Source organism: Lissotriton vulgaris, unplaced genomic scaffold, assembly GCF_964263255.1.
Source record: "Lissotriton vulgaris unplaced genomic scaffold, aLisVul1.2 SCAFFOLD_3231, whole genome shotgun sequence".
NCBI classification, from domain to species: Eukaryota; Metazoa; Chordata; class Amphibia; order Caudata; family Salamandridae; genus Lissotriton; species Lissotriton vulgaris.
This window is the reverse complement of record NW_028246287.1, coordinates 23,405-95,493: the sequence shown is the minus strand read 5'-3', so window position 1 is coordinate 95,493 and position 72,089 is coordinate 23,405. Positions and strand designations below refer to the sequence as shown.

The 72,089-nt window shown below is 45.7% G+C and overlaps 1 protein-coding gene across 1 annotated transcript; it reads right to left on the bottom strand.

The window, feature by feature from the left end:
- Positions 1 to 13,445: 13,445 nt before the first annotated feature.
- On the bottom strand, positions 13,446 to 64,023 carry LOC147666000 (extracellular calcium-sensing receptor-like; the record flags this gene model as incomplete). Its single annotated transcript, XM_086949334.1, has 5 exons — positions 13,446 to 14,362; positions 14,464 to 14,587; positions 15,044 to 15,184; positions 59,070 to 59,897; positions 63,732 to 64,023. Coding segments are annotated over 5 exons (2,302 nt in total), but the record flags the coding sequence as incomplete, so codon positions are not given.
- Positions 64,024 to 72,089: the final 8,066 nt, after the last annotated feature.

The window sequence follows — 72,089 nt, the reverse complement described above, 5'->3', positions numbered from 1 at the left end:
TTTCACCAAAACATAAAAATTCATACCTCAGTTTCTAATGATTGGATTTTTGTCATTGGGTGTCAAAGAATTTATTAAAATTCACTCTCTTTTCCTAAATTGGTGAGGGATTTGTTTTGTGTTATGTTTTCACTTAATTACTGTTTGTGAGCTGCATAAATACTTTATACATTCACTCTAAGTTATTCTTGACTTCTTTTTGTGCCAGGTAAATGTAGTAACTGCAAAGGATTGTGCTGTCGCTTGACCATAGCTCACATCGCAGTTCACCCAACAAACCAATTTCTCACAGTAAGTAATACTTCTTTATCCACTCAAATGACACAATTTTTTAGCAGTAAGTTTTCTAAAACTTACATTTTATGCAAGCAGATCCAATTTCTTTTGCAAATGGAAGGCAGTCATTCAAGCAGCAGGGCGGTCCTCTGGCAGCAGGGCAGTCCTGTTTTGGAATCTTCCAAAGGTCCAAGAATGTTCTAAAGTGTGGCCCTGGTGGGTCCAATATTTATACGTGGTGCCAGCATTTGTGTGGGGGAACTCTATGTCCTTCTTCCACAACTGGGTCTGGAAAGTTCTTCCTCTTTCAGAATTCTAACTTAAAATCTGACTTTACCATTATATAGGACTTTAGATTACAATTCCTTTGAGTGTAAAAAGCAGATCTCTATCTTTTCCCAATCTGAATTTAGCACCTACCAGATTTAATAATGGATTTCAGTGTTAGTCAATGGGAGAGAAAGGCCTTGCAACAGGGCATGTAAAACGTAAGTACACATTTTCAATTTCTTTAATGGAATGCACCTGGTCCTAAAAGCTTGAGGGCCTACATTAGAGGTGACCTATAGTAATAAAAAGGAAGAATTCGACCTGGGAAAAGGTTTATTTTGTTGGGTCAAAATGACTGTTTAAAACTGCAGAAACAGGCTGCAGTTTAGGCTTATTTAGTGTATTTATAAAAGACAGTGTAAAAAGTGCTGTGTATTTAAATGTTGGGTATGTACCCTTAGGGTTTACGGATCCTGGTACTGACAAACTCTTAAATTCTTTTTCACTCTGTAAGGCCTACCTCTCCCATTGGATACTATTGGGTTGCCCTTATACATTTATGAAGCAATAATATTCTATTGGGAGAAGGTAGGGGGTTGAGTTTGGTGTTTAAAGAAATTGTAATTTGAAACACTATTTAGTGATAATGTCACAATTCTGAAAATACCACTTTTTAGAAAGTTGGCATTTTCTTGTCCTAACCATTTGGTGCCTTCTGTATCCTGGGTCAAATGACTAGGTGTAGCTGGCAGTTGGACATTGTGTATTACTCCCAGATAATGAGACAAAGGGTTTGCTTCACCACACTCACTAAGGTTTAAACACTGGTATTTCATGCCTGCAGGCAAGCTAGTGCAAGGGTAGGGAGGAAGGGAATTCCAATAATCTTTGGGGGTGGAAACCTCTCAAAACATCTCCTACTTCAAAGCTGGCACGAGTATACATATTACAACCTAAAACCAAGCTCATCAGGACACTCCTAGATCGGTGGATACTAGAGAAAAACTGCGCTCGCTGTCCTGTTGCTTGAGGCCTTCTCTGCCTGCTCGGAAGGAAGACTGGACCTCTACCCTTCATTCCAGGCTGAGCTGAGGTGACTCCAAGGGTCAGCTGATAGACCTCCAGTTCTGAGGTACAATCAATCAATCAATCAATCAGAATTCATAATCAAATCACCTGTGTGTGTCTTAAGGTACTGGAATTGCTATCTGCTTTACGGTGCTCTGTTAATTTGAATAACCATGTTTTGGGTCCCAATGAAATAAGGAAAAAGCAAGGAGAAGTAGTGATAAATGAGGTAAAAGCAGGAGGAAGCACTCTGAAAAACGGGGATAAAGGAAGGAGAAAGCAGTAATAAAAATAGGCAAAAGCAAAAGAAAGCACTCAAAAACATGGGGAAAGAAAGGAGAAACAGTCAAAAATCAGGCGAAAGCACTCAGAAAAATGGGGGGGGGGAGAAAGCGTTAAAAGAATTAGACAAAAAAGCAGGAAACAGCACTCTGTGGGGGAACAGGAAGGAGACAACAGTCAAAACAAGGGAAAAGCTGGAGAAAGCACTCAAAAATGGTTGGAAATGAGGAGAAAGCAGTCAAAATGAGGCACAAGCAGGAGAACGTACTCAGAAAAACAGGAGAAAAGAAGGAGAAAGCAGTAAAAAAGAGAAAAAAGCAAGAGAAAGCACTCCAAAGAACGAGGAGAAAGCGGTAAAACATGAGTCAAAAGCAGGAGCAAGCACTCCAAAAATTGGAGGAAATTACGGAGAAAACAGTAAAAAATGAGGTAACTTGTGAACACTTCCGTGCCATAATGCTGGCGGAATAAGTACTTCTCACTGGGTTCCAGCTAGTACAAACTACAACTCCCATGTTTCCAGGGCACTCACGCATGACGTCACGTGATGCGCCGAACCCGTGAGGAAGAGGAAGTAGTTCAATATAATGGCCGCCGCTGCTCCTGTTCGGTACCTCCCCACAGACAGCCCAGAAGGACGTCCTGGGTACCGACGGACAGGTAAGCGCAGGCCAGCACACGAGCTTTTAATAAGAATAATAAGATTCTTATGGCATCTAGACCTCAATGTCCAAATTACGTCTTTCGCGATAACGGTAAAAGCACACGGAACCAGAGTTGCAATAACCATATTTACTTTCTTTTACTAATTCGCCTTGCTACTGTTTGAGCCGAACAAAGACAGCGCGTCCCAGTGGCTTCGGGAGCACGATCTAATAATAGCCATTGTCCATATTCAGCCTACTCTAACTTAAAAGGGCAGCAACACCTAAAGTGCCCCTTCTTTATAATTCAAACTCATAGGAAGCAGTAACAGGGGGTCATTTTAGATGCCGGTAATAACTGCGCGACGTGAGAATGATTATGACTCATGATACACTATCGATAAATACCAATATTGTGTTAAAGAATATACACAGACGAGATTACTCAATTTCGGAGAAGTTCGTCTGACCACGTTGTTGCAATTTGTTAATCCTTCCTTTAATACCTTCTTCTCTCCCCATAGGGGGGTGCTCCGTTATACCTGCGCTGTGGCAGGTGAGGTGGGGCAAGTATTCCCTACAATATAGGTGAGTGAGAATGTAATCAAACAGATACATTATCACCATATGTCACGCCAAAAGAATTTGACAAGTTTGCCTGATAAGTGATTAATATATCTTGATGGCACATTGTGACAATGATACACTATTAAATACGATGTGTATGTCTTTTCTATCTGTGTATTTGTTTGTGTGATTGTCTGCTCCTTCTTGGTGCACATTGGACCACGAAATCTGGAGAACTCCAGGTGATATTTAATAACTCTTTTGTTTCACTTATTTCACTTACACCTAGCAGTAGCATTAGTCACGGTCCTGAAGAAGCAGTAGGAAACCTATTGGCCCCGATTTAACTGCAGAAACATGTCGACCCAACATCTACCCTAGTAGTCATTTGTTTATACTACTATGCACTGTTTTTATCTTTGGGGGTGAATATGTACCCATTAAAATACTTTTTCACCTCGTCATTACCCAATTTTATGAGGTTTCACACCAGTCACTTATTATTTTCACTTTTTCAGCACTGATAGTCAGATTACCACGTGATACCGAGACACACCACGCATGCATTGGGACATACTTGAGAGATTATGCTGAGTTTGCCAAATCTACCGAGGGTAAAACTACTTACCTTCATGGTGAAGGATCCCAAATGATGCAGGGTGGTACAGGTCGGTAATCTGATGGGAACATTTTTTCTCCTTGAGAAAGTACCCTAGGTTCGATTTTGCTGTCGTACCTTTACCCATGAGGTCACACCCCTACAGATACACAGTTAGTTAGTTCATTTTTGACCCATTGCTATTTGTTGTTGGTAGATATTGCAGTATTTAGACATATGTGGTGCTCGACTCACTCCATGTTTGAGCAGAAGTACTTTCAATACTATTTAGGGTCCTTTTTGGCTGTGGTAACTTTTAAAGGGCAGTCTGTAAATAGGAATGGGTCAATGCTTTTGCAGGTGGGCTCGATTTGTTAACGACTCCCCTGGTCCTTCACACATTTGAGGCCAGATGTACAAAGCTTTTTTAGGTCACAAATGGCCCGATTCACAGACTCAGGACATTTGCGACAGCAACAAAAACTTTTTTTCATGTAAATAGTCCTATTTTGCGATTTGTTAACTTATTACTCATTCACAAAATGGGTTTTCAATTCAGTATTAGGAAGGGGCATGTTAAGGGAGTATTTTCTAATACTGACTTGAATTAGTATGTGTGAGTACTTCGCAACTGAAATGCGGTCGCAAAACTTTTGAGGGTCGATTCTGATTCAGGAAACGAATCCGTACGACGATTCGTATTCGGAGCGGTTTCCGTACGAATCCGTACAAATCGCGTAGTACGATCCGTTGCGAGAAAATACGTCTGAATCATTGTGAACCGTACGAAAATGAAGAGTAAATCCGTAAGACATCGTCCGGCACAGTGAACCGTACGATTCGTAAAAATGCAGTACGACCCGACAAGTACGATCCGGACCGGGGAATGAGTACGCGATTCGTACAGTAAATGACGGGTATGAGCAATTCGTACGGAGGGCAACAGTATCACATACGCACCATACCCCTAAAATCAAGGGGTGTACCCACAGGGTGTATGCACCGTACACCTACGACCTTGGGATGTACGAACCGTACCCCTGCGGTCCGAACACCTACGATCATGGGGTGTACGCACAGGGACATACGTACCGTACCCCTGAAATCCAGGGATGTACGTACCGTACCCCGATGCACCATACCCCTGCAATCATGGGGTAAACGCACAGTACTTGGGGGGGTCCGTTTTGTACGCATTTCGAGGCAAAATCTGCTTTTACGGACGTTTTATGTTCCCGTAGAAAAAGAGTCGTACGGAGTGTTGTCAATACAATTCGTACTTGCTGGGTCGGAAAATGCAGCTTCGATCCGTATGGACATCATGTACTGTGCTTTCCGAATGCGATACATGCGGACTAGTGAGTTGTACGGTCTTCGGTACGATTTGTACGGAGTACTGCTTTGGGTACACATCGTACTACATCGTACGTACGGGTACGGTTCTGCATACGATTCGTATGGAAAAAAGCTACGTACGGCTATTCGGAGGGCATTTTACTGAATCAGAATCAGCCCCTTAGTGTTTTCCCACCTAACTCAAGTAGGTGGTAGCCCATTTGCAAATGGTAATGGGTCCCAAAGGGACTCCTTCCCCTTTGGGAATATTTGTACAAGCTTGTTTTCAAGAGGAGGCAATTTCCCATGAACCACTGTCTACTCTTAAAAAATTAAAATAAAACTTATCATTTTTCTTTTTGAAACTCATCCCATTTTCCTTTAAGCAAAATGGCTGCTTTTGAAAAAACAAAAAAATACTTTATTTAAAAGCAATCACAGGCATGGTGGTTAGCTGTCCCCAGGAGGCCACCATCGTTGTGATTTTAGCAGTTCACAATGGGTCACACACCAGACCTACCTCATGAATAATAATGAGGTAGGTCTATTTGTGACCTACTGGGAATGACAAAATGTATCAAAGACACATCAGTAAATGTGTATTTGCGACAACCAAATAGCGAATCACAAAAAAAATGCTATTTAGTAATTGCTAAGCCAAACCTAAATGCGCCTTTCCCTTAGTACTACATAGTAAATGTATGTGTGAGGACCTCCCATAGAAGAGATGTGTGAGGTGGAGATGAAAATTTGCACTCGTAGATTTGTGAATATCATTTTCTAGTGCTTTACGAGTATTGCTGTAGTACTGCTAGACATACTACAAATTGCAGCTTGTGAATAGATGTCAGATATGTTAAATAATGTGTAAGGGTAAATAAAACTTCATTGATAAAATGCTTGAACGTCTGGTATGTTTTGCTTTATCTTTTAACTGTCAATTACTTACTGGCTCCATGTTCACTTTTCTCCTGGAGCCATGCTAGAGCCATGGTGGCCTCTGCCTCATTATATTTTGACTTTCTTTTTCATCATTGTGGAAGCAACCAGTGCTTACATTTTGATAGACACTTGCATTCATGTTTGGGGATGATGACTTACTTTTCATCATCAGAAATTCACTACACCAATGACTACTACTCATCGCGGCTAACCCTGTAACAACGGTTGTGATTGTATTGTTTATAAAAATAATAATAATAAAAAGAAATATATAAAAAAAAAAAAAAAATTTTAATAAGAGCAAGCAAGAGGAATGTAGAAATGGAAGAAAGATGGGAAAGATGGGCAAGAACCTACAAATGTGAGATAAAGAAAAATGGAGTACACAGTGATTGATGTAAGAAAGAGTAATGAGGTGGAATCAAAGTTATGACACCTTGGCATTCGACAACTTGGGTAATCGGTAGCCTGGTTCGAGGACTTATCCTAAGAAAACCTTTGGGTTTCCACATTTAGGTTTATTTGTTACAACATAAAACACAGAAATAACCATCTGTTTGTGCTGATACTGCTCCTACTACTCCTGGAGAGAAGCCCTTGCTCCGCCGCCCTGCGACTCTTCCTCAGCTCCAGAGCGGCACAAGGCCAGCATCTTCCCCCACGCTCTTCCCGCGGCAATCCGCCTCTCCTCAGAGCTTCAGGACAACCGAGAACAACTTGGTAAGACAAATGAGAGTGGGGGGGGGTGTCAGTAGTTTGCTACGGTGGGGGCGCGCTTAGCAGGACTGAGCAACCAACATGACTAGTGGCTGCCATGTTCTCCAACAAACCTGATCGCTCTTATTACATTTCACTTTTATTTTTACAGGAAGTTCAGATCATTTAACAATAAACTGAAATTAAATTGTTCGAGTTTCTGTGTTTCAATGTATAAATATAGAGCATGGTTACAATGAGATTATATGTCTATGAATAGAAGGCTTTGATGTATAGTTTTGTACAACAGCACATGTGTTGTGAATATTTATATATATATATTTCACAACTTGATTCCTCGTAAGGATGTAGACGGCACTTGAGGTAGGATTTCACCAAGCCTTCGTTTATTTCACATTTCACGGAAATGAGTAGATCATCCATGCGTTCTGGCTGCCTTTCACAGCCTTGTTCATGATGACATGTGCCATTAATTAGATTCATTATAGACATTTCATTTAGAACAGAGTTAGAAAGAGGAGCGCAGCAGGTGTAAGTGCCTACCAAAGAGACTGTAAAGCTTTGCGCCCTCATAAAACATGCAAATGCAGCAATAATTTAAATGTAATTCACAGCCAATGGTAAACAATGAAATACAATATTGTAAGAGTGGTGTTACCCCTGAATGAATGGCACAGGCACAGTTGCAGGTAAGTATTAATTCTTTATTTATGCACTTTCGAAGAGCGCCGGGAGCCATGTCTGCAATCTTCCCGGGCTCCACGCTCACTCTACAAAATGGTGGTCACGCTCCACATCATTACGTCTCAGCGTAATAACTAGAGCGCAACACTACATATCTCCCTCCTTTATTTACTGAACAAACAATGAAAAGTAATGTTTTCTCGCTCATTCACCTCACCCATCTCATAGTCTCTATACCTCGCCGGGCTTACCACTGTTCTGCCAGCGCGGGTACGTCTCACCGGAGTACTGGAGGAGTTCTCTGTATCTTCTTGGGGAGTACTTGACCCTGCTCTTTCAGCACTCATCGGATTCTCCCTCGGTGGTGCTTCGCTTGTGCTTCCCTAGTGTTCCCATGTGATTGGATCATCCCTCTTCCTCGACTCGTCTTCCCTCTCGACTTCTCCAGAATTTGCCTCTTCTTCCCCCGCTGGACTGATCTCAGAATGGTGATCGGTGTGGTGTTGTTCCTGTGAGCCCTCTTCATGGGTCCACTGCAGTATCTTGTTGCACTTGGACATCCGATCCAGGGACCAAACTTTTCCATCACTCAGCAAGGCTGCTTTGTTGTAAACCTCTTTTACTTGCAAGGGTGCACTGAACTTGCTGTCTCCCTTTCTTCTCAACTGGGCCAGTTTGACTCGAACCCACTCTCCTCTCTCTAATGCTGTCTCTCGTACGTTAGGCTGTTTGTTGAAGTGTTCTGTGTATACTCTTTGTGCTCTTTCCAGATTGTGGAGGACTACCGCAGGGGACCATTTGCTCGTAATGGTGCGTTCCTTCCTTGCGACATTGTCCTTAGTGAAAGGGTCTCAACCCCTTAGGATTTTGAAGGGACTGTATCCTGTGCAGGTCGGGGTGACCCTGTAGGCCCACAATGTGTTCCTCAATTCAGTTTCCCAGTTCTTTCCTACTACTATTTACGATTGTACTCGGCATATGATGACTCTAGTAAACCTTTCGGCTAAGCCATTTCCAGCTGGATGATATATCGAAGTGTGCTTGATCTTGATGCCATTCCTTCCCAAGTAGGTGTTCCTTTTTTTCTGAAGTGAACTGGGGCCCATTGTCGCTTAGAATGGAGTGTGGAATACCTTCCCTTAGGAAGGTGGCAGTAAGGAACTTCAATACATTGTCCGTGTCCATGTCCTCCTGTGTGTCTATCTCCGGCCACTTGGAATACCTCTCCATGTGCACCACCACATATTTCAGGATTCCTTGTGCATCCAGCACCGGACCCAGGATGTCTATTGATAACTCCCCCCATGGGTTAGAGGGGTTGTCGAACTTTCCCAAGGATGGGGCATCAAGCTGTGTGACATGTCAGAATTTTGGCAGTGCATGCACTCTCGGACATGCCTTTCTATCTGGCTAACCATTGCCGGCCACCAGTACATTTGCTTCACGATGTCTAGGTGCCCTTCATGTAGAATGGTGAGCAGGTGTGGCACAAAGGAAGTGGGGGGGACCACTTTATCTCCTCTGAGCAGGAAGGTCCCTTGGTCTCCAATGGATAATTCCTCCTGCACTTCAAAGAACTTCCTGCGCCCTGCCTTCAAGTGTCTCTTTTCCGGCCAACCTTGTAGTATGAACTGCTTGACCATCATGATGTCTGAGTAGTTCTCTTAGTCTTCCTTCATTCCTGCACGCTTATCACTTTCTCGTGATCTTCCATGAAGGCTACACTGATATCCTTTTCTTTAGGACAGTGTGGAGCATCCTCCATGGCTGATGCTCGGCTGAGATAAGTAGCTACTTTATTTCTTGTTCCTGGGATGTATTCAACATCGTACCTATAGTCCAACAATTTTAATGTCATCTTTGCAATGCGTGGGGTTGCGTTTGCATGTCTGCAAGATGTGAGTACTTTGTCTAGAGGCTTGTGGTCCGTCCCGAGCCTGAATCTCGTGCCCCAGATGAATTGGCAAAACTTCTCCATGGCCCAGACTGCTGCAGCATCTCTTTTTCTACTATGCTGAACTTCTGCTCCGTAGGTGACAAGGACCTGGACGTGAAGCTGATGGTGGACACTTCCCCTTCCTTTGTCTCCTGAATTAGGACTGCTCCCAGTCCCCTTTCACTCGCGTCCGTTGTTAGTGTAGATCTTGCTTGCTGATCGAACCCGTGTAGAGGGACTGCTGTGCCAATTTCCGCTTTGATCTTCTGAAATTCTTCTTGCGTCTCCTCAGTCCACACAAAGGATGTTTTGTCTCAAAGGAGTTGGCGCAAGTGGTGCATCTTGGTGGCGAAGTGCCGCACAAATGTACTATAAAACTCGGCAATCACTAAGAATGAGTGAACCTCTTCCTTGCTTTTCGCTGGGGGTGCATCAGATATGGCTTTGGCATGTTTGGGAGTGATGCCTTGATCACTGATCTCATGGCCCAAGTAGGTGATGGACGACATTCCGAACCAACACTTCTCCCATTCTGCTGTGAGCCCGTTCTGTTCCAAGACATGCAACACCGTGGACAGCTTTGTGTCATGGTCTGCCTTGTTCTTGCCCATTATCAGGATGTCATCTTGAAAGTACTGTACCCCTTCAGTGTTCTCTTGAATAGCTTGTGCATAAGCTTCTGAAATATGCCCGCCGCTAATGCTTGTCCAAACGGCATCCTGTGAAATTGGTAGCAGCCGAACAGGGTTATGAAAGACGTCAGCTTGCGGCACTTGTGGTGCAAGGCTATCTGATGGTATGTTGAGGTGAGGTCAATGGTGGAGAACCATTTCACCCCCTTCGTTTTGCCAGCATTTCGTCTATTCTCGGTAGCGGGAACTTTTCGACTATTATGTTCTTGTTCAGTTCCCTCAGGTTCACGCACAGGCGGATCTTGCCATTAGGTTTTCTTGCTATGACCAGCGGTGCGAACCACTCTGCACTGTTTATCAGCTCAATGATCCCATTGTCTTCCTGCCTCTGTAATTCCAATTGTACCATCTCTCTGATTGCCAACGGAATGTTTCTCACTTTGTGGCACACGGGCTTGGCGTCTGCTGTGAGGTCAATCTTGTGCGTGAATTTTGTCAATTTTCCAACTTTGCCTCCGAACACTGTGGGAAAGTCTTCCATCATTCTGGTGACATCTGGCGGTTGCTCTGGGCTGGTCATCAGAACTTGTGTGGTGCCACCCGGATCCAGCTGTATGCCTAAGTTGCCTTGGTCGACCCATCCTAGAAATGAAGGCCCTTTTTCTGCCACGTTTTGCTTGCATTCTGCACTTTGATCCTTAAATTCAACTTTCAAGATTCGATACCCCACAATGGTGATGGGCTCCCCTGTGAACGTGACTGGTCGAATGCCTGGAGGTTCCAGGTGAGGTCCTAGGGGTTGTTTGAAGCATTCATCCTACACCTTGGGTTGTATTATGGTATACGGGGATCCAGAGTTTGCCACCATTTTTATTTGTACTCCTCCTATAGCCAGGTCACATTGTGGTTTCTTGGAGCAGGTGCAGTCAATGCCCAGTATGTGTTCTTCTATGCATAACACGTTATCTTCATCTTCTTCACCCTCTCCTTCAGCTTCACGCTCCTGTGCGACGTACTTGACCGCCGGTCTCCTTTGCTTGCAGCGACACACTTTCTGAAAGTGCCCCATGATTCTACAGAACATGCATTTGGCACGGAAAGCCAGGCAACGTTTGTCATGGGCAGCATGGGAAGGGCTGCCGCACCTGTAGCACATGTTCTTGCCGTCACTTGTGGGTTTCTTCATTGGCGATGGCCTGGGAGTCCATCTGGCTTGTGTCTTTGAGTCCCCTGCTTCTACTTTGCCCCTGTCCTGTGGGTCTGCTTCGGTAACCCTGTTGACCATGGGCCTTGTGGCGGTTTTCCTTTTTGCTGCTTCCGCGCACCTTTTGGATAGTTCTGCTTTCTTCACCATGGCTATGACTTCTTTCAGGGACCATCTCCATTTACTCACAGCTTGTCCTGGATTGCAGAGTTCGTGGTGTGCATGATTATTTGGTCTTTAACAAACTCAAGGGTAAGGCACCAAACTTACCTGTGACTGCCAGTTTCTTTAATGCTGCTACGTATTTGTCTATAGACTCCCCCGCAGCTTGTTTTCTCTGTTGGAAGTTGTACCTATCTATGGACATGCACACCACCGGTCTGTAGTAGTTGTTCAGGTCATCAATCGCATGTTGGAACACGTCGTCGTCAGCTGCCTGTCATGGTGTGGGAACTAGATTCGGGAAAACTCTGATGCCTTCCGGGACCAGGTTATGGAGTAATGTTCTCTTCCTTCTTTTGCTGGAAAATGCTTCACCTTTCTCATCTTCTAGCGCCTCTAGATAGTTCATGAAGTATTCTCTCCAGTCTTCCCACTTCATTGAGGGATCCCCTGGTCTGGGTAGGAAGGGGACTGGTGTTGTGAGTGAGGAGGCTTGGGCAAACATTTCTGTTTGTCTCTCGGGAAGTTCTTCCTCCCCTCTGGGACTTCCTGGTGCACTCTGTCTGTGTTGGCTTATGGGGCTCTGTTGGGGTGCAGATTCCCCTGTGCTGTGTTTTGCTTGCTCCGCTCGGGCCCCAGGCGGACAAGCTGGCTGCTTCGGGTGTGGTGCCCTGTGTCGGTGTGCGCAGATGAGTGTCTCGCCGCCCTGCCCTTCTTCCCCTTATACAGGCCGTCGTACTCACAGTGGGTGTTTTTCACGACATCTGGGTGTGCCCGTGGGGTTCGTGCTTGGTGCGTTGTCCTGGTGGTAGGCTGAGTACGCCTTCTCCGCGCTCTCAGTTGGGCAGGTCTCCCCCACCCGCAGTCCGCTTTGGGCTTTGCTCTCTGATCTTAGGGCAGACCCCTGCTTGTGGTGGGACCAAGGTGATGGTTGCGGCCGCTCTCCTCTGCCGTGCTCCCCTCACCATGCATTGCCTGCCTGCGGCCTGTCGCTACTTCGTGGTCGTGGTTCGTGGTGGGTCTTAGGTTAGACACAGTGGCTTGGGGCGCCTCACGGTCCCTTTTCATGACCTCATCGCCAATTGTAGGAGTGGTGTTACCTCTGAATGACCGGCGCAGGCAAAGTTGCAGGTAAGTTATTAATTCTTTATTTATGCGCATGAGAAGAGCGCCAGGAGCCACGTCCGCACTCTTCGCGGACTCTGAGCTCACTCTCCAAAATGGTGGTCACGCTCCACATCGTTACGTCGCAGCGTAATGACTAGAGCGCAACACTACAAATATTTGTCTAAAAAGTTTAGAAAAATAATATTAAAGGCCTCATCACACTACATTTTATGAATTTACACAAGGAATAAATGTTTAAATATTCTCTATAAGGAGAGACATCAAATTCATTTGATGCTTGTAATTACATATAGTCATACAGTCTAAAGTGCTCTAATAAAGGTGCTGTGCACAAATGTCATTTAGCAAGTGGTAAGATGAGACATGTTGATTACAAGAGTAGATGGTGTAGTGGGACAAAAGAGGACATAAGCAATAGGTAAGGTGTGAGGAGGTAAACTGGGGTTAGCGTTTAGATAGGGTAGGAACATTTGGGGAATATATCGGGAACAGAATGGATAGGGAAGGGTAAAGAAGTTGAAAGAGTACATAGAAAGTGAAATATTGCTAGATAGGCTTGTAGGGGATATCTTGAAAAGGTAGGTGGAGAGTGGCAAAGTAAGTCAAGATGAAGCTTAGACATGGCATAAGAATGTAGAAAGGTTATAGGGAATGAACAGTTAGTAGGACACAGTAGATTAGCAGAGAGGGCAAGGTAGGGTGAGATGGAGTACAATGAGGTGGTGAGGCTTGAAGCAGGACAGATTCGTTGAAGGGGTGGTAGGAAGGTCAGAGGGAAAAATAGAATCATTGAACAAGTCAAGTTTTCTACAGAATAATCATTGCTGTTCTACAGTAAATGCATGTTCATTCTACACCATAGCAATGCAGAAAATGAACACAAGAAAAGCACATCTAAATTTATGAGGATTGTATATTACCAGAATTCTCTCAATAAAGCCCATTCTGCTTATAGTACTTGGAAACACCTTAAAATAAATTAAATTATGAGCACAGAAGATCAATATACATTTCTGGTTGCTTTCCTCCCCATTAAATGTCCTTTTGTATTCAAATCTGGTCTTATCAAGATGATGTAGCACTTTGGAAAAAATATGCAAAAAAGCATAGTGAGAGTTGATGACTGGATAGCAAAAACTTCCATTGCCACTGTGTACTTTCCCTTTGTGCTGAGATAGGCTGGGATAAAAGAGAACCAGATGCTGAGGAAGGCAAGCATGCTGAACGTGATAAACTGAGCCTCGTTGAAACTGTCTGGCAATTTTCTAGCTAGGAAGGCCACAATGAAACTGATGAGTGCCAGTAAACCAAGATATCCCAGCATGCACCAGAAAGCAAAAGGAGACCCCTCATTACATTCAATAATTATTTTTCCAAGTTCAGAGTGGATGTTGTGTTCTGAGAAAGGGGGTGACAGAAATAGCCAGCAAACACAAAGAAGAATCTGAATGAGGGTGCAGACACAGATGGCCGAGTAAGATAGTTTGTGTCCAGTCAACTTCTTTAGGCTACTGTTGGGAGTGCTTGCACTGAAGGCTATAACAACCATGATGGTTTTTGCCAAAATGCACGAAACACAAAGAGCAAATGTGATTCCAAAGGCTGCTTGGCGTAGAAAGCATTTTACTGGAGTTGGATAGCCAATAAAAACCAGTGAACAGAGAAAGCACAGAAAAAGGGAAAACAGCAAGAGGTAGCTGAGGGAGCGGTTATTTGCTTTGACAACAGGTGTATTTCTGAAATGGATGAAGATTCCCAAGATGCTTAACGGAATCAATGATAAGAAAATGCCAGCTACGGAAAGCATAGACCCCAAAATGTCTTCATAAGACAGGAACTCTATGGCTTTTTCAATACAGAGATTTTGTTTCTGATTAGGCCAAAGGCTTAATGGGCACTCCATGCATTCAGTGGAATCTGCAAAATAAAATAATTAAACTTTTAGGAAAATTTGTTCCAAATGGTATAACCGTTGTATGGTGTAAAGCACTCATCATTTTATGTTGTACTTACTCTACCTGTTTGATTGGAAATTTCCCCTGCGGCACACATGACACACTGGAAACAGCAGACAGGTTCTCCACGCCTTGTAACTTTTCGAAAACCAGGAAGGCAGCTAGGACTGCATATAGACTCTGGAACCTAAACACAGAAATCAGATAATATAATTGCTGCCATCTGACATATTTGTTTTATAGACATCCAGGTCATGCAACTCTTACAATCCCTCCCCATTATAAATCTGTCATATGTAACATTATATATTTTTGCACGAGTGATGCAAAAAAAAGAATGTTTTCCAACATATATGGACAACCTAAGTCATTATGATCTATAGTGAACCAACATTGCCTTTGCAAATCTTACAAAAAATTGGAAAATAAAACTTGCCCACATTTCACCAAAGTAGCTCCACCTCTTAAATCATATCAGTGACAGTCAATCTATCCCAATAAGTATTGATCAAGCCATTAAAGATTACAGGGAACAAATGGTTCCAGCTAACTGTACCTGAGTGTATCCCGGAGCCCAATGGATAGCGCTTTCCTTGATGATGAGGGTCTCTCCCGAAGGGGCCGCAGAATCGTAACTTCCTACCTTCACAAAGGCAATTGTGCCATCAGCATCCATTTGCCAATTTACAACATCGTACTGAGCATGGGGGTTGCCACTCTTATCAAAATTCAATGTGTCACCTGCTTTCGTCTTGACAACTACATTCTTTACATAGTGGAGAACCTGCAGCACAGAAAGGATGGAAATGCATAGCATAGTCAAACTTATGTATAAGTTAAGGTGTTATGGTTTTCAGATATGAGGATAGTGTCAGAATTCCGATCATTGACATTACACATTTGCCAAAGATGGAGATCAAGAGCTTCTTCCATCATTGAAGATGCCCTCCTGAGTGAGTTGAGCACTATGGAAATACACATAACATAATGACATGATATAAAATGACATGACATAACATTCATGAAACGGATTGTTAATACACATTACAAAGCATATCACAAAATCCATTCTGCATGTTACAAGACAAATGCTATGAGGTAAGTAGGAGCCAGTATCCTATATCATGCTTTATGTTAAGGACTGTAGTGGTCAGTCATACCGCAAAGTGGTGACGTGGGGTAGGGGGAATACTTAGAAAAAATAATTAGCCCTATATAAAATTGCACTTACTTGCTCTGACGGGAGCAGGCTTGCTCCCGATCCTCGCCGTCCGGACATCCAGGAACTGCTGCACACTGTGCATGCTCCCAAGTGCTAATCCCAGTGCTGCTCTCCAGTTGGGAATATTATTCCCAACAGGCGGGGCATGTTTTCAAGAACGCGTGATAAACAACGCAAAAGTTACTTAACGCAACCCTCAACATCGTAGTCCATCGACGGAAAATTACGCTGTGTTAACCAAGTATTCACAACAAGGCAGTACCATGCAATAGTCACCAGATAACGCAGCAATTGGCCGTGTTAAAGTCAACACCACGCCACAGAAATGCGAACCACGAATGCAAAAAAAGCTGCGATGAGGCCAAGAGCGATACAAAAAGCAGTGAAAACCAGAGGCAGGCCTGCAAATCCCACACGTCTGGCAGGAAAATGCAATATAAAACCAGAACAAGAAAAACACACCAGAAACGAATTAAAGTGTGCAGCAACATGGATGCACCCTGACCGAGCACAGAGGCCAACGCAAACCCCACATGCTCCACAGACCACCAGCAAGGTACAATGGGTCAGAGAAGGCCAGGGAGAAAAGGGAGAGGAAGACGGGGTTCAGTCTGCAGGAAAACAAGACCAGGGTCACAGAGGTGACAGATCACTACCAGCAACTGACCCACAATCAGACTACCTTGAATGCAACCGGGGTGTCCAGAAGACCAATGGAGGAGGCCAAGAGGCGCTGGCATGACGTGAAAGTCTAAACCAAGCACAAAGACGCCGCCAACAGAAAGGCAGCAATGGCAACAGGAGGTGGGAGTCCTGCGCCACAGTCGGGAGTCCGGACACAGCTTGAGAGGACCAGACCCAACATCAACAGGGTGAGCAAAGACCATGGACTGGGGAGACGGGGGGAGATGGGCACAATGGCACACATGCACAAAGATGTGTAGCACACTGCACACCCACAATGAACCGGGGTCATGTCCCTCATCCCCTTGGCGCACTGCAGCCCACACACACAGCAATAACAGCACATCCACTTTGACACAAATGTGTTACAATGTGCAACCCTGAAACTGCAGAATAGAAAACACAACTGGCTCCGCTCACGTGCAGAAACAGGCCCACCACATCTGACAGAGCTGGAAACTGTGAAATGGAAATGTAAGCATAAAACCTCACACCCGTCAAGTAGACCAAATGTACACTGTCCCGCATCTAAATCCTGCACCTCCAAACCAGTCCCAATGTATAACTGTCATACAGTCTGCATGTAAACTAGAACAATGCACCAACACACATCTACACAATGTCAACATGCATCTCCCATTCACATTGCAGAGCGACACACACCTCCAGCAGAGTGCAAAAGACCACACATCAGTGATGCCGGAAAGGACTACCACACCTCAACACCAACACCCTATAATAGCCCAAGGACATCCTACGCAACACACCACCAGGACCAGGGCAGCCAGGCTACTCAGAGGAGAACCCAGCCCCTGAAACAGACCACACAGCATGAATCACACGCAAGCAAGGCAGGCTCACAACACTTCGCCGACCCACACATGGCACCCCAATGACAAGTGTCAGAATGTCAAAAGGAGGTGGCCCAACAGGTGCAGATGTGTTCAGAACCCATGGAAGGCGAACTATGGCACATGCGTGTGTGTCTATTCCCCTTCTGGGACCACCGGCACCCCACAAAGCAGACCCACACTGCCATAGAGACACATGCATATGCACATTCCCAGTACAGAACCACGCCAAGGGGCACACACATATCAGTCACACACCCATGTTGGCTCTGCGTATAATTGTACAGTCCACTGCCCTTGCAAATTGTGTGGGTGACGACAAAGCTACCTGTCCAAGCTCTAACCCGCTGCTTGCAGTGACATGTCTGCGTCCGCTGTACACAGCACAATGTAATGTCGTAGGGCCCTCATGCATACAGCAAGACCACAGGGACACCCGCAGATATCATGTCGAACTGGCCACAGGCATGTGTTCCTGGCCCCTTTATTGGCAGGGCCACATGTACCGTGACGCCGGTGCTGGGTTTGTGTGGGGTGAGTATGAGTCAGCCAGCACATAGTGCCTGGTGCTGGCAACAATTTGAACAGTGGACACCAGGGCAATGGAAACAGAAAACAACTGTATAACAGAGTGAACTGCTGAGCAACATGGAGGGAGCCGGAGCGAGGACAGAGGTCACCCAACATACAAACAGAAGTGTCCGTGAGTTACAGTGCGCAGTGATTGGTGCCCCAAAGCTGAGCATGCTCATGTGAAGAAAATGTCTAGGATTGTGTCTCTTCGGGTAAGTTGAGGTGCAACTGCAGGAGGGGGTGTCACAGCTGCATCATCTTCCTCATCGCCGTCCCAGGTCTCACGCACTGCCTGAGGTGACATTGCTGCGTGAGCTCTCCACAGCACATAACCAATACAGTAATGGACGATGATTCATGGTACACAGAGCTAGTGACACCTGGAGGGCTGAGCAGGGGATCAGGCAGAAGGTGGCATCCACGACAGGTGCGGGCAACTCTGTCAGTCTGCCAGTATGACCATTTCGACACTGGCAGTTGGCGGTTGGAGTTGGTCCTGGTGGTGGTAGCGTGTGCCTCCTGCGATGATGTGACGTTCGGGCCGGTCAGGAGTCGATTTGATGTGTGAGCCCTGTTGGGCCACAGTGAGGCAGGTGGCAGCGGACAGCGCAGGGCCACAGACACATGGCGTTGATGACCCCAAGGCAATTGCCCCAGAGGCCATCCAGCATCTCAGAAGAAGGGGTCTTTGACCTGACCTTCACAGAGTTAGTGGCCCAGGATGCACTGCAGCCAGCACAAGCACGCCACCACAGGATGATTACTTTTGGTGCAGTGAGATACGGGCACTTGAAGTGCTCTGCGGGTCCCCGTCGATGTCCAAGGTGGACGTGGCAGAGGCTTGCAAGGACAGTGGAAGGTGTCCTCCAGGTCATGATGCAGAGGATGGAAGCTGTCATCAGCAAATGGAGGAGTTGAATGCCACTGCATAGTTTCCGCCACAGAGTCAGTATCCCTGACATGATGGCAGCGAAAAATCCCAAGTCCATGGACTCAGTCGCCACCAAAGTTCAAACAGAAAGTGTCCATGGGTCTCGGGGAACAGACTTAGTGGCCCTGGGGCTGAAAGGGGATGCAGCCAGGGTTGAGGCCTGTACAATTACATCAAGTCAGCCATAAATAAATCAAGACTGAATTTGAATAGTGTGTGAGCTACTCGACTGCAGTGGAGGCCTGAGGCAGTGGTCAGCGCAGCTCAGCGAGCTCCTTCTGGAACTCTAACACACTTTGTTGACATGACATTTGGGGCTGACTTGTGACTGATGGAGGCAAAAGCACCAGAGCCAAGCTGGTGTTTAGTCAGCGACTATGACGTGCCCTGCCGGGTAAGAACTGAATTGGAATGGTATAAGGCCTGCTGGACCGCAGTGTAGGCCGACAGCATAGTCATCAAGGGCCCAGAGTTACGTGTGGCTGGGTTGCCAGGCACAGACCTGGTGTCACCACATCAAAGGGAGTATAATGAGTTAAATCCGCCATTCTGGATGTTCTCAACCATAATGTAATCAAGACTCAGTTCCAACTGTGTGACCTACTGGACTGCAATGTAGGCCGGAGGCAGCTGTCAGACATGGCCCACAGCCACGTGTCATTGGCTGGCAATGCACAGAGTTGCTGACACCAGGGCCGTTGTTGGAAGTGTTTGATCGCTACCGTAACGATGATCCTTTCACCATCTGGACTGAAACACTTCATCCTCTTACACCTCTTCTTGCGTGCAATGATATGTACCCTGCCATTGACAAATCAAGACTCAGTCCCACATGTACGAACAACTCGAAAGCAGCATGGCCCAAGGGCAGTAGTCCACGTGGGCCCACGGTCACCTGTGGATGGATTGCTATGCACAGACTTGGTGGCACCACATCCATGGGAGTAAAGTGAGGTAAAATATGCCATAATTGAGGTTCTCTGCCATAGTGTAATCAAGACTCAGTTCCAAATGTGTGACCTACTTTTCTGCTGTGCATGCAGTTGGAGCACCTCAACGATAAGGGAGTACAGCGTGCCTGTGTCACGGAGTCCGTGATGGTCTGAGGAGGCTGCCAGGTTCGCGGAACTCTGGCTTGGAGCTTGCACCGGCATGTGGTGGGCGCTCATCGAAACATGCCGGTGACGGCAGGTGTGCATTGAGGCCTGGGTGCGCAGAGCCTGGCAGGAGTTATACGGGCCCTGTGGCCTGGGGTGCAGCAGGCGCACAGGAACACAGGCAACCCTGCTCATGGTGCCGGCCTTGTAGTGGGGCAAGAGGCGCCGCCCTGGCAGAGTTGTTGGGCATTCTGGAAGAGGACCACACCCAGAGCTATGGGCTATTTATTCACACCCCTACAAGTGCCCGGCGTACGCTGGGCTTAGCCCACTCCGCTCACGCTTACATGGGGGGGACATAACAAGCTACATTTCTGGGATCTTCCCCACTGGCTGGGGTGACATGGTTGCATCCACTGTCCTCTGCACTCCATGCACCAGCGGTGAATGTCGACATGGATATGTGTGTGGTCTGCATACTGCAGTCTGGCCACCTCTTCAACGCAACACCTGGCATTGTGTACGCTGTCATTCATCGGTCAGTTACCTCCCTCGCACATGCCTGGTCCCCAACTCTTCTCAAAATATGCTATCATGTGGCTGAGGTGCCAAGAAGCACCTGGTGATGATGGGCTGCCGGAAGATGTAGGACTAATGAACTCGGAATGGATGGTTGGCGTTGAGGTTGGTGGAGATTCCCAGATGGTCCACTATTGCCTGCACAGTGATGCTATGCTTGTGCTTTGGGTTGCAGATATTGTGTGCAGTGTCACCAGGGGGCACAAGTAATACATGTGTGCATTTAATTGCCCCCTGGCACCTTGCTTGGTCTCCAGCTGTTCCTGCGCAGTGTGGGTAATGGATAGGTAGTGTGGTACCAAGCTGATGATGGCATCACAGGCAGTTGGGGGAGCTTGGATTCGGCAGGCTGTGAGACTCCTCAGACTCTGGAGGTTATTGGTTGGGGGGGATACCAGAGGCCAACAGGTGCAGTACAGCCAGCAGCTGTGGGTAAGGTGGGATGCTGGTTGTCTGCTGTGTTGGTGCCGTTGCCCTGTTGGGCGATAAGGGTCAGGATGCGTAGGATGGTTGTCCTTTTGAGCCTGTGGTGGACAATGACATCCTCTAGTGTTAAGTCTGTGAGGCTGGTGTGTTTCTTGTGGGTCCGCTGTCTTTGTCCGTGATGCCTCTCTGGTGGTCCGGGGGGGGGGGGGTTGTCCCGGGAGGGGGTGTGGTGGCGGTGTGTGTTGTTGCCCTCTTGGGTGTCCGGCACACATGTTCAGTAGCTCCATGGCATCTGTTGTTCTTCAGGTATGTTTCTGGGCTGGGCTACCTTTTCTGTTGCAGGCTGCCATCTGACTTTACACCAGGACAGAGCAGGTGTTAGTTTTCTGCTGCTAACACTCCTTATCGCATGTTTCGTGTGTCTTTCTGCCGATGTGGCTGGTCGTTGAGAATGTTGTGGAGTGGTGTTGTTGCGGCTTTTTGCATGGGAACTCCTACTCTGCATCTCATTAGCGATAGTTGCTGAGGTCATCTGTGGCGATGTTTTTTGCGGCTGCTATCGCCGGTAAACTGGTGCTATGGGCTGTTGGGGAGACAAATGTATTGCAACTTTGGCTGAGATAAGGTGCCATTAACTCAGCTGTAGCTCCTTGAGAATATGGCCCGGCGAGCAGCACTGGGATTGAGCTGAGCTGTTTCAGTGCTCAGACAGTGCCTGGGAGCCTAAGTTGGCTCTCCACCCAGCTGTAAAACACAGCTTGGGTGGGAGAAACGCTAAGGGCACATGACCAGTTTGCCCGGCCCCAGAGGGCTGGCCAAGGAGTCATACGCACTTAGTAGTACCTACCACTCCCGCCTCCTCCCTGGTGCTGCAGCTGCAGCATCAGTGTGGATGGCCTTGCCCCTCCCTTGGCCAGCAGGAGGAAAAATAAAATGATAATAAAACATTTTTATTAGCATTTTAGTTTTGTCGGTTGCCTCTGCTGGCACTATGGTTTTCAGGATGATTCTATATCAAACAGTCAAACACTTTAGAATTGGAACAAAAATGCTGCATGCATGTGGGTTGTCAGATTTCATTGTATATTCAGAAGGAAGATAATACAAAAGTGAAGAATGTGTTGAGATTACAGAGTAGCTCTTGTATTGTTGTCAAAAAAAGTGTTTTCTGACAATTTTATCACCTATGGTCATTTAGAGCTACATTGTTAGAGTATGTGTAATGTTAGCGTGGTATATTTTGGGATTTATGGCTTGTTGAATTATATTATATACAAAGACAACTGCAATGCAGACTGTTGGGATTGTGTATCAGGAAGGAGAAACTCTCACTGATCTAAAGCAGAGGAAGGCAGGGGCATAGAGGATAGAAGTTGATGTTTGAAAGCCGGCGGAAGGGCGATTGTTGAATATGGTAAGCATTTCATTGTTCTTGGGTCTGTATGCCCACTCACATGGCCTAGCTCCAGCCAATGAAAGCATTTGAGAGAGAAGAGTACAAAAGGATCAGTTTATAGCATTCTTGGTCAGAAGTATAAACTGATGGTTATTTCAGTGTATGCTACTCTGTCACATACACTCGTTGATACCCTGCTTTATATGTGCAGTCTTCGGACCCCAGTGCTGATGGTTGCTGTGATGCCATGAGCCAAGTCTTACCTCAGTGGCTAAGTGTTCAAATGGCTTTGGAACTCATGTGTGCAATCCCACACATACAGGGCCAGATTTATCAAGAGCTTGTGTTGCCCTTGTGTCAGCAAGGTTTTGCAAGGGTAACAAAAGCCTTTAAGTGAGGTTTACTATGACACACAGAGCAACCTTGTATGACATAGTAAATCTAGAGTAAAGCAAGACAGTGCAAGTTGCTGCATTGCGTTACTCTGCCCTGGAAAGGTGTTCCATGGGTAGATACGTGGGTTTTTGGTGCATTCCCAGATTGACTAACAGTAGTAAACATGGGAATGTATCAACATGGTATGCTGTCCCAAGGAAGGTATAACGTTTGTCCTCCTTGCACAACACACATAGAAAGAGTTAAAAGTCTCAGAGGATTGTTTTGTGCAGGAAGGTGTCCTTTTTGCACAAAAACAAACCTGACCTTAGCAGAGGCATGTTGCAAGCGTGCTTACATTGGTGTTTGGCACTCACAACTGTGCAAGTGCAGAGCAGGAATGTGCCATATTTTAGGAGATATGGCAACTTCCACCATTTTCAAGTTTTCTTGCTGTGTTACATTGCGCCAAATATTGGTGTATCTGCCCCTGAGATTCTAAGACAGACAGATTCCAGCATTTGATGGAGAATGTGCGAATCCTGCAACCATCATGATGACTGTTCTGGAATCACTGCCTATTGGATTCAAGATTTTGAGATAAACCTGTTTCTTCTCTACTTTGTAACTCTCCTGTATACATGACCATGTAGGTCAAAGCTTGTTTTTTCCACATCTTTCTGAATGACAAATTGGAATGAAGTGCCAAACCTGTATCTGTATTGAGTACTGTGAAACCACCTTTATGTTTTCTCTTACATGCACCTCCAACATTGTCTACTCCTTTCACTGTGATAGTCCTACACCTTTACACGCTATTCCATTCTTGATTATTGCCACATAATCTCTCTCTTTATATTTCAGAATTCAATTTGAAAGCATTAATTTTACCTTTTCTTTCCTTGATTTTGACTAGTTTCCCTGCACACAAGCATCATCTACTTTCAAATAAATTTAAATTGTGTACAGTTTAGCAATGGTTTGTCTTGTGTTTTCTGATTAATGGCAGCATTTTTTTAAATAGTCCATTAAATATAAATACAAATTAAAAAAATGAATGAACAGTTGCTTTATCAATAGGAAAGAATCTGGTGGAGAGGCATGCTGATCCAGACAATCAAGGCAATGACATATTCAATTTTAGATCACAGAAAATGAAGATAGTGTAGTGTACCAGACGGAAAAATAGACTCCAAGCACTGGTATGAGAACTTGATTCTTTATTGCCTAGTTCTCTTAAGTAGTAAGACCCTCTCATGCCTTTCTCAATCCTCCCAATTCCTCCCCTAGGTCCTTCCTACACTGTTTTGGCCTACCCCATGGAGGGACCATGTGGCCACTGGTTCATCCAGCAGGGCCCTAGTGTCCTGTCCTGACTCTTTGCCCGGTACAATTCTATATCTCTACTCCCCCCCCCCCCCCAATTTAATGAGAATAATCGGTCACTGGTTTCTGGTGCTTAACACCGGCACTTAATTGTCAACACTAGCACTTATGCAATCTGCCACTTGGTGGTATTATTTTCCAAATTTAGAGATGAGCACAACTACTGTTGTTGATTAATTCAATATACATTTACAATGACTAATTCCTGCTGCACAACCAATTCTTATGGCTTTGGGGGGCTGGAATAGTCTAAAATGTCACACTTGCAGGTGTGTGATGATAAGTTGTGTTGGTACGGTAATTGGCAGCACTGGCAGTGTAATGGATGGTGAAAGCAGCAGTGGTCTCCTGAAGAGGGCCCTGCCACTTATTTTTTTACAAATTAGGCATGGTATAACCCATGTTGGTTTGTGGGGAATTCTCCATGACCATTGCAGTGCAACTTTTCCAGCAGATGTCTTATCCATGTGAGGTGTGTGAGGTCTGACACTGTCACTAGTTCCTCTGATGTGTAATTTTCTTCCGGTTCACCCAGTACCACCTTTCCTGGGACATATATCTTGAAATGGGATATGTTGAAAGTCACTGTTTGGCATCTTCTGCAGAGGTGACCACAGTTTCTTTTCTGTCTATTATCTGGAGAGGTTTGCTGGCAAATCGTGTGTCCGTGTTTCTTCTTCTTCTCCTGTTTGATAGGTCCTAGTCTCCTTTCCTGAGGTTTGAGTTTTGAGCCCTTCAATATGTAAAGGTGTATTTCTTCATGCTTTCATTTGATGCTTCGCTTTGGCACACAATCCTTCCCTCTCTATGGCTCGACTCTCCTTCCAACTCCTTCCAACTGAGGATTCTACTGTGTACTTCTCTCCCTAGCATAATGGTTCCTAGACATTTCCCAGTAGTGCCCTGAGGCATTTTCCTATATGCTCCAAGTCCCTAATTTAAGGCCAGGTGCACTTCTCATCTGTCGTGTTCAACATCATGGAGAGTTCTCTTCAGTGTGGCTATAAACCCCCCACCATTTCCATTTGCTTGAGTGATCTTCTTATATTTAAAATTCAGACGTGTTATGAATGTCGCAAAGTCATGCCCATAGATTAGAGCCCCGTTGAGGACTGATCTCCTTGACTGATGACTTTGCAATGGTGGCATTCATTTAGTTTGTTCTCAATAATCATGTTGAAATAGGGAGATCAGACCCTCTCCCTTAGAGTCTGCTGTGTTGCAACTATGCCTCTATGGCCTTCATGTGGCAGGGTCAAGATCCCCTGATGCAGGTTCTTGGGTATTACAATGTGCTTATCTCTTAAGATGACTCCACATTTCTCCACTGATAGCTCATCCTTGATGTGTCTGTAAGAGATCAGTTTCTTTGAGTCCACCACAGTTGGAAACACGTCTATATGTCTCCACTGATTTTTTGTTAGGATCCTTTTGACTTTCCAGAGGGTGGCATCTGCTGCAGTGGCATCTGCAATGGTGTCTAATGATACGGCAGGGTGTCGGGCCTGGTCTATTACAACGTGGAGGTATTCTTCTGCTGGTGTTGGTCTTATGTGGTTAGATGCAATGGGGTGTTTTGACAGCAGAATTATCTGCCTTACCTGGCTTGTGGACAATGGTGTATGTTTATTCCTGGAGGCCCAGTACTCACCACTCGATTCAGGGTGGCATGTTCTCTCGGGGGATGTCCAAAGATTGCCAGAAGGGCTTGATAGTTAATTGTTATGATGAACTGTTTGTCATATATGAAAATGTGGAAGTGTTCATCTGCCCATACTACTGCCAGGCTCTCTTTTTCAGGTTGAGAGTATGCTCTTTCTGTGTTAGTCAGACTTTGGGTTGCCTATGCTATGATTTGGCATCCTTTCTCACCTTTGCAATGTTACAACAGTATCATTCCCAGTCCAACAAGCCTGACACCCACTGTGATTTCTGTGTGGAATATGGGGTTGAAATAATTGAGGTTAGTTGTGTAGCCTGCTTTGTGTTTGATTTCTGCAAAAGTCTTCTCGCACTCCAAGATCCACTAGATGATCTGACCTTGTTTTGTCAGTTTTCAGAGTGGGTGGCGACTGATCTTGGCTGAAAATGGCCTTGTCCTTTATGTATCAGCTGCAGTATTTGGCCATTACTAGAAATTACCGAATGCTACTCACTTCCCTTGGGCTGGGTGTCTTATTTAGTGCCTTTATCTTGTCTGAGTCTCTCCTCATAACTTGCCTCATAACCCCCCTTGAAAATATGTGTCCACTGCAAACTAGATTGGGTTTGTGAAATTCACATATTTCTGCATTGAGTGTTAGCTTGGAGTTCTGGAGGGCCTGACACACGTGATCCAGGGGCTTATTATTGGCCTCCATCATGGCTCCAAAAAGTAGAATATTGTCACTATAACATAGAGCATTTAGGATTGCACACATCTCCAGATGGCTTCTTGAAACATTTCCATTACTGACAATATGCCAAAACATAGACATTTTATATCTTCTTGGTGAGTTGTGATGTACCTTCAGTCTTTGTGTAGCTCTAGTTGGTGAAACACCCATTTTGAGGTCCAGTTTGGAGAAAACCATGGCCCCATTTAATTGTGTGCTCACATGACTGATGTGTGGCCTGGTATACCTCGCCTGCTTAATAGCCATGTTAGACAGCCTCATGTCTACACAGAGGTGTACTTTCCGATCTGTATTCTGCTTAGGCACTACAAACACCTGGGACTCCCACGGTGTCTACCCTTTTGATCTTTCAATGGTGTCGCTGTCCAAGAGGCAATTCATCTTCTGCAGCTCTCTGAAAGTGTAATGGTGCCTTTCGGTGGTGTTGCGCTGCTGGTTTCACCTGCTCACCCATGTGCAACTGGACTTAAAAGTTTGCCATATTTCTGATATCTAAGCATTATTGGATGCTTGCTTCAACCTTGTAGAGGATGGCCACCAATTCCAGTTGTTCTGCCGCATGTAGGCTTAGACAACTGTCTGCCATTGTGGACCCATCAATCCCGTGAATGTCAGTCTCCACTGACCTGTCTAGGTATGTGAGCTTTATTTTGAAATTTCTAAGACATGACATGAGATTTTTGGCCATCCATTGTGTACACTCTCTCATCAGCTTGCCTCATCTTTGGAAAAGGGTTCCTTTTGGCATATTTTGTGGCACAGATGTAAGTAGAAATGGCCCATTAACAAGGATGAACTGGCCATGATGGCTCCCCATTTGAATGGGTAGCTGGGGGTATTATTCCTTCCTTTATTGTCCTGACACCACAAATGTATCTTTGTCAATGTCTCGTGACATTGATGAGATTGCAAACATGATTCTTGTAATCATAGGCAATGTGATATGGATGTGACTCAGGAAGTAGTGCGGGAACTTGGGGAGCTTGTGGACCAGGTATTTTTGTCTCTTAGTCCCATTGAATGATGCTGATGTGTTAAATCTTTTACTCTCCCCACCACCACAGTTCAGACCCAGACAAAAACAAATCAGACTTGGCCCTGTTCATCATGTTGCCACTGGATTCAAGCTAGCCTGGCTGCGGAGGGGTGTTACCATGAACTGGTCCCAGGATGCTTTTTTCCAGTCATGGGAAGACCTGGCTCGGCAGTTCAGGCTGGACTGGGTGAATACTGATTTGCATATGGCTGGGTCTAAACTGGGATGGCGAAGTGAGCTAAAAAACTATGATGGATTCATCCCCTGATCTGTGACTGAAGGTGAGTGTCTGAAATGTTTCAGCGCTCCGTCCGTCATCTCCTTGTAAATGCTTGGTTTGCCCTAAGTTGGCAGGGTATGCCCAGGTGTGGGTTCCTTGCTCTCTTTGCCATTGGATTCAAGCTAGCCTGGTTGATGAGGGGTCTTACCCCAAAACTGGACCCAGGAATCTTTTGTCCAGACCAGGGAAGATCTGGCTTTGCAGTTTGGTCAGGGCTGTTCACAGGAGGAACAGGGTCAAGACTAATTTGCATATGGCTGGGTCTGAACTGGGATTGCGAAGTGAGCTAAAGAACGATGATGGATTCAACCCAGATCTGTGACTGGGGTGAGTGTCTGAAATGTTGCAGTGCTACATCCGGCATCTCCTTGTGTGCTTTTATCTTAGCTTAGTCATTTACTTGTGGAAGCTCTTCCATGTTGTCCTGAGAATAGCTCTTCTTCAGCAGTCATCAACAAAGAGATTCAGATTGACGCCCTTTGATGATCCAAAGATGGAGGGAGTCTTCAGTCATAAAATTGTCAAAGTCGCAGTTTTGCACTAGACAATTGAGGCAGTTGATAAAGTTCCCCATTGGCTAGTTCTTTTGTTCTGATGTCAAATTTTTGGTTGAGTGCTTCACTTACTTCTTGGTAGGTCATCAACTGCTCTGATGGCATTTTTTTGATTTTCTGACTGATGCCTTTGCTTACTACATTCTTTAATGCTATTAATTTGTTCCTTGGCTGTTTCATTTGACCCCTTTATTAAGTCTTCAAAATGACTCAGTTATTCTTGCATTCGCAATCCCAAATTGCTACCTGTGCTGAGGAATAAGTGATCTGGTGAACATAAACGTATTGCCCCATATATCCTGTGTGGTGGTTTTGTGTTTTGCAGTTTTGAAGTGATACGCATTCTGTGACATATTTGGTCACTAATTCCACTAATTGTCTAGATTCTTCTGTTTTTAGTCTTCTGCTTGCATTTATTTTCCTTTGTTTCACACTTTCCACAAGTGCCTTTCCCTTCATAATTAGCTCGAAATGGTGCTTGCCTGTGTCCTGTTCCTTCCTGAGTCTTTAAAATGGCTGCCCCCATTGAGTTCTATGGGAAGTGCCTGACTTCGAAATCAGCACCAGAGTGCCTACGCCTCACAAGATTTCTGTGATCTCATCCTGCGAAACTATAGTCTTGTGAATAGTCACGTTCACTTTGAGCTACAGTTATTTGCAATGCCTTGCTTACCTTAGGTTTTCTTTTCTTGCATCAGGGCCCCACACTATCTGCCTGGGGTCAATGGCACAAAGCTTATATGTTGCACTCAGGAGGCAGTCATGCCACTTTTATTTGCTTGTTTGGGGTTGGGGTGAGGACCCCAATGTCACCCTTCAGAACAGTAGGACTGTAGTCCCAGTGTCCCTTCTTCCTTGCCTGTAAGTGATACCACTCTACCGCCCTCACTCTACCACTCTAGTGTGTAGTGTTGTGGCCCCAGTGTTGCACACAAGAGTGTCTGGGCTTCGGTCCCCATGCCACATCTTCTTAGCTTGCAGGCGACTGGGCTTGGTCTCCTTGTTGCTTGAGTCCTGCTTCATCGCCAGGTGTAGTGTGCCAAACTAAGAAATGGACTCCAGCCATTGGTATGAGGGCTTGCTTCTTTATTTCTTGGTTGTCTTAACTAGTATGTGTGTCACCTTTCATGCTGTTTCCAGCAGAGTCCTAGTGCACTGTCCTGACCTTTTGTCTGCTATGATTCTACGGATGGTCCAGTGAATTCCATCAACTACACAGATTGCTGTGTGAGCCAGAACATGGGAGTGTATTTACCCTTCTAACTAAAGTTCAAAACATATTTCACAGACTTTTAAGAGTATGTAAATAAAGAAGAGTGTATTCATAAATAAACTTTGATGGAATAATATGACACAGGCCACACATTTGGAATGGGGGCTTCCTTCTTTTACAGATGCCATTGTCTGATTGCAGTATAATTGTCAAGCAGCGATAAGAAATGCAAAATGTATTGAATAATAGGATGCAGTGTAACATTCTAAATCAGATCTTATTATACATAAATCACCCTGAATATATTACTGGCTAATGGCTCCACCATTATCTAACTCTATTTAGCGGTACTTTCACATTTTATTGCAGCTTTTATAATCATTCAAGGATGAAAAAAGGGCATAATTCCGCTTTGTTACAACATCCTGAACAAAGTACACTCCTATAGTTAGAGTTTCTGATCTGTCCTGTGTACCATTAGACCATTACAGTCCTCAAACTATCTCCAAGACACTGAAGCGATATGTCTTTAATTGCCTCGCTCTTTAAATTTTCTCTATTAATCTTAACAAACTGCAATGCAATTTTCAGATGTTACACTTCTCTGAAACAACACTATCACACTGGACTGGCCAAAATGGCAGCTACATAATACCATTGCTCCGGCATTACTGTTATACACCACAGCTGTCATCCCTGAGAGCCCTGAGGTTAAACCGAATCTGTTTCAGGACTGAGCTGCCTAGGGGAGGAGCCCCGGATATAGGGCGGTCCAGCACCAATGATTGTTACAACCACTGAGATCGTTAACCTGTCCAAGGGTGGGGCACAGTGTGGTGATCTGGCTGCATTACATCATTACTCCCTGTCATTGGAATCTAGAATGTTTTATGTGATTCCTGTTATTGGGGATTCTATGTTTCACAGTTTCTTGTGACTGCTACAGCTGTGACCAATAAATCTGATTCTTGAAGTATACATGCCTGGTGATTTCATGCTTCATTACAATTTGGCGACGTTTTGGTCACAGCAAAGAATCCACGCATCAAAAAGAGAATTTCTATCTATCAAGCAACAATTTCAAGGAAGAAAATTGTCCTATTGGAACAAAACCTGGAACAAAATCGTTTTTAAGGTTGAGGTTCAGCCACCCACGGCAATGGATGGAGGAGACCCAAAGCCAACAGTATCAAGAGGGAACAGCAGAGATGGAGCTTCAGAAAGACTGATAGTAATTTGTTTTTCCTTTCCTCCTAATGGGGTGGGGGCTCCCAGTCTAGAGAATGGAGACCACACAACCTATGCTCAGCATTGGAGACCTCACTCTTTGTGGGAGCATGGTAGGGACTCATGACGAAAATGTAATGAGTGAGTGGTGGAGGCAGAATATTGGCTGGATCACCCACAATTAAGCCTACCTTTTCTCTAGCCAAGGGAGCCCCCAAACCAGGCGCAGGAGGTCATGTAGTTTGCAGGCCACATCGGAGGCCTCACTCTCTCTGGGGCGAGGTGGAAATCACTAGGGCAGTGGAGAGGTAATGAAAGGCCCCTTTCATTTCCAGTACCACTGTAGACCCCGGGGAATGCCAAGTGCCAAGGGGCCCGCTGGCTGTGTTGGCATCAAGCCCTACAACTACATCAGCCATTTCTTTTGCAACACCCTCCTACCTTAGTAGCATGGGGTGCTGCGAACCCACCCCCGTTCCATCGCTGGGCAGAGATGCCGCACTTGGCCCAGTGAGCCCATTCAGATGTCAATGGGGTGCATGTGCTGCTCAGCATAGCAGGCATATCACAGGCTATTACAAGCGGGTGCACACTACCTTTTTTACTGTCACCCCTTCTCTCAACAAAACCTTGCATCAGGGTGCGTAGAAAGCCCCCCAGGCCAGACCAGTGCCCGGACTGCTCCGCTGCAACCTCCACCCTTCCATTTGAGCTGGACAAACTGGAAGCCATTCTGAAGGCGATAGAGACATCCTCCATATCTCCGGAAACCAAGGTGCACTCTATTGCTACTGACTTAATACTCTTGAGGCACTACCATTGCAAACTATCAGAGCAGGTTAATCATTCAGCAAAACACTAGCTATCTTAGTGCCCCAAACCATAGATCTTCATACCCAGGTGGAGTAACTCACTTATCAGGTGTGGTTCCTGAAAGATTGTGCAAAAGACTTGAAGGGCTGCTCCTGCTGCAGCAATATCAGAGCCTCCCAGAGGATGAAGTAGGCTGCCACATGGAAGAATTCTTGGAGACACAGCTTTGTGAGCAGGTTCTCCACCAGGAAATTACACTATATTTCTCTGTGGAGAGGGTGCATATGGTACCCACCTGCCCGCTCCCACCTGGGGAGCTACTGCATCCATCAGTCACCAAAATACTTTGCTACAAGGATTGTGTCAATATAAATAGGAGAGCCAGACAATCTACAAATATCCTCTGGGACAATCATTAGCACTTCATATTTGCAGACTATATACTAGTCGTTCGCCAACTGAGAGCCTCCTTCCTGAAGGTCAAAATAAAACTCTAGGAACTGAGATTGAAATATGCCTTACCTTTCCCAGGAAGGATTAAATTATGGTGGGTCAACAGAACCATTTCTTTAAAGATCCAGCAAAGGCCGCCTCCTGGGTAGAATGAAGAGATGCAGCTGACCTCAACCTGACTAGCTGATCTCAACCTGACTCAATTTAGTGACAGCCCATCGCACAACTTGGGCTAGACCCTGGATTTTATAATCTCCAATCCCAACTCCATTCAGATGGAATCGATTGCCGCGTGTGATTGGACAGATCATCACTGTATCTCCTTCCTCATCTTAGAACGATAGAACACCAACGGCCACATGCATCATTGGGACATTTTGCGATTCCTTATTTGCGAAAAATAGGGAATCGTAAATAAGGAATCGCAAAATGGGATGCATCAATTTATTCGCATAATTTTTGCGATTCGGTGAAAATCGCAATTTTTACCGAATCGCAAGGATTATGCGAATTCTAAATTGCGATTTCGTTATTCCCATTGATTCCTATGGGCCAAAAGGCCCATAGGAATCAATGGGAAGGCATTGACATTTTGCGATTTTCTATTAGCGATTCGCAAAATGTTAATGCATTCCATGGGTGCAGGGGGGGTCCAAATGACCGCCTCTGCACCCCTGAAATGCATTTTTAAGTGCATGTCACACACACACGTGTCCTAAGGACATGTGTGTCTGTAACATTACAGTGTTTAAAATGCAATTTTGAGCATTTTAAAACTTTTTCGCAAATTACCACGAGGTTCACCCTCGTGGTAATTTGCACCCCCTAATTACGAATTCGCAATTTAAAAAGCAATCATGCATTGCTTTTAAGGAATCGCAAATTTGCGATTCCTTAAAAGCAATCGCATTTTTGGAATTCGCTAAAAATAGCGATTTTTCCAAAAATGTTTGATGCATACAAAAAAGATATTTAGGAATCGCAAACGGCCGATTTTACCGATTCGCACCGTTTGCGACTCCTAAATACCTTGATGCATGTGGGCACAAAAGATTCCAACCCAAGAAACAGAGGCACTAAAAAAGATTGCTGCAAAATGTAAACATGGATGAGCTCATATCCTGTAGCAATCTGTCTCTGCCTCCTCATACTTCATTTCTGACACCCACAAACTCACTGAGCACTACAACAACTCCATGGTGAACATTAAGGATGCAATTGCCCCCTTCAACTGAAAAGAAGGTCCAACAAAGACTCCAAAGCATGGTTCAACGATAGCCTAAACTCAGACAGACACAACCTGAGACTAGCAGAACGCTCATTGAGATCCTCTCCACCTATTGAACTCCTTAAGCTTATGAGATTGAGAAGCAGTCTGTACAACAAACACATCATTACTGCAAAAGCAATCATCTTAAGACGCCAACTGGACAAAGTCAGATATTGCCCTAAAATGCTGTTTGATCGGACTTACCTTCAATCCAATAACACTACAACTAAATTGCCACTCATCTCCCGTAGGGTCCAGGGCACCCTACTTCCATGGCTTCATTTCCAGGACAGGCACAAAATGGCTGTCACTCTGTGTTTGATAGCACCACAGCTTTACGTGACCCTGAGACGCAAACATCCAAATACTATGGGGAAGTTTCTGATGATGATGAGGCCCCCACCTCAATCTCCTCAGAGGATACTGCCCCTCCCATGTGACTTTACAGACTGCGGATGTTCTAGTCTGACACTGCTGCTCCAGGGTCAATCCCCATTTTCTTCTGAACCACCGCCTGGCTGACTAGTTAATTCGACCTCAGGGGCAGCCTAACTTGCCTTCACGCTAGCCTGGATGATGTTGTTTTCCATTGGTACCTGTGAGATCTGAGCACAATACTTTGACACAACCAGAATCTCAGCAGCTAGTTATCCTGACCCCAGGACACCCCCCATGCCGCACGGCCTGCCAGCTGACCCGGTGACCCTCGCTGCTGCTTGCTCCCTCTCTCCCCGCTGCTGATTTTGTGCCTCGCTAGTTCGTAGTGCTGCCCTCATTCTGTGCCTCGTAACTTGCTTCCTCCAAATTCTTTTCCTTTTATTTCTTCTGAGCCCGTTAGTATTTTCCCCTGGTGTGCCCCCCCGCTTCCTGCCGCTGCTCACTCGCGGCCCCGACCCCTTTCCTTTCTGTTACCCGATTGGCCGCCCCGCTCCTGCCTCTCAGCTGCTCCTCCCTGCCACTTCGCCTCATATGGAGCCAGCGCGTAAGCGCAGCGGGCGCGCCGATCGTGCGCCGAAGGCGCGCCAAAGGCAAGCCTGTCTGCGCCTGGACCGTGCCCAACGCCAGGACCCCTGGCTCTCAATGATGCCAGCACACCCGAAGAACCTACGACGCCGCCTTTTTCCACGCACTTAACCCCGGCCAAAACGCCGCCTGCCACCAAGTCACCCCGAGGAGCACCCACGGACCCTTCACCTGCCAAGCCTGCCGATTCACCTGCCTCCGAACCAACACCGCACCCGCCAAGCCGAGCACCAGCAACAACCACCTCAAGTGCATCCTGCTCAACACCCACTCCATCCACAGGCACGCCGTGAAACTCTGGAACCTCCTCGACACAACCCCCCAGACGTCGCCTTCCTCACGGAAACCTGGATGTACGCCTCCTCAGCGCCCAACATCGCCATAGCCATCCCGGACGGCTACAAGATCAACCGGAGGGACCGCATCAACCAAACCGGAGGAGGCATCGCCATCGTCCATAGAAACACCATCCGCATCACGACCAACTCCGATGACACCCTCACCGCCGCCGAACACCTTCACTTCTAGATCCACACCGACCCCAAGACCACCTTCACAGGCACTCTCATCTACAGTCCCCCGGGACCACGAACAAAATTCAGCGAAGCCATCGCAGACTTTGTCAGCCCGCACGCCCTCACCTCCTCTGACTTCATCCTCCTAGGGGATCTCAACTTCCACCTGGAGAACAACAAGGACTGCAACACCGCTTCCCTGCTGGACAACCTCGCCAACCTCGGACTTAAGCAACTGGTGAACACCACCACCCACTACGCCGGCCACACGCTTGACCCCATCTTCTCCTCCAGCAAGCACATCTCCTTCAGCCACTCCACCGGACTACACTGGATAGACCAGAGCTGCGTCCACTTCAACTTCAGGAGAACCACGACCCACAAACCACCCACAACAGGCTCCCCGCAGAAGCTGGACCAAGATCACCGCCGACCAGCTCACCACTGCCCTCATCCTGAACCCACCCATGAACACAACAGACCCCGACGAAGCAGCCCGCAACCTCACACAGTGGCTCGCCGACTGCGCTGACGAACTCGCACCAATGAAGACCCCCCCCCAGCAGACCCGGCAGCAGGAAAGCCTCATGGTTTACCACCGACCTCAAAAACTCCAAGAAAACCTGCCGCACCCTCGAGAAAGCCTGGCGCCACGACCAGACAACAGAAAACATGACAGCCCTCAAGAACGCCACCCGCAAACACCACCAGCTGATCCGCACCACCAAGAAGACAGCGTTCACAGAAAGACTGGACAAATAATAATAATAATAATAGGGGCATTTATAAAGCGCTGAGTTACGCGCACCGGTGTGTCCCCGCGTAACTCAGCGCTCAACACCCACAACAGCAAGGAGCTCTTCAGCATTGTCAAAGAGCTCTCAAATTCCAGCGCCTGCAACACCGACATCACTCCCTCGCAAGACCTCTGTGTCTCTCTCGCCTCGTTCTTCCACCACAAGATCGCCGACATTCACAACAGCTTCGGCACACAAACCACGCACCCAACCGCCGAACCAGTGCCCCAAACCACCACCCTCTGCACCTGGACCCCTGTCAGCATCGAAGACACCACCCACATGATGAACACCATCCACTCCGGCTCCCCCACTGACCCCTGCCCACACCACATCTTCAACAAAGCCAACTCCATCATCGCACCCCAACTCCGGAACATCATCAACAGCTTCTTCGCAACCGCCACCTTCCCGGAGAGCTGGAAACATGCCGAGCTGAGCGCCCTCTTCAAGAAACCCACCGCGGACCCCACGGACCTGAAGAACTTCTGCCCCATCTCGCTCCTCCCCTCTCCAGCCAAAGTCATCAAAAAGACCGTCAACAGACAACTCTCCGCCTTCCTCGAGACCAACGGATCCCTCGACCCCTCACAGTCCGGCTTCAGAGCAAACCACAGCACCGAGACCGCCCTCATCAGCCACCGACGACATCAGGTCCCTGCTAGACAACGGGGAAATGGCTGCCCTCATCCTCCTGGACCTCTCAGCAGCCTTCGACACCGTCTGCCACCCCACCCTGATACAACGCCTCAGCAACACCGGAATCCAAGGAGCGGCCCTGGAGTGGATCATCTCGTTCCTCGCCGGAAGAACCCAGAGAGTCCGCCTCCCCCCGTTCCGTTCCGCGGCCACCGAAGTCATCTGTGGCATTCCTCAAGGATCCTCACTCAGCCCACCCTCTTCAACATCTACATGAGCCCTCTCACAGCCATCGCACGCCAACACAACCTCAACATCATCTCCTACGCCGACGACACCCAACTGATCCTCTCCCTCACCAACGACCCCGCCACCGCCAAAGCCAACCTCCAGGAAGGTATGAAAGACATCGCAGAATGGATGAAGATCAGCCATCTGAATCTGAACACCGACAAGACGGAAGGCCTCATCCTCGGACCATCTCCCTCCACATGGGACGACTCCTGGTGGCCCCCTGCCCTGGGCAGCGCAGCCAAACCAACGGACCACGCATGCAACCTGGGCTTCATCCTGGACTCCACCCTCACGATGACCAAGCAAGTGAACGCAGTCGCATCATCCTGCTTCAACACACTGCGCATGCTCCGAAAGATCTTCTGATGGATCCCCACAGAAACCAGGAAGACGGTCAACCAGGCCCTCGTCACCAGACACCTGGACTACGGGAACACCGTCTACGCTGGTACCACAGCCAAACTCCAGAAAAGACTCCAGCGCATTCAGAATGCCTCAGCACGACTCATCCTGGACATCCCTCACAGCAGCTACATCTCTGCCCACCTGAAAGACTTGCACTGGCTCCCCGTTAACAAGAGGATCACGTTCAGATTCCTCACCCACGCACACAAGGCTCTCCACGACATGGGCCCAGAGTACCTCAACAGCCACCTCACTTTCTACACACCCACCCGCCATCTCCGATCCACCAGCCTCGCCCTCGCCTCCGTCCCACGAATTCGGAAATCCACCATCGGAAAGATCCTTCTCCTACCTGGCAGCCAAGACATGGAACTCCCTCCCCACTCACCTACGGGTGACCCTGGATCACCTCTCCTTCAGGAAACAACTCAAGACTTGGCTGTTCCAGCAGTAGCGACCCCCCCACCTCAGCGCCTTGAGACCCTCACGGGTGAGTAGCGCGCTATACAAATTCCGTGATTGATTGATTTATTGATTGATCCAAAAGAACAAAGACTAGTCTCTACAGGCACCCCTTAAGGAACTCATGTGACCCAGTTGAGGAGAGCCCAGCCCATCCTATCTCCATATGTAGCAACACACCCCACCCTGTTCCTCTACTGGGGAGGCTCATTTAAGGTTTGGACAACAGCTGTCAAGGTTTTTCTCTATTGTGTTTGACCTAAATGTTTTTCAATTTAGATTTATTTCAAGATTTTACTAATATGAGTGGCATATCCCTCCAAACACACTTTTTAGGTATATATGCAGTGGGGCCCTCATTTTGATGCGAGCAGGTACCCCCTTCTAAATCGAAACCCAGAAAATTGACCCCAAAGGCCACTTCATTCTCATATAGGCCACCCCGACAGTCAAGCCATCGTAGTCGGCAGAATGAATGGCCCACACTTTAACCAGCCCAGCTTTTACTAAGATTTCTCCTTCTACAAGTGAAATGGACACATCTTCCATGTATTCTTGGGGGGGGGGACTTTAATTGCATGCTATATGTCTCCCTAGACCGGTCCCACTCACTACTGACCACATCTTCCACTATCCACACAGCCCATACCCAGACCACCTGTCTTCAGAATTGGGCCCTCTAAGACCTTTGGAGAGAGCTACATCTGGGCCTCAAATGTTATTCTTATTACTTCATGGCAAATGGTATATACATCGGTTTCTAGATTAGACTAGACAGAATAGTATTTTGGAGGAGCTCTGCCTTTTTAATACATGGGCTGAGATCTATCAGATCACAATGCCTTGTTGTTAGGACTTCATTAGTGAAGAACCAGCTCCCCAATCCCAATGTCGAAGTTACAACCATTGACTCTTGAAGACAGGATTTTCCAGGATACATTGCCCACCCAGATAGTGGAATACTTTGAGCACAATGAGGAATTGAATTACCCTCAATCTATAGACTCGGAGGGCATTAATGTTGTCATTCAGGGTCCTGCATCTGAACTGTCCAAGGTAAACACAGAATTATCTGTGAAAGGTTACGCGGGCAGAGTGGTACTATATTGCAGAGGCGTGTTTACTGGTTGATGAACCCCGCATGGCGTCCTCACCTAGATTGGATGCAAAAAGACATTGCCAAGTAGGTGTAAAAGACAGTGCTGTTTGGACTATGTGTCCTACATTGCCAGTCCCTCTCTGAGGGATACAGGTCTGGTCTTCTTCTGACCTGGCTAATTAGAAATTACTTCAAGCAACCTTCCTTGACATTTATCAGATGATTGGACAATACTCTTCTTTACTCGCAGATTGAAATACATAAGACCTTTATGTCCTTCTACATGATGCTGTATTCTCCTCCTCCAAGGGTCCTGGAGAGAGAAGTCCAGTCAATTCTTGACTGGGTTTTCCTCCCTGTTATAGCAGCACTGGAGCGGGCAGAGTTGAATGCTTCCATTTTGATCAAGAAATTTGGTTGGCTATCACTGCCCTGCCCACTAAGAAAGACACCCAGCAAACTTTTACAAGCTATTAAAATTCTTTGAGACTGTGTTGGAAGCCGACCGCCATCTAGACACTGTCCGTGAGGCATTATTGGTCTTTCTGTTGAAACCGGGAAGGACCTCCAACAAACCCAAAATTGTACCATTCGATTGCCATCCTAAACATGAATTATAAAATCCTACATAAAATGCTACCCAGATCCAACATATCCTCCCCGCTTAATCCATGCAGACCAAAGGATTTTGCCCTAGACAGAAGAACTTTGTTGAACATCAAGCGATTGTACTTAGTTAAGGAGGCAGCACAAGCATAGTGTCCTCAACCCACTGCCCTACTATTAGACATAGAATACGTTTTTGACTCCCTTGGAGGGGCAGCTTGTTAACTTTTTTGACCAGCTGTGGCTTTGGGGTCTGAACCATTAAACTGATTCATCTACTGTAAACAGAGCGGATGGTGCAGTTTTTAACACAGGAATCCAGACCTCCCATCCTTTACAAATAAGCAGGGCTACCACCAGACAGGTGTACCCCTGTCCCTGATACTCCCTGCTGTAGCAATGAAACCTCTGACTGCTCATGCCTGTATTTCAGGGAGGTACTAGGGAATCCCTTTACGAGTTGCGACACACTCAATCTCACTTTATGAGGATGATGCCCTCCTTTCAGAAGTTGCAGTGCTGACCACATAGATATCTTTGATAGTAATATTTGTTGTTATACTATCACCACTCTCTGTTTTTAACCTTGCCGTTATGATGACCCCTCTATTAAAATTTCGCTTTTGGCATCACAACAGGCAATTTTAATCACTATTTCTTTATGTTATTATGTTATTACACTCCTTATGCACTGCAACTTCTGACCCTTCAGCTGTGACATCTTTTTCTCTCACTGGTTGACTCCATACCAGTAACCCACAATACCATAAAGTGGGATATTTGAATGGTACCAGTCTATACAAAACAACCCAGATGACGAGACTCCGCCAATGGGTGGGCTGATGGGTTTATATACTTTCTCTCCTCATAACACATACACACATGTATATACACCTCTCACTTTACACTACTTACTGAGTGTTTAGATAGTTAAAGTGTTTTGAGACCCTTGGCATTCCTTGTGTTTTGTGCTTAGATAATTGGGGGATAGGATGCAAGCAGGTCTTTAAAAAGGTTCCCCTTTGACCCTTTCTTACGGTTTGTTTTTTTGTGACCCAGAACTACTCCTTCTATGTGCCTTTTATTCCCCTATAATGCCTCGCCATGGTCACAGGCATTATCTCCAAACAAGACCTGCAATTATGGGACAGTGCAGTCCTATGCACTCTCAGTCATATGTTTCAAAGCGGGCAACTTCAAATGTTTGATGACTTACAAACACAATAAAAAGTACATCCGGACCAAATCTACACATATGGTTCCATTTGCAGACTCATGGGGCACCAAAGGCAAGTAGAAGCCACTGAACAGAACAAAAACGTCTTTGTTGATCGTCTATATACATTAGGTAATGAATAGAGACTTGGTCACAAGGGTACTTATGACTCATACTCGGGTCTCTCTACAACGCTTATAGGAAACATATGACGCCAAGTTCAGCAGAGCTTTGCAAGAAAAAGAGTGGGTGTGGGCTCTGGCCTACCCCTGCAAGATATTCCGTGAATACAGGTATTCAACCTGCTACAGTTTTAAGTCCTTCATAGAGCTTACCTCTCATTCTCATGTTTTTATTGTATATTCTCAGCTGCCCCAGACACCTGCGCCCATTGTGGTTTCTTAGCAGCCGACCTCAAACATATGCCATGGGACTGCCTGACTCTGTTTCACTTTTGGAGGGAGTTCTCCTAACACTCTGGAATCACAGGCTGACTGGGAACCGAAACCAGCCCTTGCAAAGTGCTCGGCCAGCCCCCAGGAGTTGGGGTAGCGGCTTAGATGTTTGCCAGGGCCGGGTGTGGATGATTTTCGTTACAGGGGCCGATAAAAGGCCCTGTAACAAAAAATGCCCCCCCCCCCCCCGGACCCAAAACCAGCCCCCACCCTGGTGGCCCACCATGGAAACGCCCACTGCCTGCTACAGCCAGTCCAGCCCTGGTTGACTCTCATTAGAGATTTTGAAGGTAGGAGCCTTGAGATATTTAAAAGGCTGAGAAAACACAAAACTAAATTATGCTTTATTGATCTGTTACTCACACTAATGAAATAGGCAATAATGCTGAATGAATTAAGAATTCTACCCCTCCCAGTGGTGCAGCTTGAAGAGTAGAGGTGAGGTGTGAAGGACTGGGTTCTGTAGGACCCAGCGGTGCCAGGGCACAACACCTGAAACCTTCGTGGGTAACCTGCTCCGGCGTACAAGTCACAGAGACACGGGACACTTCCTTCGGCGTCAAAGATTCAAGGTTTATTTGCTGCAGGGAACACAGAAGTCACAACAAGTACACAGCGTGCAACTTGGGGAGACTGCTTCAAATTGGTTCTGTGGATCGCTCCTTTTATACAGTTTTTACCCATAGGATAACATTTGAACACAAAAGTTTACAACCCGGTTCTCACAATTATTCCCCGGGGGGTCGCTTTGGTCACTTTGAAACACATGAGGTCCGAAACATAAGTGCGGAAACATTTGGCGGTTCCCAACTGTAAAATCCCATCTTCCCACCATTAGCAAATTCCAATCAGCAGTAAAACAGATCGAAATAGGAACAAGGACAGGTGTAGAGGAAGACGGAGACAGTGGGGAGATCGGAAAGGGTGTAAAAGGGGAGGTAACGGGAAACACGAGATGCAGGCATCAAAGGGACGTGCCTAATGAAATGCACGGCTGAGACAATAAGCCCGTGCGGCAAGATGAGCCTCATGCGGCGTCATCTGCCTTACAGTAGCATCCCCCTCGTCATAAAGACACTTACAAAGAACATGTGTCTTCCGCAAATATCTTGGGAGTCCCAGGGTCGCGAAGCGGACAACGTCCGTTCGCTGGCTACTTGAGGGCAAGAGACAAAATGGATGCCGTATCTAAGATGGAACCCGTGGGTACAGATGAAAAACCCATATAACAAATGAACGGTTTAAGCTAGCACAGCGAAACTGCGCACACTTACTAAACTCGTCATTTGCGGTTCATAGATACCAGACTCGACTATATTCGTGCGAGTCGAAAACACCACTTACAATTGTCACGGAACCTCAGACGCTCCTTTTGCCCTCATGTAGGCAAGCACTAGTCGGATTCATATTCGATATTCATCAGACCATCGAGATGTTGCTGTAGCATAGCTCTGTCCAACTGAGTCCCCTTGGTAACAGATGGTTGTCTCATACACGTTGTAGCACAGAGGCCACATAAGGCAGGACCACACTGCACACAAAGGCAACACGTGAACAGGAACACTACCACAACTCCGATGATCATCAGAATTTTCCAACCCCAAGTCGACATCAGGCCCCAAAACCACCCCTGCAGCGTCCAATCCCCTACATCCACGTGTATGGATTCAGAGATCTTATGCAACCTCGAGATGGCTTGATAGACAGTTGGAGCATTATCTGGAATGAAAATGCAGCAGCTCGAATGGATCACCTTACATACCCCACCGCGATCTGCTAAGATGACATCCAAAACCATACGGTTTTGTAACGTCATAAGTCTCTCCGCCTGAAGTTCTGTGGTGATATTACCAAGGGCACTGGCAGTAATATTAGCTGTCGATTCTACCACTCGAGTCAACTGTCTCAGGTTCCTACTGTTAACCATAGGTCCCCAAAACGGGAGGAAACCCTTGAAAAAGTCTCCTGCCTCTTGACCGGCAGTATCCTCTTCGCTAATTACGCCTCGCACAACTCTAGTCTTGTGATAATCGGCGTCTACAGTGAACGTCGGAGGCAACAGATTTGCAATGAAGCATGAGCCCATGAAGTCAGCGGGCAACCATGCATATGCACGATCATAACAGATAAAGTATGTACCCTTGGCAGCCAGGAACACAGGGGACGAGGACATCGGCAAAATGTAATTTTCAGTGCAAGCACTTGCTCCGAGTCGGGCTTGCGATCTTCGACCACGACCCATAAGACAATAATTACCAGTGTGGGGTACGACCCATATTGGAGGCGAGCTTTTAAGCTGCTTTTCGCTAGTGAACACACTATATTCACCTCTACTTAGGACTCTATAGGCTTGTACCTCTTCTTCAGGAATAAGCGAGGGATCATAGATATCACTATCTAAATCCTCTATTGCTATCGACAAAGGTTTTTGATACGAGGTAGGACCAGAGTAGGGGGAACGTGGTTCTCGAATGGGGTGGAAACCCAGTGCGCTTCGAAACATTGTTTGGAATGCTCGAGCTGACCCTTGGGAACTATACGGTAACACCAGATATGGAATTCCCTTATCCGTAGTATGTGGCATCAACCCACACACCCAACAATTAGTAGTGTTAACCACTAACTGATGCTGGTGAAGGAGCTGAATAAAGGAATTGTTGCGGAATTCTACACGTCTAGCCTGCTCGTGTTCCGGTAACATATGAAAGGAATGGGGAGAAGCAGTAGAGGTAAGATTAGGGTAAGGAGTAGGAGTAGGTGTAGCAGGTAAGAAGTAAGACATCGTATAGTACACCCCACCCGCCAATAATGCAGAAGCAGTCAAAAATAACACAAACAGTTGGAATATGAAACATTTGGTACGACTGAGTTGCTGCAGCTTGAGTCGGTGCGCCTTAGCTCCCTCCAAATCATTCAACTTCGAGAATGCCATTCCCTACGACTGTCCGCAACGTTTCTTGACGCACTTCGTTCTGTGTAGCAATAGTCAATCCCCAGGAGTTCCTAGGAACCGACGGCCTTTAACCTAGCGTCAAGACCTACTATCCAGAAGGAAGTACGCGCGCGGCCCTACGGCCTTCAGCACACAATATGTATATACAAACACAAAGTCTCTCGGCTGTAGAAGTGAAAAGATACAAGGGAGGAAGCTCAATATATATATATGTATAAAAAAATCACAGTGATACGAATGTTCAAAACTGATCACGGAAAATGGGATTATGCAGTTGTCAATACAACAAAACAGAATCTTTTATTTGTCCTTAGTGCGAGATCGCAAAAAGTATCGGGTTTTCCCAAGACGTGTCTGCTCGTCAAACAAAGGATCCGTTGAGGAGACAGCGTCCTGCTGATCAGTCGATTGTTCTGGTCTTGAGTCTTTTGCTGACAATTGTTCAACAGTGTCTTTCTGCTGCGCTGAGGATTCTCCAACAGGCTGCCCGTCGCTGAAAGGTACAAACGCCGGCGATGTTTCTGTTTCTGTTGACGCAATGCCTTTCCTTACCCACGGGTCTGCCGGCAAAGGGATGGGGACTCGCTTCGTATGGGTGGCATGCACCCAATTTTTACGCCCCTCAAGACGAACGGCAGTCCTCGTGGCCAGGAGCACCTGGTAAGGTCCGGTGAACCTCGGGTCCAGATTATTCTTGCGTGAAAAGTTGCGTGTCACCACCCAGTCTCCAGGCTGGAGCTGGTGGCCTGGACCCTCCGTCTGCGTCGGCAATGCGTCGTAAACCTGTTGGTGAATTAACCTCAGTTTAGCAGTCAAGTCATGTAAATAGTCAATCAACATTGGATACTCAAGATCAGAAAACATTCCTGGCCTAGGAACCCCCCACACATTCGCAGGACGGCCGAACACTATTTCGTAGGGACTAAGCCCTATTCGGGAGTGTACAGTCGCCCTAGTTGACAGTAATGCTAAGGGCAAAGCGTCAGGCCACGAAAGATCAGTCGTAGCCTGAATCTTCGCTAGCTTTAGTTTAAGGGTGCCGTTGTACCCTTCAACCAATCCAGCTGACTGGGGATGATTGGCGCTGTGGAATTTCTGATTAATTCCAAGGCCCTTACACACACTCTTCATCACACTTCCAACAAACTCACTTCCGTTATCTGACCACACGACTCTAGGCATTCCATACCGAGGAAAATATTCCTTCAATAGGATTTTTGCAGTAGACAAAGCAGTATTGTCTTTGAGAGGATAGGCCTCAATCCATCGGGAGAATGCGCAAACCACAACTAAAACGTATTTCAGGTTATTGCATCGCTCCATATGGATGAAGTCCAATTGAATCACCTCAAAGGGATACGAAGGAGGAGCAAAACTGCCAGGAGGAGTTGGGGTTCCTTTGCCAGGATTGTACATCATACACACCATACAATTCTTCACCAATCGTTCAGCACATTTCGTAATTCCATCATTCTTCCACACAGGCGACAACAATTTACAAATGCCTTTCACGCTAATATGTGCTAACCCATGTGCCATTGTCACAACGGCCAGTACATACGCATCAGGCAACAACCATCTTTTCTGATCTGACAAATCAATCCAACAACCACTCGCATCCAACTTTCCCATACTTTCTTTCCACTTCATCTTTTCAGTCTCGGTGGCCTCATTCTGAATTTCTTTCACACTTTCGATAGTGTCCTCACACATGCTCGATTCTGTAGGCCACCTAACCGAACTCGTCACATACATCCGAGTGCTAAGGTTCCGGGCAGTCTCCTTAGCAATCTCATCTGCAAACGCGTTACCACGACCAACATCATCCGTCACCTTACGATGCGCACTACATTTAACAATCGCAACTTGCGTAGGCAACGTCAATGCATCCAAAAGATCATTCACAAGCTGGCCATGCTGAATCTTCGTACCGTGCGACGTCAAGAAACCTCTCTCTCGCCATAATCGTCCAAAACTATGCGCTACACCAAAAGCGTATTGGCTGTCGGTGTACACATTCACACGTTTCCCTTTCGCTAACACACACGCTCTAGTAAGAGCAATCAGCTCCGCAGCTTGGGCAGAATTCTGATTCAATCTTGCAGTCTCAACAACAGTATTCAATGTTACAACAGCATAAGCAGTAGTCACATCGCCATTCGGCAACTTAAAACATGACCCATCCACATACAGAGTGCCATCCGGATCTTCCAATGGGGTGTTTTTAAGGTCCACTCGACCTTTTGTTTCCTCTTCAGTCCTCAAGTAGCAGTCATGTTCTGCTACTTCATCTGACTCTGTGTTAATTGGTAACAAAGTTGCCGGATTTAAGACATTACAACGTTTTATCTGAATATGGCTTGCCAATAACGTCAACTCGTACCCAGACAACCTCGCACTCGTCAAGTGCTGAGTTTTCGTTCGATTCAAAAGAGTATCGACTGCATGCGGAACCATCACCGTAAGCATATTATCCATGACCAATCCTGCTGATTGTCGGATGGAGACCGCAGCTGCCGCAGTTGCTCTCAAACAACTCGGCAATGCTCTAGCTACTGGGTCCAAGGTCGAGGAAAAATATGCACATGGACGCTGCTTACCACCAAAAGGTTGCGTCAAGACACTCAAAGCACAACCTTCTCTCTCGTGAACATATAATGTAAACGGCTTGCTATAGTCAGGAGTACCTAACACAGGAGCCGAACACAATGAATCACGTAGTTCAGAAAAACTTTTCTGACATTCTTCCGTCCATGGTAAAGGAGTCGAAACATCCTTGCACGTAAGAGCCACCAATGGTTTCGCTAGCAATGAAAAATTAGGAATCCACTGCCTGCAGTATGACGTGATACCTAGAAAGGCACGCACATCTCTTTGGGTTTTTGGCACAGCCATTCGCGCAATCGCTGCAATTCTCTCTGGGGTCAATCTCCTTCCCTCCTTTGACAATAAGTGACCTAGATAGGTTACTTCTTGACAACAATATTGGAGTTTAGAAGGGGACACCTTATGATTCAACTCACAGAGATGTTGCAGCAATGACAACGTAGCAAGTTTGCAAATGTCCTGAGTATCGGCAGCCACCAATAAGTCATCGACGTATTGGATCAAAGCCGCACCAACCGGCAACCGAAACGCATCCAGTTGACCCTTCAAGGCTTGACTGTAAATCGATGGACTTTCACAGTAGCCCTGAGGAGCGCGTTTGAACCGGAAGCTTCGTCCACCGAGAGAGAAACCGAAAAGGTCCCTGCTCTCTTCGGCAATCGGGATGCTGAAAAACGCATTTTTCAAATCAATCACCGAAAACCATGATGCAGTAGCTGGAATCAGAGTCAGGAGCGCCGTGATGTCAGGCACAACAGGGAATTGAGGAACCACAATTTTATTCACCTCCCGTAAATCGATAACAAAACGATAAACAGGCGGTTTTGTAGGATCTGAGCGTTTAAGAATAGGCAGTACAGGGCTATTGCACACGTTTCCCCGAGTCTCTTCAATAACATCTTTCTCGATCAAATCATAGATGATCGCCAACAGCGCTCGTTCACCATCAAGGGAGATACGATACTGGGGAATACGTGGCAATCGCACATTAGATTTCAACTGAACAACATAAGGAGAGATATCAAGTAGGCCCACGTCATTTGGACCCGTCGCCCACAAAGACGCAGGAAAAGAACTCAATTCCGGTGGAAGCTTATCAAGAGACAAGTACATAGGAGAGACAACCCTCTCTCCTAACGTAAGCTTTACACCCGCAGGAGAACAATACAAAGTTGCGTACAAACGTTTAAGCAAATCCAGGCCCAAAAGATTCTCGCCACAACCCGTGGTTAAAATCAACGGAGCTTCTAGCTCACGTGGCCCAATTTTAAGGGGCAAAGGGCGTGAAACTGGATTGCTAACAGGGGCGCCAGAGAATCCAACGGAAACATTTGTTAAGCCAGACAAAGGTGCGCCAGGGAGTTTCGAATGCATGATAGAACTTTTCGCTGCACCAGTGTCCAACAGAAAAGGCTCAACGACGCCCGATGTAGCAACTGCGACGTAAGGCCCTCTCTGATCAACCGGAACTGATACCACTCCCTCTCCTTGTCTTTGGCTGTCCTAGTAATTACTGTCGTCAGTCCCCTGATCGACGTAATAATCGTCTACATTGTACTGCGCAGATCGTCCTTGCGACGATCCACGTTGATCGAAACAGTTATTAGAATTAGATGAGTTATCTGAGCGATCGTTCTGAGCACCACGACCTCTACCACGTGACGCCTGCTGCGAACCACCACGACCTCCTTTGGATGAAGTACCACTATTCCGTTCATTTAAAACAGGGCAATTGAATTTAATGTGTCCCTCCTGTCTACAATAAGCACATTGATTGTACCCCAACGATGATCTTTGGGAGGAGGAATCATTACGCGGCTGCGATCGATTCGATTGCGACTGCGATCTATTCTGTTGTGAATTGTTCTGATTTGACCGCGGAGGATATGCTTGTTGAAGCAACACTTTAGTTTTTAGCTCCTTCGTCTTTTTATCAGCACGGTCGTTCTCCTCTTTCTCCCTATTCTCATAATATTGTGCCGTAGCCAATATCTGAGCAGAGGTAGAAACGGCCCATGCACTTTCCGAATTCTTTAATTTATTGCTCAAATCGGGCAATAAGTTTGAAACAAATTTATCCACAAACAACCTTTGTCCACCCTCAGTACCCATATCCTGACCACTATGGTCAATGAATGCTTCCTCGAACCTCGTAAAGAAGTCGGAAACACTCTCATCTTTCTTTTGCTTACAGGCTGACAATTTGTCCCAGTTCACCCTCATAGCTGGCATAAGAGTCTTCATTAACGTTATTATTCTTTGGGGAAGGGCAGCAATCAACTGCTCAGGTTTAGCTCCACCAGATTGTAAAGCATCTGCCGCCAAGATGGCCGCCCAATCACCACCTAATTCATTTGCGTGATCTTGCTGGCGAATCTTAGCCCATACAGGTTGCGGTACGACATTGCCAAACAACATGTCGATATCGGCAAGATTCATAATCGTAGCATCTACGAGCTGCGATAATTCTTTGTAATACCCTGCAGGATTCTTGCGAGGGTCAGGCAATGATTGCTTCACCTGTAACACTTCCGATCTTTTCCACGGGAGATGTATCCATACTCTCTGAAAATACGGTGGGACCGGAGGGGCAGCTGCGGGGTTACCTGGCATCCAAACCGGTGGAACCTCTCGCATGGGATATTGGCCAGACTCATCTGGTTGGTGTTCAATATCCTCGACGAACAATGCATAAGGTATCGGAGCGGGACGAAAAGATAGTAACCGCTCAATAGCACGTCGGACATTAGTATCTACTATCAGTCCAGTTGAAAACTGAAGCCGAAGTTCAGACAGGGCGGTCAGCACCTCGTCAGGCGCATCGGCCGCTATCTGATCATGAAGGAACTTACACATTTCATCAAACACGTATCTCTGGGTTGGTATATTGAATTGACAAAACGTTTCGAGGACAACACGTGGTGGATTTCTCTGCGGATTTACCATCCAACCCATCGCCATATTATATAGCGCAACGCGTTCTCTGTTTCCAGGAAGCTGACTACGTCTTTGAGGACCACCGGAACCAGCGGACCCCTGAACAGGTCCGAGCGAATGAAAGAAGCTAGCCGCAAGGGGAGAATTGCGGCTACGGGTAGAGGGAGAAGAATAAGACACAGGGCTAACAAGAGAAGGAGTAGAAACAGTAGCGACAGCAGGGGTTAACAAAACAGGAGCAGTAGCGGGAGCAGGAGTATGAGGAAGTGGAGGAGCAGTAGGAATAGAAACAGACAAAGGAGCGGGAACAGTCGGAAGAACGGGTGCAAGTTGAGGAACAGGTGGAGGAGGAATAGGTGGAAGAACAGGTACGGCAGGGACCACAGGAGCTGCGGTACCCTGTACGTACGGAGGTGGCGACTTCATAAGATAGGACATTAAAGGATCCTCAACTACCTCTTCCTTCTTGTCCGACTCCGTAGGCAAAGCAGGATAGCATTTATCTATGGTCATACGCTGTAGTCTGTCAAACACTTCCTTATCCTTAACCTCCTTATCACGCTGAAACTGCTCTGCTTTCTTCACTATGGTAGCAACATTATCTCGCTGATTACGTTTATTCTGTCTGATTTCTTTCTGCCGGGCTTCTTTGCGCCACAACCGAAAGGCATCAAACATGGCCGGCCTTGATTTTCGTTCGAACAACTTCATTTCTAGATTATCTAAGATTGACGCCTCGAAGCTACCGTGAGGTGGCCAACGAAGGTCGCCGTCCTTCTTTGTATATTTAATCCAATAATCGTTAAAGGTAATCGGACCTAGTCCATGTTTACTATATAGTTCATAAGTGGGAGTTCCAACCGGAGGTATCGGACACGAGTCCTCCAGTCGGGAATCCGCACCACAAGGTCTGAAACAACTAAACAAAGTACCTCGACCAGGCATCTTGCACACTAGCCGAGTTTCACAAACTTCAAGGGTTACGGGATTTACCAAGTCCCAGCAACGAACAAAACCCTCGGTCTTTGGCGGCTGCAGTCGTCAAACAACACAACAAAGTACGCTAGCAAAGTGTCACCGACAAAAACACTCACACAGCGTTAACAACAAAAACACTCGCTAAAGTGTCAACAACCAAGAACTATGGGAGCGACCCACAAATACTTAACTCAAAAATCGATGGCGTCACCAGGAAGGCCCGTCAATCGTCTCGCTATACCAAGGTCTACGCCAGGCGCCAAAACAGGTCTACAGTCAGGGCAGCAGTCCGTCGCAGCCGTCAGGAGGCGGGAATCTTCGCGGGAAAAGTCTTCGGGCCACTTATTTCGACAACAGGATCGATGAAGCGGAGTGCACCTTCCCTCGGAGATTTCACACGAAGTTCCTCACGATCGTCGGGCTTGGACCGGTACCACTGATGCAGCCCTACGTTGGGCGCCAACTGAAGGACTGGGTTCTGTAGGACCCAGCGGTGCCAGGGCACAACACCTGAAACCTTCGTGGGTAACCTGCTCCGGCGTACAAGTCACAGAGACACGGGACACTTCCTTCGGCGTCAAAGATTCAAGGTTTATTTGCTGCAGGGAACACAGAAGTCACAACAAGTACACAGCGTGCAACTTGGGGAGACTGCTTCAAATTGGTTCTGTGGATCGCTCCTTTTATACAGTTTTTACCCATAGGATAACATTTGAACACAAAAGTTTACAACCTGGTTCTCACAATTATTCCCCGGGGGGTCGCTTTGGTCACTTTGAAACACATGAGGTCCGAAACATAAGTGCGGAAACATTTGGCGGTTCCCAACTGTAAAATCCCATCTTCCCACCATTAGCAAATTCCAATCAGCAGTAAAACAGATCGAAATAGGAACAAGGACAGGTGTAGAGGAAGACGGAGACAGTGGGGAGATCGGAAAGGGTGTAAAAGGGGAGGTAACGGGAAACACGAGATGCAGGCATCAAAGGGACGTGCCTAATGAGATGCACGGCTGAGACAATAAGCCCGTGCGGCAAGATGAGCCTCATGCGGCGTCATCTGCCTTACAGTAGCATCCCCCTCGTCATAAAGACACTTACAAAGAACATGTGTCTTCCGCAAATATCTTGGGAGTCCCAGGGTCGCGAAGCGGACAACGTCCGTTCGCTGGCTACTTGAGGGCAAGAGACAAAATGGATGCCGTATCTAAGATGGAACCCGTGGGTACAGATGAAAAACCCATATAACAAATGAACGGTTTAAGCTAGCACAGCGAAACTGCGCACACTTACTAAACTCGTCATTTGCAGTTCATAGATACCAGACTCGACTATATTCGTGCGAGTCGAAAACACCACTTACAATTGTCACGGAACCTCAGGTGATGGGCTGAGGCAGAGGTGGCAGCCCGGCACAGAGAGGGGAATAAGGGCCTATGCAGATGACTTGTAGCCCACAAGTGGGATACACTCCTATCCCAATTTACAAAGAACATGACAATTCTCCCTCCACATGCTACTAGATCAGCGAACCACTGTCCTTGAATCCCTCCAGGGTTGTAGTCACTGGATATATCCTTTCACTACATGGGTGTGTTAGAAGACCTTCCCTCCCCCACCCACCTAGATCCGGCCATTACCCCACTGCCTCAGAAGATGACACTCTAGTCCCAGGTTAGCAGGCCCTACTATATCCCTTCCCCTCCCCTTGGTTCCTTAGTTTCCCCCCTACCAAGTTTGCCAATAGTTCTACCTTCACTCTCCCTAGAGGAGGATGTTCTCATACACACAATATATAAGTTATTTCAGTGGCTGGACCCTGCCTCCATTATTAACTATTGCTAACTCATTATTGCATTCAGGCAAGGAAGGACACTTTGGGACCCACTCACAGCCCAAAATCCTCAATATGGGGTGAGATGTATGCAAATGGAAAAAACAATGTTCGTCAGTTTCAATGCCATGATAACCTTCAACACTAAAGACCCCTCTTCTCTTCTTTCTCTTGACCACACTAACTAACCATCATGACCTAGCACAAAAAAAGTCTTCCCTTTTCTCTCCAATCTCCCATTCAGATTTCTGACACTTAAAGAAGTCATTCCTAACCCTGTATCAATGGCCCTCCCACTGGTCTGTGTCAGACACCCTCTCCTTTGTTCATCTCACATATTACCTTTAAGATGACACTATCCATTGTTTTCTGTTTTACAACTTTACCCCCCACCTACAGTAATGCGGTACAAACTGCGTCTCCATTTAGACATTGGAAACCATATTAATATGCTTCCCCTTTACAACAAGGTCCTATTCTTTCTGTCACCAACACCTGGAACTTCTCTAACGGATGGCATCCACTTTACCTTGATGTGCTAAAATTCATCTCAACAGCCAGTAACCCTGTTCTTTTCAGAAAATCCATTCCAATGGAGACCATTATTACCAACACAGCTACAACAGGATAATTTTAATACCTTAATATATTTTAGATAGGTTCAAATATACTATTTAGCACAGTCAAACAGCTATACAACTAATACTGGACTACTGTAATAATCTTCTAGATTGCCTCCAAGATAAGATTGTAAATGTTGTTGCCCGAAATATGTACAACTAACCCAAGCATACTTCAACCTCTGCCTCCACGTCAGCTGACTTTCCCCCAATAACTGTGGACTACACAAGCGACTGACACTTGTTTCCAAAGCTGTGAATGACCTGGCTTCAACCTATCTCTACTATCCAAGTAGACACCTACTTGAAATCAAAGATCCATCAACGTTGACTTTATAGTTATGAGGATGCACCTCAAAGACTACTCACCCCAGCTGCTCTGCCGTGAAGGGAACGACCTGGGTTGCTGCTCTTCCTCCCAATCCGCCGTGAGGGAAACGGCTGCCTTCAGCGCTCTGCCTGCCCGCTCGCCGTGAGGGGAGCGGCTGGAGCAGACAACATTTTCCAGCATCCCTCAGTGGCGCCTGACGTGAAGTGCTGGAAATCGCGCTCGGAGTCTGGATAAAATGCATCCAGGTCTCCCGCACCGCGGGATGCATGCAGGCGTGCCCGGGCGAAGCCCGTCATTGCCAGGAAGAGGCACGGCAGGGCCATCCCCTTTTCATCTACCATCTTGGATTCACTCCCAGGTACTGTTAAGTGATATTGAAATTATCCTACTGGGAGGTAGAGTTGCTTAGTGGTGTTTACCAGGTGAAACACTCTGCGCAGTGTGGAACGAGTCGTGACTTGCTCATTCATACTATATTTACTACTGCAACTTCTATCAGTCTACAGACTTTGTCCTGCGTGCCAAGACTTTGTATTGCACTTGCACTTTTGCATCATCCTTCTTACTTGGAGTTTTTACCATTTGCTGCTGATCACTTTTTATTGTATCTTGTAAGGATTGTAATTACGGTTGTCTGGATTCCCTGTTTTAGTCATTTTAGTACAATGCACCCCTGCCCTGACCTGCATCTTTGCACACTGCACGCTGCACTTTTTTCCTGTTGTACACTATATTAAGTTATTGGCTAATAACTTAGAGGGCTATTATTCCTGTTGGTTTGCAGTATTTTTTAAGGCGCTTACTGTACAATTGTCATGAGTAGGCGGAAAGTGACCACTGGGAAAAGTGTGGTCAGTACATTAGATGCCTTCATTTTGAGGGCAGAATCCGCCCTTATGCATGAAATCCAAATGACGGAACGTAGACTTTCTTTAGACCCACAGTCCCCAATGGGTAGACTTTCCCTAACTCCAGTATTTCCCGGCCCCCCTTTGTCAAATAGCCAGGTTGCGCCTACAGATAGTTTAAGCCCATCCTTACTATTACGATAAATTTGGATCCATGTCCCCCAATAGAGCATGAACCCACCCCAGTGAAACCTAAGGCAACCACTAGAGGGCAGTTGGCTAAGCTTAAATCAGCCAGCAACAACGATTTCTCCACCCCCCCACAAAAAGGGGTGTACTAATTCAAAGTTGGCTCAGGGTTCCCATGGCAGGCCCTCTCTACCTGTCCCAAACATAAGTGTTGATAGTGAGGGCACTTTACCCTCTATGTACCAGACCACCGTAGAACAATTATCTATGGCCGCCGAGGATGGGAACTTCTGGATAAGGCTAGAAACCATGCTATCCACGTTATTAGACCCTATATTTAAAAAAAATAAGTGCATTAGAAGAGAGGCTATCCCAACTAGAGGGAATTACCAGTTGCAACCCTCTGCCCACCCTGGCAATGAGTCCACCCATTAACATAGCTGATACAGCAAGGATTGGAAAGGGAGATACCAGGGAGGGGGCAGAGGGAGGGGCTACTACAAGAATTACAGGCAACGATGAGGCACAAAAAAAGACCAGAGGTAATACTAACGGGCCTAGTGGCCCTGACATGGGGCTATTTCCTGCCAGCCCCTCAGAAGAGAAGGATCGCTCTGGTCCCACAGGGAAAAGGGGCTTGAGAGACGGGATAATTATAGCCAGAATCTCCCAACAATAAACCTCCATGCGTAGTGGTACTAGGGAACATACCCCCGCTCACAACCGGGGTTAATAAATATTTTGTACAATTAAAGAACAAACTGACTCACTGGTTCTCTCATATCACTACTTTGGGTCATTGTGTATCTAAAAATATTTTAATGGCATGCAGGGTCAACTGGATAGGGAGCTCACGTAAAATGGACAGTGGGGATTGCGTCATTGTAAATTTTGACAACCCTTACACGGCTGAGTGCATTTTATCCAGGGATAATAGTTTTAAACCACCAACGGGCTCTGTTATCAAGACTCTCCCACTGGGTTACTTTTATAACCCAGCCCGCTGTAGGGAGATACCAGAGCCAGGCTTCAGGGAACGTCAACTTGGAGGATGGTCGAATAGACAAGGCCCTCGGCAACAGCTACCCACCCCAGCTCAATCTGTACGGTAAGGGACAGTTTTATAGCCCCTTAACATTGGATCTGGAAACAGATTCACAGCTCTATCTAGGTTGGAAAATTGCAATTGACTGCGGGCTCCTGTAGCGTCTGTCCCTCCGTCAATCGGATTTTCACAGCCTCATATGGATCTAGCCTTGATGTATGGTGACATGAGGCCCAACAATTTTTTATCTTGGAATGTCGCTGGTCTGGCCAATAAATTCCAAAATCCCCAATGGGTATGTTTTGTGAAACAATACACCATAATTAGTCTACAGGAAACTTGGACAGTGGATTGTAACCTTTTCTTAGAAGGCTACAAGGCATTATTTGTCCCGGCCACTCCTTCGGCATGTGGCAGGCCAAGGGGTGGCCTGGTTACTTATATCTCAGTGGCTGTAGATTGTAAATTGCAGGCGATTTCAACCCCACATCGGGGAATTCTGTCACTTTCCGCAAAAAGGGGGAACACTAGATGGGGAATCCTCAACTTTTATAACTTGGTGGCCGGTTTGCCAGGAGAATGTAACATCACCAACTTGGCAGGATTCATCAAAAAATCTATGGGCCCAGGTTCTTATAACCTCCTTGTCTCTGGGGATTTTAATATTCACCCTTGTGGTAACCTGACATTTACCTGCATTTCTGAGCTAGGCTGCCCCCAGTATGTCAGGTTTTCACTTTGAACATCACCCCCAAGAGGATGTGCTGAACGATATACTTAATGATTTCGACATGGTGGTTACGATGTCTCTGAACGGCACACTTACCAAGTTCCCTTTACCATCATTTGAAGGGAACAGGAGAGGAACTTTCATTGACTTTATCCTCGTCTCAGCGTTGTTACAGTCCTTTTTGTGATGATTCTATCATTTTAGGAAGTGATTTTAGTCACCACAATCCTGTATCAATTAATGTGTCGGGCCCATTAGCTGTAGAACCATGAAGGGCTGCCCCTAGTGGCAGACTGAAACCAACAGATGGTAAACGCAGACTAAAGTGGTCTCAAATAGCTCCAGACATCTTTTATAACAAGTTGAAGTTATCCTGTGCCCATGACCTGGAACTTTGCACATCTGAGTAATCTACCCCGGACGAAGTCCTTGGTGCCTACAAAGGAATAGCAACAAAATTAGGGGAATTGCTATGGGCCTAGATAGTTTGAATCCCACTGCTCCAAATCAGCTAAGCAGCTGAGGGAAGCTCTGGCGGCCAAACCGAGAATTCAATCTGAAGTGCGAGCATGTAGAACAGACTACAAGTTAGCCATGCCCAAACATAGGGGAACGTTAAAGGAAGAAGCCTGGCAAGAGCTAATAGACTCCAGTACACTGAGGAATAGCTCTAGGTTCTGGAGTGCTGTGAATGGGCCCCTGTTCCATAAGGATGGTGGGGATGGCCTGGTGGCCCATATCACAGAGGAGGAGTGGGTACTTCATTTCGAATCAATGTTTGACTGCCCGCTTGAGCTCAATCTAAGTAAACCCAGGGTGAGAAAGGATGCCGTGATCTGCTTCGATAGGAGTGAGATCATGGAAGGGATCCTAGGGCTGACTATTAGCAAAGCTCCAGGCCCCGATAGAATACCCCCCAACCTATTTAAATCGGACCCCTCATTTTGGGCCCCATTCTTAGAGTCTTTATTTAACGCTGCGGCTAAGATCGAATGTCCCTGGTTCTGGGCTTCCTCCACTATAGTTTCAGTTTTTAAAAAGGGTAAGAGGAATAGCACTCACTGCTATAGACCTATTTCGCTTATCGACTCAGTGGTGAAAGTGGTGAGTCGAGTTCTTTTAAAAAGGTTAACTGTATGGGCGGATAAGAATAGGATTTTATCGGATGCCCAATATGGCTTTCGGCAGGGTCGTTCTACCGTTGCCCAATGTCTGAACCTGTCCATGGTTTTGAGCAAATACACAGTTGCGCATTCTGATACAATCCACCTTGCCTTCATCGATCTGTCATCCGCCTTTGACTGTGTCAACAGGTCGAAGCTTTGGCAGTCCATGGGGCAATGGGGGTGGAAGACAGTATTGTCAACTTTCTTGAGGACCTCCATACCTCGACCACAGCTAATGTTAGGTACTCTCAGGATTTAAAGGTCACCAAGGACATTGATATCAAGAAAGGAGTTAGGCAGGGCTGCATCTTACCGCCATTTTTATTGAACATTAACGACCTAGAAAGTGTGCTGCTGGCTACCGGGGTCGATTTCCCCTTTGTAGGATGCAGGGTATTCCTGTTCTGCTTTACGCAGTTGACGCTGTCCTACTATCAAGAACTGAACTGGGCCTGCAAACCCTCTTAACTGCTTTCTTGGGATTCATGACTGACCAGGACCTAACCATTAATAACTCAAAGTCCTATGTCATGAAAGTAGGGAAACAGACCAAGAGGAATTTCCAGTTTAAATCAGGTAACAATAAAATTCCCAGTACAAGTGTTTTCTCTTACCTAGGGGTCTTACTAGATGACCAATTAAAATGGGACCTATTGATACACAGGAAAAAGGGGGATCTGGCCAGGGTCAATGCAGAAACGTTTAACTTCGCCTCGAAATTGGGGAAGAAGCCGACAGGAGCCATACTACAAGTTTATCAAGCTAAAAGCGTAGCAACAGCAACTTACTATAGTGAGATCTGGGGCCACGCAAATATAAAATCTCTCCAGGTTATGGAAAACAGGTTTTAAAAAAATGTATTGTGTGTCCCACAAGGACCCTCGATCTGGTTGTTCATGAGGAATTGGGGGTCTCCTACATAAGGGACACTCTGGCCCTGCGCCCCAAAATATTTTGGTTAAAATGTTGGCTTAATGATGATTTACCTTTTACTAAAGTGATCTTGAAAAAACCTTGTCACTGACAATATGGCTCGCATCCCCTGGCTTTGCTATGTTGAAAAGGGGATTGAGCAGCTTGGGCCGGAGGTCCTATTCTCTAACCCAGATACCGTCCGGGCATATATCCCATTAATGACATTGCCTCTGGCAGAACCATATCTCATGGGTTCCCTGTCGTCACACCAGAAATTTTTATTATCAAGGTTCCGGATGAATCTTTTTCATTTATTACTGGCTAGACCCAAGGGGTCCTCACGAGGTCAAGTGTTAGCTCCCTATGGCTGTGACGTAAAGTCTCCATAGGACCTGCTCCACTCCATGTTTTTATGTAACCTGTATGCTGTCCCCAGAAAGTATTAATTAGTTCCCATTTTAAAGAAAAACAATTTTAGCCAAATTAGGCTAGCACTTACGTTTCTGCAAATGTTGAAGGATGACTGTATCTTTTTTATTGTAGGATTTTTAAAAGCAACAGTGAGATCTAGGCACTTTATGGACGTTTACCATTTTTAAGTAGACTTGTTTCTGAACGATATACTCTACAGACATAGAGCAAGTTCTTTTATTCTTTATTTCATGTTATTAACTAAATATTTTTCCTTTTTAAGCATGTATTTGTCTGACTTTTATATTTTTTTATTGCAAATGAAAGCCGAACAAAGTTGTTATTGATATTGATTGATAGTTACATCTATATCACCATGTATCATTTGGTCCTACCACCTTCTGAAGCTTACCTTTAGAATTAGAACTTCGTGCAACCAGGGGTTTTTCTTTTTTCCTCAAAGTAGTGCTGCCTGGTCATCATCTGCAAATCAGAATTATTGATTGCCAACCTCCCATTTCCCAGTTCTGTATCTACTTGTCATGCCTGTATGTTCCATTAGTAAGATATGAAAATAGTATTTGATATGTGCCCTGCACCGATTACTATTATGCAACAGGCTCGAGTCATATTTAGAACAATTTTGCAGTTATCTAAAATATGCTAACAACCCCACTCTTACTTGGCTATGTACAGCTTTATAAAATGTTTCTGCCTGAAACTATAATTCAAATAAATCAATAAATATTTAAATACATAAATAAATGTTAGGAAAATATATGTATAATTAACAAAATGTCAATCTTTATTTCTGCTTCAGCCTAAATTCTTACTTGCCATGGTTCAAAATCCACTAAATCTGCACAATTCCTCCGAATGAAAGGACTTCTATCATTTTTGCAGGCCATCAGATCCTGTAAAGCTGTGGCGATGGCATATACTGCCATGTAGGTGCTGTAGGCGATCCCCTGGTATGTGGCATTGATAAACGTGGGAAGGTTGCTCAGATTCTCATGTCCTGTGCACAGTTTCATGTTGCTAACCCTGGAACCCAAGTGATTCAGATGATCAGACCAGACACATCCAAAACTATCTTCCCAGAATTCCTGAATGAAAACATCATCAGCATATTTTGAAGGATTGACATTTCTGAGATGCTGGTCAAATCCTGGCATTTCACCACTGTGGATGGCAAACCCAATGGTGCCAGTGAGGATGCCCGAGTACTTCTTTACAGACAAGAGGGCAGATGTGGACCAGTTCTCGCTGGCGATGAAAACCTTGCCAGTCACATTCTGCCTCACCATCTCATCCACAATGATGACCACATCTGTATCTGAGCAAAAGACCACAATGGCTGTGGCGGTCGAACCTCTAATCACCTGGGAGATGTGAAAGGCGTTCCTGTCGGTCCTGCTGAGGATAATGTTCTCAGAGAAAGCAACGCAAGCACCAGCTGCCATGAGTTCCTGCTTAATTATTTGAATGCCCTGTTGACCGTAATCACTGTCTTCAGCCAGGAGACCCACCCAGGTCCACCCAAAATGCATCACCATCTGAGCGAGCCCGCGAGACTGGAAGTCATCGCTAGGGATGGTCCGGAAAAAAGAAGGGAACTGGTTCCGGTCACTTAGGAGTGGATTCGTTGAAAAATAACTGACCTGTAGAAGAAAATCAAGGACATTTATCAAAAGATCAGCATGATCAGAGAAATGAAAATTATTCAACAGAAATTCGGAGTGTTGAAAAACCTTAGCTAAAATTCATTAAGATCTTACGTTGTCCTTGTGTGCAGCAAGTCATTGCAAGACAACAAAAATCCTGACCTGGGATTCACTAAGCCAGGCAAAGCGTGGTTTAGTAAATACAAATTGACACAACAAAATGAATAGTGCTGCTTTGCAATATTTTGCATCAGGGAGGCTTTCCATGGGTGGAGAATGGGTGTTTCCAAGCATCCACCCATGGATTTTGGCACGATCGAAGAATTATCAAGATTAGTAAACCTTAGATTGCCCCAAAATGGTCTACCACCCAGGCCCAGGAGTAACAAGGAGAAATATATTTATTTCTCCTTGGTACTTCCTTTTTCTATGTTTAATGCATTCCACAACACACATAGAGAAAGAATATTGGGGCATATTACCAACAACTAGCGAAAATTATCGCTAAATAGGCTTAGCGACAATTTTTCTATCGCCAAGCATCACCGGATTGTATTGAGATAACGAGCTATTAGCAACGTTATCTCAAAAGTGATAAAATACCTGGCGATATGCGTGAATATCACTGAGAATACAGCGATATTCACACATTAGCGACGAAATGCTCTTAGCCATGTTATCCACCTCCCATTGGATGACATGGCTAAGAACTGGTCTGGGCAGGTGTTAGTATTTGGAGATATTAGCGTTTAGCACGAATATTTCCATCGCTACGCCTGCCTTGCTAATAGGCGATAGCGATCTTAGCGACTGCTTTCAGTCGCTAACAGGTTGGGTACGCCCACTTTGGATGTCATTAGCTATAAATATCACTGACATGCAAAGCGGTCCCGAAACCGCTCGCTATCGCCTACAAGCTGTCGCTAACTGCTGTTAGCGACAGCTTCCTAATAGGCTTTTTCGTCGCTTAGCAGCCGAAAACGGCAGCGGAAAATTGCCTATCGCCCCGCCTTGATAATATTCCCCATTATATTTTAGGATTGTTTTTGCACAGAAAGGTTTTTACATTTTTCGAATCTGTCTTTTTAAAATTGTGAGTTATATTTACAAGTGGGTTTTTTCTTTAGAAATAGCTATTAAACCTTTTCAGTTAAAAGAGCTTTAGCATCCTGCCACTGCACTGACTAACCACACTACATTTTAAGCATGCCACATTTTTTTACATTAATCACTTAGACCTTGCGCGTTCCAAAGCACTACTTATAGGTGACTTCATTAAAGTAAAAATTAGGTTCTGACATAGGCCTGCTGTAGCTTTGGCTCACAGCAGTTCAGGGCTCCACCGACATGCCAGAAGAAATGCTCACACATGCGGATGGGATAAATGTACAATGCAGTCCACATGTGAATGCTAAACTTTATGCCACTGTTAAAATCCAGGCTCCATGTTACTTTGTCCTTATTAAAATGTTAATGATGCCAATAGGGGTAGCTAATTTTGTATCATGTTTAGGGTACTGTTAAGTACCACCATGCCTAAAGTCAAAAACAATGGGGGAGAGGTCACTTAAAATGATACGCTTTACTACACCCATGTATGTTTAAACATGCAAAGTCCCCAATCAAGTGCAAATGAATTTGCTCACATATTTATTTTATCTGCATGGAAAATATTTTAAACTACGGAGCAACTTTTTCCCATACTCATTCGAAGGATGTGTCCTTGACAGGAACAAATCTCCAATCGAATCCATGGTTGGAATGTGTGCGTTCAAATGTTTGTGTATACCAACAACTGACATTTTTTTAATTGATCATCTGCTTTATAAGATATACTCATCCTGTAACACCCAGTTCTCACCCCTAGATTCTGATTCACTCCTTTACCGTTGTATTATGAATGAAAGGATTGATTTTTGCAAACTCCATTTTGCACACTTAAAAATCACGCCATTTGCACACCAAAGTTGACCTTAGCTGAGCAAGCGAATTTGTGCATTGGGTCTTCAGTTTTCATCTGTTGTTGACACAGAGTGCGAGAAAAAAAGCTGCAGGAAGGCAAAATATTACCTGGTGACCATAGACAAACAAGCACTTTGCCTGGAGTTGTTATCCCTATAGGTGCACCTGCTCCCCAACACTCTTTGGACCCATCTACAACACTTCCTATAGCTCGCAAATGGGAAATCGGTCCATTTGCGACCGCTAAAAAGTGTGGTGGAATGTACAAACCCCATTTTGCAAGTCGATGACCAATTACTGACTCTAAAGAAAGGTTTGCGAGTCTCTGTTAGTAAGGGGCGTGCCAAGGGCATCCCATCCTAATAGCAAGTTGCACTTGTATGTATGATTGTTTTGCGGCTGCAATTGCGGTCGCAATACACCTACAGTTTACCACCTACTTCAAGTAGGAGGTAAGCCACTCGCTTATGGGATGGGGTCTCTAGGGGACACCTTCCCCTTTATGAATGGATGTAAAAATATTTTTTACGAACAGTGGTCCCATGGACCACAGACTACTCTTAAAAGATGAAACAGAAACAATAGATTTTCCTTTTTTAAATGCATTCTATTTTCATTTAAGGAAAATGTGCTGCATTTAAAAAAACTACTTTTTTGAAAAGCAGTCACATACATGGTGGTCTGATGACCCCAGCAGTCCACCATCCATGCGAGTGCTAGCCATTCCCAATGGGCTGCACATTTCGACCTATCTCTTGAATATTGATGAGGCATGTCATTTGCAAAACCATTAGGAATCGCAAACAGTGTCTGAGACACTGTTGTACATTCCATTTTGTGAGTCTCAAATTGTGAGTCGCAAAATGTCGCAATTAGCGACTTGTAAAATGTCGCAATTTGCGACTCTCAAAATGGAATGGTCAGACATCTGGCCCTTGGAGCAGACACTGCATAGATGATACTTGTCCTGGGGAAAGATAAACTTTTCCAATATTTGACAGAAAGTGTCAAGCAAAGCGACGAAAGTGAAACCAACATGTTTACTGTTGAACTGTTTTTACCTCAGCTCTGTATACGAATCCATTTCAAACTAAAGGGAAATCAGTTGTTCACAAGAATAATACTTTTTGTTAAAGAGAATTCACTTCTTAATCTCCAATCAGAACCACTAAAGTTAGTTTCAAGCACTTCGAAAATATAATGCATTTTCTGCTGAAATAAGCCAATAAGGTGGTTTGATTTCAAGTAGCTTTTCCCATACTAATCATCTGTTCAATGTACCCTATAATACATTGAATGGAACTTTTAGGGGAAGATCAAAAGGGAGGGGTAGTAGTATTAACCATTAAGATAATCCAATAAATCAGACATCTTAGGGTGCTAGGGGTTATTTAGTTAGGAGTATGGGGGAATTTCATATGGCCAAGCAGCTCGGCATGCAAACATTCTGTAATCTTCTTATTTACTGTAGATCTGTAGTTTAGTCTCTGTCATTCACTCTTACTACCTCAGTCTTTCATATAGTGACACAGGTGCAACATTGCTCCGTCACACTCACTCATCTATCACTATTACTTATTTTTATTTCTGCTCGAACCAATAACGCACAGACTTCTTGATACCCTTGGATCAGGGATAACAGTTTGTTGGATCCCACCCAGGACACATCTTCTTGGGATTCAAAAGGCTGGAATCTCATATTGATCATTGATCATTGATCATGAATATGGTAAATCCACAAACCAATGCTTGTGTTTAACTGTCTTCTGCAGAAAAAGCAAACTTCACCATGGCACGAGACCCTATCAAGTAGGGGACATCGACTGTCCAGTGCGTATTAAAGGTAGGAGGATTCACCAAAAGACTCACCTGGGGGATCCTGTACAGCCCTAAAACCTGAGCCATTAGCATAGAACGTGTGGACCCAGAGTCACCTACAACACCCACCAGCGGTGGTTTCTCCTTGCACCGGTAGTTTGCTATGGTCTCCTCTTGCCCGGTCAGCATCCACGTTGTTCCCTCGAGCACCCTCTGCAGTGCCCTGCAGGAGTCATAAATTCCAAATCCCAGGGTGATGTTGGGCAGCAGGTCAGGGTTATTGTTGATCTCCTCCAAGGCAAAGATCATGCCATGCAGCCACTGATAAACTAAGGATGTAAACCTATAATATTGTAAAAGATAAACATTTCAGAGAAAAGGGAAAATAAAATGTTTGTAATGAAGTCAAAGACAGGTTATGTAATCGCTGTGCAAAATATTGCGACAAACCTCGAGTAGTCAACTGCAGACACTGCCACACACACCTCTTCCAATTCACCTCAATTCAGATTTTCTAGTATAGTAGTTTCTGGCAACGTACCTCAATCATGGCTTGCGGGAACCCTTCTAACCCTCACCCCCCTACTCAGAGCTCTGTTAATGGGTGTGAGAAATTGGGTTGTTGGTTGAAGGGGAACCCTTCACAAACAGCAGCCAAAATACTTTTCAGGGTGAACTAAAAAATTTCACTGAATTAACCTGTGCTTTACCCTCTTGCAGCTTGGCGCAAAATCAGCCAAGCCTAAATTAAAGCCAATGTCTAAAGTATTTATGCTGCACTCAAACAGTAATAAAGTAAAATCATAACGCGTGATGAATCCCAATCTAATTTCGAAAAATAGAATCAAATGTATTAAATCAATTGACACCAAAATGACAAAAATCCAGAGGAACCAGAGATATGTAATTTTAAAGATTTAAAATAAGCAGAGCACTTAAAAGCACAAAGCACCGCCTGCAGTTATCTGGTCATGTAAGAAAGTCATAAGTTCTGGCAAACTGCGATGGATTGCGAGTCATATTCAGGGAACAGACTTGTCCCACTGAAAAGGTTACGTTCTGAATTCCAGCGTGAAGACTTCTGTTCATGATGGAGGGGATTGCGAGTAGGAGGGAGAGTATCTGAGATGGTCCTCGCTGTAGCATGAAGATCTTGTTAGGAGTTGCGGATGACGCTGCTGGAGCTTCACTTTGGCAGTCACCGCGGGCTGACAATGAGTAGTGCGAAGTCAGTCGTCACTGGCGGTAGCTGTAGCACAAAACAGTCAGCATACTCTTGGTGTGAACTGGCCCAAATGAGGTCCTGAAGAGCCCAAAATTTCAGTATTGCTCTGTTTTTTCTTCTAAGAGGAGCTCAACTGATCCCCATCAAGGATCAAGGACCTGTGAGGCACCTCCTGGGGATCAGGAGATCAAACCAGCAGAGGTCTGCAGAGCTCAGTCGGGTCTAGTGCAGCAGATCAGCTGGGCCTCTGGAGCATGTTGTCTCCTTGTAGCTCAGAACATGAAGTCAGCTAACTAACCCCTGGAGTCATTCAGGTAGCCTGGGATGACAGGTGCAGGTCCAGCCTCCCTTCTCAGACAGCAGGGTAGGCCTCAAGCAGCTGCAGGGCAGTCTTCTGGCAGCAGGGCAGTTCTTCCTCTGTAGGATCCACTAGACCAAGAGCATACTGAAGAGTGGGGCTGAGAGCCCTATTTTTATACCTGGTGCCCACTTTGAAGTGGAAAAAATGTCCAGAGTCTTCCACCTACAAAAGTCTTTTACATTTCTTGCCTCCCTGCCCTGGTCAGAGTCTGTCTGCAGGCACAATAGGCTACTGTGAAGTACTTTGCCTGTAAGCTGATGACAACTCCATAACTCTCATCACGTCAGGAATGCCCAGCCTGCCAACACCCGGATCCTGTACTGTGTGGCTGTCTGGGAGGAATACAGCTACATATAGCCATGTGACACAGGATGCAGGCTGCAAACACCAACTTTCTAAAAGTATTATTTTTAGAATATAAATTAAAATGCAACTTTACAATGTAAAAGGGTTTTAAAGAGCAATTTATCAGACACTAAACATGACATTCCTACCTGTTCCCAAACAAAAGTTTTCTTTTATTAAATGTAATAAGTAAATCTACTCTTTTCCAATGGGAGAGGTAGGCCTCGCAGTAGAGAAAAAAAAATGTGGGAGGTTTTCACTACCAGGACATATACAACTTAAAATGCATGTCCAATTTCTTTAATACAGTGTACCTATGGGCTAATTAGAGCCTACTCTCGGACTGACTGATATGTATTAAAAATTGCGTATTAGGCCCAGCTTTATTTTGCCATGTCAAAATTGTAGTTTGAACCTCTACACACAGGCTGCAATGGCAGGCCTGACACATATCTTAAAGGGCTACTTATGTGGGTGGCATAATATATGCTGCTGGCCCGCTAGTAGCATTTGATTTAAAGGCCTTGTGTACCTGTAAAACCATTTTACTAGGTACTTATAAGTAACTTAAATGTGAAATGGAGTGTAAGCTAATCTTATTATGTTTAAAGGAAAGAGCACAATCACTTTAGCACTGATTAACAGTGGAAAAGTGCAAAGTCCTAAAGCCAAAAACAATGGGTTAAAAAAATGGGTGAGGGTAAAGCAAAACGTTTTGGGATGATTTTGCAGAGAGTCCAGCAGTGAACCTTAATCTTTAGCAACAGTATCCCCTAACAATTCAGGGCCCATTATGATGGCGGGCGGATCGCCACCACCAGACCGATGGTGGCAATCCGCCCGTCATAACTCCCCGCCTGCCTGCCATTTACCCGCCGCCATATTACCATGGGGGGGCCCACAATATGGTGTTGGTGCCTTGCAGGCACTGCCATCCATATTATGATGTTTGTGGTGGGAATGCCTTTCCATAGTGGAGCATCCGCCATGGAAAAGCATACAGTAATCCACTTTGGGGGCCTGTTGCAGGCCCCCGGGGGAGGGGGTGGGTGGGTGCACTTGGGGGGTATCTATGGTACCCTCTTTATTGCCACACACAAGGTGGCAGGCACAGCGGGGTGCCTATCACGTTTATTTATTTATAGAGAGTTTATAGAGCGCTCAGTAACGCCATCTCGGCGTGTCCCCGCGCTAAAGCTACCAGCGATCACCATGAGAGCCTGTGACCTACACAGTGTATAGTTGTGTTTTAAGCTTGGCCCTGAACAGCGCTTCACTGCTCTCCAGTCTCAGAGCAGGAGGAAGTTTGTTCCATTGTTGAGCTGCTTGGGACGCAAAAGATCGTCCACCCATTCTAGCCTTCCTTATCCTGGGGACTGTCAGCAGCCCGGCACCCTCCGACCGGAGGGTCCTTGTTGGTTCGTAGCGGCTGACTAGATCCCTAAGGTAGGCGGGCGACCTGCCCCAGACAATTCGGTGACAGACGAGGAGGCACTTAAACAGCACCCGTTTCTTCACAGGCAGCAAGTGAAGCGCATCCAGCGCCTTTTGAGAATTAGCCCTCCTAGGTCTTCTTAGCACCAATCTAGCGGCGGAATTCTGGATAACTTGCAGGCGGCCCAGGCAGCCCTCGGTGGCTCCTAGGAACAAAATGTTTCCATAGTCCATGGCATGGCAATGCCCAACATGCCACTTTATCATTGCAGCGGGTGCTGCTTACAACCGCCCGCCGCAATGATAAAGATGCTGGATGCGACTGCCAGTGTGACAGTGGCATCCTAATTGGCATTGTGGGACCGCAGCATCTCTGTCGGTCGGTCCAATTTTCCGATACGGTGGAGGGCGAACTTTGTCCGCCCACCATCGTAATGGGGCCCTTTATCTGTTGTGCACTATACAAAAATAGTCGACCTCCTTTACTCACTTACTGAGGCAGACACAAAGGTAGCATAATGCTTGCACAGCAGATACCACCCACTGAATGCTTTCACTGAGACCTCAAATCATCTCTGAAAGGTGACATCACAACCAGGGTTGTGCAAAAATAATGTCATTTGCTTTCTCGTAGTATTTTAAATTTCTGCAAAATTATGTGAAATGCACATTTGATAATTCACACTATACTTTTGTGCAAAATGAGCTCTCACATCAGTTTTTGATGTGTGGTGCAACAAAACAAAAGCTACTTGCATTTTGTTTTCCTGTGCATTGGCAATAGATTGTTACCACAAATGGCACGTTTATTGTAAATTTTTACCGCAAATGTGAAGTATTTATGTACAATAGCAGAATGGCATCATTTTGGGAAATATTGTGTACCCAGCATGAAGTGAAATTCTCAAATCTATGCACATTACACTGGCTTAATTAAAATTTTGCCCAGGTGTAATCATAATGCAGAGCTTCATCTGCTCTTCAGCATCCACACGCTTCTCTATGGATATCCCAATGGAGTGTCGCCTACGTACCTGATCCTGATCTGTATTTTCTCCACTAAAGTATGCGAATGCTGAACCTGTTTATAGAGGCTCCCCAGTTAGAGGAGATTTGTCATTATAAGAGGAAAAGGAAACACATATCCCCATTCTGCTACCTATTTACCTCTGGTACAGAATAAGGGGTCCCAGTTACAGTATCACAAATACACAAACAAAACACTTAATATCACACTATGTAAAAATTCACAAACTAGTAATTGAACACACTGTTATTTATTCACAATGCGCATGTTCATATTTCTTTATAACCATTTTTTTTAACATATTTGTTGTGATGCCCCAGGAGAGGGAAGGTGAGGGACAGTGAAAGGTAGGGAGGGAATGTGCAAGGTAGGTCATTCGTGACATAAATAACAATATATGATTCTTGAACAATCAATATGTCTGCCTTCAGAGCCCTGAGCCAGTATAATAAATGAGTTATAACTACTCATCATTTAAAATTATGTTAGTTTAGTTTATTACGCGCTCGGCTCACCCCCAAAGGGGTTTCTCGGCGCGGAACGTGGAACGCAACACGCTTTGCTCTCCACAAAGCACTTTTATGCCTCAGCAGGGGTGGTAAGCACTAGATAAATACAATTTACAATAACAATTGCAACATTGCAATATTTAAATAACTTGAGGCCATTTAAGAAATTATGACTGTGTTTTTTTTTCAGTCTGCCACAGACCCTCAGCACTATTTGACTTTACCAATAACCCAGGGCTGCCTATATGCCACAACAGTAGGAGCTCTTTTATAGGCTGCATTTGCACTAAAGGCAGCCCCCATTAGGGCAGAGGAGTGTCGCCCCCTGATGCCAGTGCAGCAAGAGTGAAAAATAAAATGCTAAAATACAATGAAATGCCATTTTGGTTTTCACTGCTCCCATCCCGATAGTGATTGGGGACAGGCACCAGCCGCGGAGTAGTACTCACTCTACCTACATATGTCACTTTGGCAGCTATCTTGCGACAGCCAGTCTCACATGTGCAGCGGAAACCCCTCCACCTAGCTGTCTCAGACAGCTGGGTTGGAAGCAGGCACTTCCCTGTGTCTGCTGCAGCATCGAGGTAGCCCACTCCATCCAATCCTGGCACTGCTCTCATGCTGCTCATCTGTAGCATGAGAGCAGTGTCGGCATCTGGAGAGGGTTAGATGAGGCTCCAGGAGGATTCGAGTTGACTGCAGAGGAAGCGTGGGTAAGTATATTTACCTTTAGATTTTACATGTTTTGGCCCACTGACAGGCACTGTGAGAAACCTCCATTGCCTTCAACCTTAATTCCAGAGCTTTCGGTCATGGCCCGTTATAAAATGTGTTAATGAGCCATGATTGAGGGCTTTGGAATGTGAGCCCAAAGGCATTGTGATTTATTACAGTGTCTGCCATTGGCTTTGACACTCAGCTGGACGAGCCTCCACTGTTGAGGGTCACCGACCGCCACTGATTTCCACGTGTGTGAAAGGGGCTTGATGCAATTGTTCTACTGCTGGTCACTGGTGGGCCAGCACCAAATTATTGTGCACAGTCAGGCTTCATCCATGTCTTCACAATTACAACGTCAGTCATTGGAGGAGTGACACAGGAAGAAGAGATCAAGGACACAGCATGTTGGTGGACCAGCCGCACTCCCACCTGTATGTGTTGCAGTCTTCTTCCAGGTAGGCAGTTTCAGTCATATAAACAACACGTATGATTGTGAGTGCACTATCACCCACTGTTCATTCACCTGCAGTTTATGTGCCCCATGCAATGACTAGTAGTACCTCCACTGTGCGATATCTGTGTCTATTTACATCCATCACACATGCAGAGAAACTCAAGCAGATGTGATCCTCTCTCAAAGGAGCATAAAACGTGCTTGTCTCTCACCTGCTGTCTCGAGACACTAAAGCTACCTGGGTGGAGAGGGAATGTCGAGAAATGAGCAACTAAACCATACAAGCATTGGTAAAGCCAATAGGTCTGTCTTATATTTGCCACCACATTTGAAAAAAAAAACATTGACAAATACTGTTTCTATGCCTAGCATGAACAGGTGCATGCACAGAAGCTATTTATCATACCAAAGCCTGTCCTATTGGATTTCCCAATGCTGGGAAAAAAAACAGTGGTAGCTTTTAGCTTAGAATGAATTTCGAAAATAAAGAAATGAACATGACAAACAATACATCTTGCATACAGCGTGCTTTCGGATGGACTGCATCACTAGCATGTTTTTATTGTGATATAAAGCGATAAAACCTAAGGCACGTGGTATTACGTATAGGGATTTCGGCGCCACTTGGCAGATTTGCACAGATTTGTAAATTTCTAAACGTATTATGTCAACGGTGCTCAAAGGTGTGGAGAACCACTAAACTCCACACAAACAAGAGCAAAGCTCTATATACATGAATTTCACTCCCAAGCACACGTTACGTTTGAAAAAGGTTTTCCTATTTAGTTTACAGACACTCGGTGGACGTGTTGCCTCGGAATTGGTTGCTGTACTCTGTAACTTTTGAAGAAGACTACATGCTATACTGGAAATACATATATAAGGAATTGTGCATCAGGACGGTCGCAAGACTACTTGGAACCCCTTTGTGGGTTGGAAAGATCACCACATATAAAATCCCAACACCTGGGAAAGCATAGCCTTGAGGAAGTCGCGGGATCACGCCCCATTTGCGACGAAACACGTGTTGGCTGTGGCTGAAATCAAAAGAATAAAACCTGAAAAAGAAAAAAGAACCAACAGAAATGGTGTATACTTTGTTTAAAATTACTGTGTCTGTAAACTAAATAGGGAAACCTTTTTCAAACGTAACGTGTGCTTGGGAGTGAAATTCATGATATAAAGCGATGATGAATATCATTTTAGATTCCCCTGTCCCCTTTTTTTATTAGCTTTTGAATGTAAACAGCTAAAAAAGTGTAAAATAAAGGACTGGGGCTCTGACGAACCGCTAAAATGTTACATTTAGTTGGAATGGAACATCTTTATTTAGTCTGCAAGTTGATCAGGGAATAATAAATTACTAAGGTGTTAGTTTACATTTTATAATGTACAAATCATATTTTTTCTGCTTTCGCATATTTATTTATGTGAGTTTTGTAGTGATCCCGAAATAAATCTTATTGCATGACTGGAAAGTGGACACACCTTTTTCCCTGTGTCTTTGCACTCGCTTTTATTTTTTAATGTATTAAATATAGCTTTATAACGAAACATATGCAAATTCTGCCTTTGCACACTTGCCATGCATTAAAAAATAATAATAATAATTTATAAAATAAGAAAGAGATATGACCCAGAATCTGCATCAGCTGCTCAAATTCATCAGTTCAAAGTAAAAGCCACAGTCAAACCCTGTCAGAAAACCGAAGTGAGAGGAAAGCAATGTACCGCCTCCAGATCACCCAGTGCCCACACCAGCGAGTTCACCGCCAAAGAGATAATTCCACAGCTCTAAATAGCACAGGGCACATGCACTGTGACACGATCACTCCAGAAGGCATGAAAATGTTCTGCTCTGCAATGATTCTTCAGATAAAGGTCTGAACCAGCTGCCTGCTAACCTCAAACATTCGTTTAAACTCGGATTTAGACAACAGCATTCAACCCGAAGATTATTAGCCAGTCTGTACCACTTTAGGTTGGCTTTGCTCTACCTTGGGCCTAGAATCTACCTGTGTGTGCAGTCTACAGAGCGTCCCATGGAGAACCCGGTGAACACTGCAAGGTGAGAGAGAGAAAGACTTTCCTTAACTGAAGCAGACAGTTACAGTGTAAGCACTTAGGGGAACTAAACAGCTGTATAATATATGCTTACCACTTTGAATAAACTCGGTGACAGGAATTTACACAACTCTAAAGGGGCGGTAGGCACAATAGCAATTTATCCAAAAAGATATATTTGAATGCACTGCAATGTGTTGTAAAGATGATCTTACGTGTGGCAGGTCACGGGGGCTGGCTGCTCCTGGAACGTGGTTTCCGTGTATACCC